A 63169-nucleotide genomic window follows, 5' to 3' on the forward strand; every position below is an offset into this window, starting at 1 on the left:
GTACTGCCAGTAACTGTTTTTCGTATAATTTTGTTTAATTACAAAGAGTAACGATCCGAAAACGTCCAGGTTAAAAAAATCCCATATACAATATGTATACGACATTATGATTACTTTATCGCCTTCTATACCACCTATATCGCCTATCTATTTGTAGTTGTGTTAGATCTTGCACATGGAGAAACGAAACGTAATTTTAAATATATGAAAATTATGAGTAAAATGTTAAATCTGGTTTTGAACTATATGAAAGTCTTAGATGTTGTTATGTTTCAATTTAATTTTCACTTCTCACCAGATAATCATGATTTTATGAAAAGGGTTTATAATAGGTACTCCCCAACATGGGTGTAAGATAGGATAATAGGATAAGAAAACGATTAGTTAGCAATAATTAATTCGATTGTTTTTGTCATCTGAAATCTCTTTTCATATCTATTGTAGGTATATAAAAAACGTTTCTCTTTGATGATATAACATATTTATCATAATTAGTGTACTTTATTTCAATTAAGTAATTTACATTGGATAAAGTGGTATACGTGCCATTTCCATTTATCTTGGTTTTTTTTTTTACTTCAGGTTCTGTTTTGAAATTCAAATACTTTGGAAATCTTCTGTTTTCGTTGGACTCTTAATTTTTTTTTGCGGCCGATTTGATGCATTGCATCACTTCTGTTTAAAAGTCTGTAGTGCCTTCTTTCCTGACAATCTGTGGTGCGCAGGATTGCAGTCAAACGTCACTATTTTACGTGTATTACATGTATGAACTACAATTTCAATTCAAATCAGGTCCGTAGGAAGCAATTTCAGTTTGTTTTTTTTTTTTTTTTTTTTGGGGGGGGGGGGGGGAGCGGCACAGCCATATATTTTTCAGTTGACAGTTGAGGGGGCACTACCAAAAATTTCCTGACAATTAAGCAAACAAAAAACAAAAAACAAAAAAAACAAAAACAAAACAAAACTCATCAACTACCAAAATTCCTTAACAAGCAAAAAAAAAAAATTTATTGAGAGGGCACAAGCACATATTATCTATGTTTACTATAGTAATCTATATATCGGCAAAATTATTGGGGGGGGGGGGCACGGCCCCCCGTGCCCCCTCGGTTCCTACTGCCATGCAAATGTCCGGGAAATGCCATAAATTTCGGAAGTGCAACGAAATTTTCATCAAACGTATTCATTTTTAATGCAACTTTTCATTTTAATTTTATGTTTTCGTTATTAAAGAGTACTTGTGTATTTTCTGGAGAGAAAAAAAAAGAAGTCTATTTTTTGTTTGTACACCGTATGACCATACAACAACACATTTAAGAATGATAAAATCCTTATCCTTGGCTACTATAGTATATATTTTACTACATTAATTCAGTTTTACTCAAACATGATTGATTAACACTTTGTGTTTGTTTTCAGCTTAACGTGTCTCTTATTATCCTTTAAAAGGTGTTACATATATCAACGATTATACCAGACAACCGTTGTATATAACAAATATTTAGCAGTTCTTTAGAGTACAAATAGCTTTAATTAAAAATTAAACGAAAAGTTTCAGAACTTCTTGAAAAATTCATAGTAAAATTTTCCCAAAATTTTAAAGAAGAGCCTATATTGGTTATTTTTATTCCATTAACGTACATATATTACTTTCTTATACAAAATGTCAACGTCACGACGTTAAAGTGTGTAACGTCAACGTAATGACGTGATAGTATTAATAAGGAAAACAATACCAAATTTAAACGAATGTAAAAAGAAAACCAGAAAAGATATTGTTAAAAAATAAATTGGTTTACAACATACAAATCTTAGAGTTTTATATGAGAAAGTTTCATTTATTTTGATGACTGGGCCGATTTAGCCCCTTCGTGGATTTAGCTCTTTTGATAGTTTTAGTCCCACCCCTCAGGTCCAAAAGGGGGGGGGGGGGCAAGGACCATGAATTTCACAGTTTTTTCTCTCCTTCACCCATAGATGCTTTATGCCAGAATTAGCTAAAATTCGATCAGGCGTTCCAGAGAAGAAGCTGAAAATGTTCAAATGTTAACGCATAGCGGACGACTCGCAACGGACGAAAACTGATAGCAAAAGGTCTCCTGAGTGAACTCAGGTGACCTAAAAAGAAATATTTAAAATAAAATGAAATAATTAAACGAAACTATTTTTTTTTAATTTTGAATTTTCATATTCTGCATACCCTATCATTTGTTTTAATATTGCGCCTCTGTGTCTACACTGATATCTTGAAATCCACACAATCTAGATACATCTGGAGACATGCTTAATGATAATCACTTACAATGCACAAGTGTCCTTTGTGAAGGTTGTAGGTATCTTGGTTAATGCTTTATTAGAACAGTATACCAATATCCCGATACATGACCACGGATCCTTTGTACAGCTACACGGTTCAGGACAGACTCCAGTTACAGATTTGTAAAAAAGAGCACAAAGAACTAAAGACAGAATCATCTTCCAAATAAAGTGCGTTTATCAATTATGTATCTTTTAAAGAATCCAAAATCAAAATGAATACATTCTCCTGTTTGTGTTTATATGTACTTTAATGAGGAAGTATTTAAATTACAACACTGAATAAGCTTAAGATTGAACGAAACTCTGATAAGATAGATAACTTCCCAAGAATATTAGCATCTATTTGTGTATGCAAAATAGATACCTTTATTTTACGAGAAAAGTGTATTTGCAGGAACCTATATACTAGAATATAGGTCCCTAATATTTGCTTATTTGTAAGTTGGCTTTAAAAGTCGGGCTTGCATGACACAGCAAGTGTTGTATATATGTATTGGTCGGGTTTGTTCTTCACCTTCCTTTCTGCTGAACCTCTCAAAGGTAAAGATGCATAAAAATGTTTGCAAAAAAGCATGTAATCTTGCCTTGTAATTTTAAAGAAATCTTATGATTTTCCATTTATGTATTGTTTTCAACGATTTTCAAGCTTTTATTACAGTTGATGATTATAAAATGGACGGATGATGTTGGATTCAAAAAAATTTTACGAAGTGGACGACGTGCACGCGGTTATGCCAAAAAAAATATTTACTTTACTTTTGTTTTGTTATAAAATGATCAAATATTGGTTATCAACATTTATTATTGTATATTTGTTTCACAAATCATCGAAGTCGGAAAATGCAAACCTAGAATAGGAGAACAACAATATGGAAACTCATTGGATCTTTTTGTGGACACAATGAGGATAGGCCCAATTTGGCAAATATAAGTTAAAAAAAAAAAGCAAATAATCTGTGAACTGGTTGGAAAACCAGGCATTGACTATATGTATCATCACAGTCCAATATATCAAGTACATCCACCATCTTTGAAATACATAAATTAGTTAAATCTGTATACTTTTTTTTAATCTTTTAGGTTGTAGAATGAGACCAAAATATAAGCAAAATTCTGCTTATACAGTGAATAGATATTGCTTCTAAAAAATCCTTATTAAAAGTGTTACCTTTCAGGCTTAGAGTGGATAATTCATTTCTATTTATTTAAAAGAAACGGGGGGGGGGGGGGCTTTCTATGAAAAATTCAAGTTAAATTTCAAACAAAAGTACAAGAAAGTCAAGCTAAAAACAAAAGAATATTAAATATAACTACGAATTAATCCTATAAAACTTTGTCACAATAAAATTATCTCCCAAACTATATTCAAATCAGTCGCCCGCTTGGCGCAGTGGTTAGAGCGTCTGCTCTAGAGTCGCCGAGTAAGGAGTTGATCCTTACGTCGCGGGTTCGAATCCCACTGTGGGACGTGGAGACCGGTCCTTCGGATGAGACCATATAAACCGAGGTCCCGTGTCGCAGTAGGTGCTGGCACGAAAAAATCCTTCTGCTCAATGGCCGTAAGTGCCGAGTATAGGACAAAATTTGCAGCTCTCCACCGGCAAGTGGTGGCGTCTCCATATGAGTGAAAAATTCTCGAGAGGGACATTAAACAACATACAAACAAACATACATTCAAATCATACAATAATTAACCATAGAATTCTCTCAAAAATAAGGACAACAAACTTGCAGTTGCCTGGAAATTGTTCAAAACAATGGTCAAAATAATTCAATAGATTGTGGATAGATGCTTTTGTTAGGTACACATTGTACATTAGACTTAACTTTGCCATATGTTAGGGTACATTTGTAGAATGTTCGGACCTATTCGTTCACAATAGGTTTCTTTTTGTGAGAGGATTAATGTAGTTTTTGTAGAAAATTTAGCTGATATATAATGCAACAGTTACAAAGTTCTGTGTTATTGTAGAAGTAGAACTTAGTGAATCTTTTAACTTTTAGGCATTACTTACAACATGGCTCAGACTGAACAAACATTGATTAGTTTGGAGAAACAATTTATGAAAGCATGAGAACCAAAGAAAGCCCTTAAATTCTAGTTTCATGTAAGAATTTGTAATTAACGTAAGAGCACTAAATTATTGGGAAAAAATGAACCACAGAAATTAACATTATTAAATATTTGGATCTTCCATTTGTTATCTGTAAGCAAACCTCTATATTATATCTCTAGTCTGTGATGAATTAAAAAAAAAAGAGAGAATAAAACCACCTTTCTTGCACAGAGTAGAATATTGTTATAGTTCTTTTAATGCCCCTGAGCTTTCCTGGAGTTCAGTAATGTGTTTTCATGAAATTATAGACTGATGTTGTGAAAGGAAGACTGTGGTATATTGGTAAAATCAGTTGCATATCATACAAATTATTACAGATTTACACTGGAGTTAAGCTTCCAACTCGATGACTTAAAAACAGGGGGGTCTTAATTTTTGGGGGTTTGGGAACAATGAACCTCTAGAAAGTGCCTTTCTCAAGTCTCGTATCTTTAGGTGCTCTCGTCGAGGATTCTATTTGCTAGCTATTAAATTAGAAATTAAATGATCATTAAAATACACAAAGGCCAAAAGGGGAGGCGGCATTATCATTGTTAAACCACATTTATCAATCTCATATTAGGTTTGAATGCAAAGGAAAATACAAAATGCTTTTATATAAACATCTATTTTCTATTACTTAGTGAATTTAGGATATCTTTGTTACGATCCTGTAAAGTTGACATGAAAGGCTGGAAATTGCAACAGCTTGTACAAGAATGTTTTGTGATCACTTATTAATATGTAATGTACATTTTAATGATTAATAATGATTTAAATTAAAAAGTAAATACAGTCATATCTCATTTTTTAAACTAACAGGACCAGGAAAAACTTCCAATTGAGATCTGGGATATTCGAGATGTCAAGGGTAGGATGGCTTGAGGAGTAGGTGGCTATGGCCTTCCAGTTCAGTTTGACTTATCCATGTTATTTAAGATGGCAGTGTTCGAAATACCAAAGTTAAAATTACAATTACATGTATATCTGTAAAGCAATTAAAACTTATTGGATATTTATCAGATTTTGTGATGCAAAATAAAAAGATGGTCTTATTTTAATTATTTTTGGTTGTCTTTAGACATCAGAAGTGACCCAAAGAAGAAATTTATTAAGTACCTTAAATTCTTAATAATGTAGCAATTATTTCTCAAAAAAGTCCTAGCAGGATGCTTATATTTTGTAATTTTATACAGATAATGCTGATTGTTTGATTTCAGATGTGCATTGGGCTTACATTTTAAGGTGTTTGGTTTCGAAAACTCCTAGCAGGGTGTTTGTATACTATTTTGTGATTTTTTTTACACATAATTCTGATTCGTAGACTTCAGGATGTGCACTGGGCTTACATTTTCAATGAGTTTGGTTTTTGTTTTAATCAAAACCACTAGATAAAATATAATTTCCTTTTTGAATCAAGTCCATATTGATAGCAGTACTAGTAATATTCAGGCTCAGTGCATAAAAAAATATATCTCCAATTGGTGTCGTTAATATTTGACCAACTACACTTAAAAAGAATATATGACTTTGTTATGCATCTTATGCTACACTGGAACAATGTGGTCATGCAGAGCTGTAAAGAGTTCAGACGCACAAACATGTATTACAGGCATTTATAATATTTATTGAAAGACTCTATATCAGAGGAAAAGGAATTAGCATAATAAATACGATTAGTCAAGTATACTAGTATTTATACTAGTATTTCAAGCATTTGTAATAAAATTGCAGCCTAAAAATCACAGTTAATTATGATATGTAAATTTGAATAGACTTGTTACACGTCTCATGTAATTTTTTTTCTAAGAATATCAAGCTTTATGCATTAATCAAGACCAGTATGTTTTCAAAATATCATGATGTTATTAAAATTGACTTGAACAACCATTGGTAAGCATCACTAGGTAATGTGATAAATGTACATTCTTTTAGTTGTCTCATCCACATTTGGGTTGTGAATCTTCCAAGAAACTACATTTTTAGGTATCAATAGTAATATAGTAAGCTTAAACCTTAATTGAAACTGGAATTTTTGAAATGATATTAAGGATGTCAAATAGCTCTGCGTTAATTTGCTAATTAGAAAGCGAATGTGTCACCTTCAGTGATATGAAACTTGGCCAATCAAATATTAGCATATGCATTAGATTTCCTAGCAATTTTCTTGCATTGAGAATTATGCTATATGTAATTATAATGAATGAAACTCCCCCTATTTAGTAATAAATCTTCAGATATTTGATTTGATTAATTACAACCATATATATGCATATTAAACTTGTCTTGGCTAATGGACAATTCAAAACAAGATTGACAAGCAATAGTAAACTTTATGTAAATGCATTGCAAGGTTGCTCATACATTTGTAAAGGAGGTCGATATTAGGGAAGTTTCTTTCTACAAGTCCAAAGCTTTATCAGGCTTTGAGGGATTTGGTGAGATAAATCACATTGGCAAGTTTTGATTACCTTATGCGTGACATGTATAACACCTTTCATAATAGAGGGAAATTCAAAATGTTATTCTAAGTCTGCTGAAGGACTAACACATCCATGCATCAAGATGTGTGTAAGTACCTAGCGGGGAGGGGGGCTTTGGAAGTACATGTATTGGTCGTGGAACAGTTGACTTGTTTAGCTTCTCCCCAATGTGTGGTGTGACTGCAATCTGTGTCAGCTTGCAGCCATGTGGCGTCTGCGCACAGCAAGTTAACTGATAACTGAATTTTTTGTGAAACTTGACAGAACTGTCACCTTGTTGATTTGCTAATGCTAGTGTCAACTAAGCGAATATGCTTACTCTTGGTGACAGTGATACATAATTTAGAGCTGTAATATATAGTACAAGTTTGAAATATGAAAAAAATGAAGTTTGAGATGTTTGATCTATGAGGTTTGAGATATTTGATATATGATGTACAAGATTTGATACAGGACGTTGATATGCTTGATATTTGAAGTTTGAAATATAACTTTGATTTTGAACAGATTGTATGTGTGCTGACCCTCCGCGGTAAACCCGGGACGGTTGGACTTTGAAACAAAGATGAAGTTTGAATTTGGTGGGATTGTCCAGTTGAAGTGGCAACCCACAATGTTTGTATTTTCTTGTGCCACGGCCAATACTCGCCAAAATAAATAAGTATAAGCTCTATTCTGAGTTTTGTGTCATTTTCTCTGTATAAATAAATGTAAATATGTTCGATAATTTGTCTCACCAGAATATAACACTGGAGACAGTTTTATTGCCAATTCATTCAATAATCAATGTAAGACTCGAGAATTGCCGGCGACGCCAAATATAACCAAGCGGAGGAGAAAACACAGGTTTTATTAATTTATTAGGTAACAAAAAAGCAATGGCAGCTCTGAAATGTATACAAATACAAACAAATAGTACAATATCATAATAACATAGACTTTGAAAATAAATACAAGCAAAATACTTTTTCCTAAAGGCAAATAATTTCTTATTCGCTTTAAAAATACGAAAATTAAACTTGACTAAGCCCAAAAGTGGTATTTTCATAGTATAACAACGTTTATTTCAGAAATATGAAAAATACTTTAGCTTATTACTTGGACTTCAAATTAATTACAAAAAATTAATAGTCAAAGAAAGTTTACCTTTCAAGTGGTGACAACGGGCAGTGGTAATTTGTAAGAGTAGAGTTAAATTTCTCGCACTGATAGGAATGAGCCCGTGCCTCAGTATTTATAGAAGGAAAACCGGTTAAACAAGATTTACTGGGGGTACAGACTTACTGGCCAATGAAATTTTATGAGCAGAATTCATAAATGAAATCCCAGACACGAATGAGCTACTAGCAAATATGGCATATGATAAATAATGGCTAAGCTAGTTCTTAAGAAAAAATCGAAAATGTGATTATAAATAAATATCTCTCTGTCACATTTTACCAATATTTTTTATTGTTATTAATAAAATTTGACCTAAAGCATTTGCAAACAGTTTTGTTTAAATGTTACAACTTGAAATATTTTACATCTTTATAAGCAATTTAAAAACTACAGTGATTTATCATGTACTATAAAATGTATATAGAATTTTCAAATAGACAAATCAGTTTAACAATATGCCGTATCAATTTGTATTGAAAACATCAGTCACAGGCCCGTAGGAAGCAATTTCAGTTTGGGGGGCACAGCCATACATTTTTCAATGGACAGTTGAGGGGGCACTCCAAAAATTTCCTGACAAGCAAAAAAAAAAAAAAAAAAAAAAAAAGAAGGTCATCATACGTTTTTATTGAGGGGACACAAGCATATAGTATCAATATTTACCCGTGCCCCCCGGTTCCTACGGCCATGAGTCAACAGTCGAATTTAAAACAGTTACTGTATATATTTGCAAAGAGGGTAACTGTAACGATTACAGAATATGTGAAATACTGATTTTTATTTACATCATTTATACTTATATAACATCAGTAGCTTGCCGATTAGAAGAAGTGATCGTAAGCAGAATATATGTCCTGGTATATCGAAATAAACACCATATGCCGGTGAAAATGGTTTACTGCTTCATACGTTAGGAAATTTAACGATATAAAAATTAAAGTCATAAATTTTGTCATAAGGTTACATGGTAAGTTTGTAATTTGCCCTCTATTTCTTCCAATTTACTGATACATCCGAATGTGTAACATTTGATCATTCAAGCACGACGTTAATTTAATTTATTCAAGCAATTTCCATTTCCATAAAGAAACCGTACTCACTAAATTTTTAACATGAGTGACATTCAACCTCAAATTTACCTTCCTTTTTTAAGCTTGCGTGTAAAGAATAGACTCTATTTTATTAAAGACAGAGAGATAACTTGTTATCCACTAACAGCATCTCTTTCTAACACCTTACCAAGTTTTTCCTACATGTAGATCAGATTTAAGTCTCCGTGTGAGTACAGTATGGCGCTGTCATCTAAGCTAATTGGTATCTGAAATATTGAAATATAGTCATGAAATTCCAAAAGTAGGTCACGGTCACCAAATATGCTCCCTTTAGGTACACCACAAGTAATTTTCTCTGACTTTGAAAGAACACCTCTACCACCTGAGACCATTACTGTCGATATCTATAATATCTAACATATCAGTAAAATTACCACCGTATCAAAGGCTCTTTGTGGGTCTAACATTATCATTCCTGTGAATAATTCCTTAGAGCTGTTGTCCTTATATGATCTCACAAGTGAAATAAGCATGTATCAGTGGAATATTTACTTTAAAACCCTGATTGATTGATTGTATGTTGTTCTACGTCCCGTTCAAAAAAATTTCACTTATATACAGACGTCACCATATACCGGTGAAGGGCTTCAAATTTAGACCTTTACTCTGCACTCAGGACCATTGAGCAGTGAGAGATATTTTTCGTGCCAACGCCTGCCGTGACCCGGGGCCTCGGTTTTTAAGGTCTCATCCGGAAAACCCACAATTTTCATTTCAAAGTGCCGAGCGCTTGGCGAAGGAACAGTTGCTACCTATTTTTATGGACATACGAGGGTTGTCTGTAAAGTTCGTGGACAGGCGCTAATTTTACAAAAAAAAACGTCCTTTTCTAAAAGCTATGTCTGTTACCTTCCTTTTATAGGGTTTTATTCATATTTGCATATTTGAGGAAAAACTTTAATTAAAAGTAAACAAAAGTAATTTTTAAGGTTTTGATAAGGAGGTATCGGGACCAGGAGCAATGAAAAATCGCCCAATATTTGATGTCTATTTTTTATAACTTCCTTTTCTCTGTTTAGCATTGGACATTGCGCTAAAACTCGTAAAAACTGTACTACGAAGTAGAAAAGAGTAGTCTTATGTCAGACTAGCAAGTAATTTTATCGTTTTATCGTTCTTATATGCCTCTGAAGATCATAAAAGAATCCATAATTATGTCGTGTGAATTATCTGAAAATGCATCAAATTTTGACAACGTGGATCAGAGCGCAGTTCTAACGTTTTGCATGAACTCTGGTGGAAAAAGAAACAAGAACAGAGATATAAATTTATAAAGGAATCAAAAACTAATACCATAGTCAGCCACTCAGTAATATTCAAATGGTATAAATAATTATCGGATAGTCGTATGTTTTAGTTTGGAGGATGATAAGCAAAAGGACAGGGAGTTCTTAGGGCGTCCGAGGATGTTTGCATGAGGTGCGCAACGTCATCAATGCTGACAAATGTCTAATGTTGCATGAAGTTTCAGAAAACTGGGTTATTTAAAACTACATCATATATGAAATAGCTTTCAAAATGAAAACTGGTTAATACGACATGATTTATCGAGGGGCGAAACGACACCAAAATGGCATTGCTTGAATTGTGTTGAAAAAATCTGAGGAATTTATACTAACTTGCAAATATATTATGATGTCTTTAGATGCTGTTGCTGTGCTTTAGGTGAATATAACAGAACTTTTCAAAGCTTGATAGTAAATACTTTCCAACTTTTGGATTTTCTTGAAAATTGATAGATAGTACAAGCAAAGTATTAATAAGATATTAAGCCTTATTCCTTTTTTCTAAACAGACGCCAAGGCCATAATATAGAGATTGTCAACGAATTTTACGGACAACCCTTGTAGGAAAGTCGAAACCGGAGCTCGAACCCACGACCTTGGGATCACGGAAAACCCCGATTGAAGCTCATACAGTATGTTCTTATTATGTAGAAATCCTTAAGTTGGCAATAGAAACTCTCCTCTAAGATCTTTGATACCACAATTAAAATACTCATTGGTCTGTAATACCCCACTTGGAGTGGGCTTCCCTTTTTAAAGAAAGGTTTGACCCTTGCCTGGTTCATACTTCTGGTACACTTCCGATACTTATCGATTGATTGATGATTGAAGTTATAGGTGTTATAAGTACACTTGCGCCTATTTTAAAAAATGCTGATATTTCATCAAGACTATTGCTTTTTCCTGTACAAAGACCACAAAGTTCTTCATAAACAAAAGTTTCAGACACAGGATCTAAAATAAGAGTATTATTATAAAAATTTCAGTTTGACTAAAACTTTTTTAACAAAATTTGACATGACATTGTATAATACCCTTTGTAGTGGGTAGTGCTCGAACTAATTTTGATTCTCACATTTAAACATAAAGAGATGAGTCAGCTACAGATGATGGGGGGGGGGGGTGTGTTATTTTTAAAATTTTAAACATATGCAGGTACTTTTCAAAGTCTTTAGCTGGTTCTCATACTTTTGGTTTAAATTATTTAACTTGTAAAGTAGCAACATCGGAGAGATTTCATAAAGGCAATGAACCATGTCACTTTGGAAAGATGAATGATTTTCAGTTATATGTATTTAAGTTGGAAAGCACTATACTTAAACAATACATTCTAAATTGAATTTGATAACACAAAAAAAATATCTCAACTCATTTAGATTTGATAAAAGGAAAGAAAGATTTCCTGATAAACAATACGCTTAAATTCATAATTGATGTAAAACACTGAGTGGTAAAATGGTGAAGTGTTCAAAATGCCGTACAAGATTTAGACTAGTGGATATCTTAAAATGTCAATTAAATATCACTCAAACTTGGTTTTCGTTTGTAATTAATTTACACTCTATTTTGCTAAAAATAATCCTCATTTTAAATCCTCATTTCCGTTTTACAAAACATGGCCTATGCTTATGTCTCCAATTATTCTGATAAATTTTCTTTTCTTTGATAGATATCCGGTACATAATTTGTTTGAAAGACGTTAGAAAAAATACGAGAGCACTCAGACTATATACCTCTTAGGCACGACTTTTCCAGCCGAGGACTTCAAAATACTTCCTGTGTAACATAGGTATAATTGACAGCATTGACATACATGTCTTTATAAATAGATCCTCCATTTTAGGGTTCATTCCACTGTTCACTCATAGAATAGTTTGCTTTCAAGTTGATTATTTTTCAAATAAATCTTATCTTAAATTAAATTGAGAACAAAATTCACATAGCTTTGGGTTTTATGAAGGAAAAAAGATTTCATGTAATTTACCTCAGTGATTGTCATCTCTTGGTAGAAGGGTATATGAAAGTTAATTTAAGTAGAAATAATCATTTATGTTTTCATATAAATTTTTGAATTATTTTCATAAATCTCGAGAAAAACTACTTACTGAAGGCTCATCCTTACCTCGTAAACCATGCATGGTTTTATCAGAATCAAATTTGAATATCATATTAAATTAAAAAAATACATATGAAAATAAAATTGTTTTTCAAACCCAATGTTTTATATCGCTACATTTTTATAATATATCTTAAATATATTTTTCCGACCTACGTGTAAGACACGTCAAATTAAAGAAATAATAAAATGCAAATATAAGACTTTTGGTATCTTTGAGTGAATTTTGATAGTTGAAATATATAAATAATATAATATAATATAAATAATATAAAATATTCGTTTCCAATGGAAAATTATTCTATTTTTTAGTTTTGTTGTACCTGATTTAATTTTATCATTGATACAATTATGTTCATGTTTATCAATAGAAACTTTATCTGAAATGATCTCTGTGTCTTCTTAGATCTTGGTAATGTCAATTGTAACCCATGCAAACTTACACGATGTCAATGTCAATATTTCTAGATATCTACTCAGTAATAATTATTTGAACATTGGTTATAATTTTATTCTGTCTTGTTCATGTATTTAATTTTCTACATTAATTTGTAATTAAAAGAGATAACTTAAAGATAAAAGAGAATATACAGTCAAATTTCAAATTAATACATTTGTAAAATCTCCCAGCTGATAATTTAGTTTTTATCAAGATGTAAATTATATTTTATAATATATGTCACACATCTTAATGGTTATAATCTTAATACCAAGTACATGTATGTTACCAAAAATACAAAAATACCAAGACAATCATATTGAACTGAAATGATGATATTGCAAAATATCGGAAAAATTAACATGTCATGAAGTCACTCATGATGTCATCACTGATGATATAATTTAAGGTGTTCTCAAAAACAAGAGTACAACTTGCAACAGAAACCTAAAGTACTGTTGTAAACATTTAAAATATATATACATATATCAAAAAATTGTACAGTTTGATAAAGAAGAAATACCCAGTCCAGAAAGTGCTGTCTAGGTTTCAGATATTATGTATAATTAAGAAGTTTGAACTAAAAGTTAATGTAAGAGATGTAAGACAGTTAAATCTTGGCCTTCCTAGAAAATGAACAATGTCAGAGTAAAGTACATGTAGGTCAATCAATGAAAAACACCAAAAAGGTCCATACGAGCTGTGTTTAGGGAGATCTATTTTAACAATGTGCAATTTGATTTGTATCTGTCTGTACATTTTGCAAGTTTTTTCAGTAAATGCAGTATCTAGAGCAATCGTAACGAACTGACACTAAGAGTCGATTAGAATTTGCCAAATGGATTTAAATTCAGAGCCAGGAAGAAATCGACAGCTTATGGCTTTTAGATGAGGCGCATTTTTATATAAATGCATCTATTAATAGTGTAAGCTACCCAAGGGGTGACTAGCTAGTATTTCTGAATCCTCAGCATGTATACATTTCATTGCTTCATCATCTAAATAAATCATCTATTTACCAGGTTCCACCAATTTAATTTGCCGTCATGTAAAATAGACCAGGCTCCTCTCTTTATAGATACTTGGTGGAATAATACTAAAGATGAATGATCAGTCACACTTATCATTTATTGTACGTACAACATCTCATTATTCATCACAATATAGGCAATACACAAATAACAACATAAGAAAACATGGCTGATTCTTCAGAAACACAAGTTTAGGTCGTCCAGTGTGGTTTGAGATTTCTAACTAGGCTAATTACGTGTAATTTACATTATAAGTATCTCACCGTCTTTGTTTTCTTCTTTATCTTTAAAAAAAAATTTTTAAATGTTGCCGCCTAACAACTAGCTGAAATCTGTCGTAATGTAGTACGCGCTTGCTTATATAACCTCCTATCCCCTGTCACATGACTCAAATTATCCAATGAAAATACATGTATGCCGTACGAACTATCAACCAATTAACAGCTTGTACAGGAAGCTGAGTTCCCACACAATTTCCCACACAGAACTACTTTTGCCACAAAAGCTGCCGTATATACAAATATAACAATGTAAAATTAACAACTGGAAATAGAATACATAAAATAAACTTGACTAGACGAATAAATTAATACCTTCAATGTTTATAAAGCATCCCTAGGCTGTACAATAGGTACTGAACAATGTAGCGTATGAATATCGTAACTACCAACGATAGCGTAAACAAATGTAGTTCCGATTAAGGTGACTTATAATAAAGTTAATGCTGATAATAAAGAACTACTTATAGCCTCAAAATACACAACAACTCGAATTAAAATGTAGAATCTGATCCAATATTTATAACTAGAATCGGAAGTGACGATCAGAGTAAAGTATGATGGCTACCAAAACATGAAATGTAAAATCCACCCTCTTATCCCTGATAATATAAATCCTACGACTTTACATGAAGCAACAACGTAAAATATGACGATAATAGCTATTACTACAATCGTATCAAGATAAGCTGACATATTTTCAATAAAATCGTAAACGAACAACTTTTCTGGCAGGTACATGATGAACATAAGATTTAACAAGTATGAGAACTGGACAGACCGCACAATATTACGTATAAAATGAAGTGATATATTGCAATACATTACAATAAACTAAACATGAGTTTTCAGGGTTCTGAAAAGGCAGATATAAAACAAGAAATTTGCCAGATACCAAGTCTTGCCAGAAACTTGCAAAGCAGTGGTCAGAATTTTTCTGTACAGAGGGTCGCAAAAGTTATTTGGGAAAAAGGTTAACACCTGGAGCATATCATTTGAGGAAATCGTTGCCATTGAAACTAAAATGAAGAATGCTGGATACTTCTAGCATAAAGTATAAACTTTTTGAATTTCTATTGATTAAAATGATACTAGATATAAATTATATAAGTAGTTCGTGTTGTAATTTTTTCTTTCTGCCTTTAGATGTGTGACATATATTGTGGAACACCCTGTATGTTCCATGGACGCAATTTTAAAGTTTAAAATCTTCAAAATTATTTATGATTTTCATAACTTATATACTGCTAGTCTAAGAGCGTTTCTAAACAATATGTCATTAAAAAACTTTAAACTGAAAACTATAATAATGATATTTTCCCGCGTTTCGATAATATAGCGGGGAAATGTTGGATGAATTAAAAAAAATACCCAACTGAATTTTCTTGGAAAAAGTTCAACTACTTATAACATATTTTTCACTTATATCATCAAATTGCACATGCATTCCAGATTAAAATCTTGAAGTGGAAATAGAATAGATAATTGGATTAAAAATTTCAGAATTTTTATTAGTAAAATTTCTTTTGAAAAAAGAAAATATCATTACACCTTAAAAGACCTTCTAAAATACATAATCACAAGAAATTATAGTTTTTTTATGCTTCAAAATGGTAAAAAGGGTATAAATGATTAAATCTAGACCTTGATTGAGTATCTTCTCGAGGGGTGATCAAAAAGTTCGCGAACTAATTGAATTACTTCCATAAAAGAAATAAAATTAGGTTACAGTGTTCATTATTTTTTAAAGATTTTAATGCACATCTGCCACCGTTCTGTCCATGCGCGAATCACGTGATTCAGTCGTTCACGTGACATGCTCCGTGACGTTCTGTTCACAAAAGCTAAGAGATTTTTCCGAGTCTTATATTTCTTACTATGCAAGTCATTTTTTATAACAAGAACAGTCCATTTGTCAGAAATGACCAAATCTCGGAAATAGGATGGGTGGATAAGGATATCCTTTCAAAGAATGAGCATGGTGACCATCATAACCCGAGTCCTCTGTCTTAGGAACATCGTTTATCCAATATGGATATAGTATGGGTGCCTTCTTTTTTCATATCTGATATGTTTAAAGTCTAAAGTAAACGACATTTTAGGGATTTAATAATTACATTAAGATATTCAACTATTTTTCGAACTGTTACTTGGCCATCTCTCATAACAAATTGCTCTACTAAAGACACATCTCTTCCCCAGCTTGCTTTCACTGTGCAACAGAACAAACATCATTTTTAACCATCTCCTTTCCTACACTAAAACAATCAATTTAATAAATGATTGAAATTCTGCCAAGCCTTTTGTCTTCATAAACCTTGTACAAATTATTATATGCTACTGTAAATGAATTTCCAAGATATACATTAAACTTTACAGTCGTTCCTTGCTGGACTACGACTTAATGTACCATCTTTTGTCACAAAGCACCTTCATATTGACGTCATTTTCACATCGTGACGTCACAGTCAGGGAGCAACTAATAAAATATCATCTGCTATTTATAGAACATGTGTATGACTATATGTGTGCCAAATTTCGTTCTGATCTGAATTGTGGTTTTCTAAATATAGAGATAGTTCGCGAACTTTTTGATCACCCCTCGTATGTGACAAAAAAATTGGCTTTTTGATTGTTATTTTACAGTATTTTTTCAATTCTGGTTTGAAAAGTTTGTATATGAAAAAATATGAAGCAATAAATTTCCCAAAATTCACTTTTTTTGTCCGTTCAAGTCAATTCTTTAAATCTAAGCCAAAAAGAATTTTCATATACGAGTTCTCTTACAAAAAATGCTAGATTTTGAAGTGACCCTATGTTACATTGTTGTGTTGCACTTCTGACATCTTATATGTATTTTATTTAACTTTTTTTTTTTAATTTATAACACACAATAACCCATTCTTACTTAGTAAATCAATTTGTCGTTTTGATATTTTCATCGTTTACGGCAGGTTTTTCATATTTTGAAGACCTTAAACATGATTATTTGCAAAGTGTAATATACCCATGGTATATAAATTGTATTTAAAAATATACGTGAAATGATGAAACTATTCCCTGAATTGACTGTAAAATTTCTATAATTTGTTGATAGACATAGTGTTTTGAACATCAAATAGTATCAAACATTTTTTTCGACTTAGTTTTTAGTAAAGATGGTTAAAAAGCATTGGTAATTATAAAGCAGTATGCTGCACTCCTGACTGCAGTAAAATTTAAAATTAAAACCATACAACACAAAAATCCATAAAGTGTTGGCATCATCAAGTGGTAATGAAATTGTGCAATACTTATAGTCCAATACTTCATAATTAAAACAGATGAAAGTATTTAAAATTCGCATTTTATCTGGAATTATTCCCTATTTATGCCCAAAAAACTAGCTTAAATGTATATTTAGAATATAAAATATATTTTATAGCATATTGTCCTTTAGAGGACAAACACAGTAGCCCTCCAGAAAATTCTACTCATCATTTTTTCTTTATTTTTATTCTTATTGGATAATTTATCATTCTAACATATTTGATGCACTCCTGACCAAAAGCATTGGGGCCTTTAAAGTAGATAGTAGAAATTTACATAAGAACTTGTTCTGTTGTTTCAATGAAGTTGAGGAGGAATTACTTTAATTTTATGACAATTTTTTAGTGTGTTTATTTTTAACATTCATTAAAAAGTCACAAAAAAGATAAAAACTCATCAGAATTGATAAAATTGAAAAAAGAAGGATTTTAAAAATAAAACTGTCAATAATTTAGTATTTGATTATACAAAAAGATCATTATTAATTACTACATACTAGCATGAATAGAAGTGTTTTCGTCACACAACTTGAATCTTTAAAAAAAATGTGTTGCACTCCTGCCCATAGAAATATAGATCTGAAGCACAGACAGATCCTGTAATTGATAAATCTTTTTGGAAAAAATGTTCTTTGTGTCTTTATTTTAAAAAAAAAATCAGAAAATCATATAATGATAATAGTTTTTTCATGCTTGGGAGCAAAACATCAAATGTTGCACTCCTGACATTATTGGGTATGTACATATACTTGACTCTCATTAATGCTGCTTGCGATTTATATAACATTTTTAAGTTTTAAAATGTATATCAGCTATTGTTTTACACTTCGAAAATTCTTTTTTGTCTTCATTTTCTTTTAAAATTTTACAATTGATGTTTTTGGCAACACTACATTTTTTCTGTTGAACTCCTGACATGGTATAATTTTTTAAAACATCAGCCATGACCAAAACTCGATTAAACAAAAGTTACTACAGTCCACATTTAAAGCTCAATACTTTAAATATTATCAGGAATTTTTTTTTCAACATATAGCATTATTATTTATTTCACAGATCTCCAAAAAATATTGAAATTTCAAAATGTCACAAAAAGGTGTTGGTACTCCTGAAAATAGCATCATTTTTGGTCATAACTTTTTTTGTGAATTGAGATATCAACGAGATATTTGGCAGGTATTTAGACACTATCTAAAGACATATGCTGAGACAAAGAAATCTATTTTTATGTGGGTTAATAAGTATGCGTTTTGGTCATTTTTTTAAAATTCACCCTGTTGTTTAATGACAAGATGTCTATATACATGTAGTGTGGATGGGTCAGGGAGTGACCAACAGAAGTTGATTTTGATGTGTAGTAGAGAACTCGTTTTAAAGGTTGGTCACTTCTAGTCGCCGACTTAAACGCGAGCAACATCGAATTATGGACGCCGACTTACGTTCAACAGCAAATAAACATGTCACTTCACAGGCAAACAATGAGATGATTTTGAGCCAGTTTTCCACTTTTTTGCACAGTTAACTGTCGACAGTACAGAGAAGTATTAACGAAAATCAAAAAGTTTCGCCAAGCGGCAAGAAGCTAATTTTGAGCAAGTTTGTGCAGATAATTACAAATTCAAACAGAAGGCCCATGGGCCACATCGCTCACCAGAGCACATTGGCTAGGAAAAAGAACAAATCAGTTCAGTTTTGAAAAGATTACAGGGGGGATTGAATTTTATACTACCTGAGGATGCTTCTATATCAATATAACAAAGGCTTCGCTGTTCTTGAGCAGAAGGTTTTCAAAGATTTTTTTTTCAATATATTCCCTTGTTAAAAAATTTAAAAATTTCGGGTCATCTTTTGAACAAACTTGAATTTACACTACCTAAGGATGTTTCCATATCAATATGACTAAACATGGCTTTTCTGTTCTTGAGAAGAAGATTTTTTCCTATAATTTCCTATGTAAAACTTTGATCCCCCATTGTGGCTCCACCCTATCTCCAGGGGTCATCATTTGAATAGCCATAAATTTACACAATGTAAAGAAGGTTTCCTATAAATTTCATCTTTTTTGGCCCAAATCTTCTTGAGAAGAAGATTTTTAAATCATGCCACCAAATCTTCACTATTTCTGAATTATCTCCACTTGAATGATGGCGTGGCCCTTCATTTGAACAACTTGAATCTTCTTTACCAAAGTATGCTTTTTGGCAAGTTTTGTTGAAATCCCTTCACCCAAGGATGCTTTGTGGCAAGTTTGGTTGAAAATGGCCCAGTGGATCTGGAAAAGAAGTCGAAAATGTGAAAAGTTTACAGACGGATGGACGGACAGACGAATTACAGACAAAATGTGATCAGAAAAGCTCACTTGAGCTTTCTGCTCAGATGAGCTAAAAACGCGGTAATGAAAAACAATACAAACACAACATGAAAGTAAGGGCAAAGTTGAAGGAGGCAAATGAAGAAGTCGGAGAGACCGCATTCAAGGAGTGAGACACAAGATAACAGAAGGTTATGATTTAATTAAGCAGAAATAAAAACTTTATAAGCTGGCAGATTCGTCATCGGCTGGTTAGAGAGCTGTAGGTGAATATGCAAAGAACCCCATAGCTTCAGACTCGGATGATGAAAAAAGAATTTCCAAAGCGCAAACGAGGGCGGAGAGAAAAGTCACGGAAGAACTTATCAAACGTCGATATATACGGGAGAAATGGAGGCCCTACCCTTTTATCAGTGCTGCAGAAGGAAATACTTCATCCTCTACAACGGCCGATGTATGGAGATCGGGTCAGTGCTACAGGTGTCATAAGAAGGGACACTGGAAGAAAGACTGTACTGAGAAAATAGATGAAAAGATAAGTAGTTTTGTATTTGAATATTTTGACACAAAGCAGTCATGTGAGACGAACCCAGGTAAATCGCCGGTAGGTAGACTGAGAAAAAATATGGCGTTCGATTGAAGCGAGCAAATACCATGGGTATCATTCCAATAACAGCGTGTCAGTTTGCTTGATCAAGTGTGCTAAACTTTCACACGTTGATTACCATATTACTCATTGATTGACTGGTTGATTTTAAAAAATGTACACATCTTACATATAAAACACAGGACCTCTAAACACCACCGAGAGTATTGACCAATCGCATCGAACACGTTGAATGATTGTTTACTACGGTAGAAAACAACCAACACGTAGTCAGTCAAAGCCTGTTTTACATGAATTGACTGGATAAAAATATTATAAGAAAATTTACATAAAAACTAGCAAAGCAACACTCCTGAGTACTAGTACATGGGTGCGGTATGCAAGTGATGGCTTAAAAAAAATACATTTTACAATACATTTGATCCACACAACAAAGTGCTAGAGTTTCATTTTAGATGTTCAAGAAAATCTAGTGCTTTATTGTGTTAATCAAACATTGTAATAAATCAAAATCTTTAAAAGAGTCTCTTCCTTGTACTAGGAATATCTAATCACAACCAAATATGACATGTGCAGAGAACGGACTTTGACTGACCTCGTGTTGCTGCTTACTACAAATGCCGTACTCGTAAATAATCATTTAATCACAGTTCGATACAGCGATAAATTTTGACATTTCTTTGAGGTATGAAGAGTCTTTTCTTGTAATTAACGAATATGTTGCTCATTAGCATTCATTTGATAATGCAGAACTTTTACAAATATCAGTTTCGATAAATTTACATATTGATTGTGTTAAAACGGAAGTGCTATTGATAAAGCATATCCGTCGTAGTATCCACTACACGTACGAGATAATAAAATATACACTCACCAACTGTAAGCTTTGTAATGTTCACTCCTTTCGTGGCTCCCGGCCCTTTCATAAAGTATTTGTCCACCCCATGCCTTCTATCGCGTTAAAAATGACAAAAACAGCTACGACCGCGGAAAATTAACTGGCAAGATTAAAATTAGTAGTAGCTTCCGTCATTTCCATTGTATACAGTCAAAAGATTTTATGATAGACAATAACATTTTTTTTGGGGGGGGGGAGGGGGTATAATTCTGCGACACGACCATCTTGAAAAAAAACATTTGACTGGAATTTTAGTTTGAGATCAATTTTAAATCCACCTCAGCTACGCTCAGAAGCACAGTATTACTACTTGATCAAGAAGATTAATAATTTCAATTTAGGAATATATAGTTTGAAATTCATATAAAACAGAATTTTCTGTCAAATGTTTTTAAAAAAAATTAAAACGGGGACCTGTTTGGGGGTTGGGAAGAACTTGGGAGTAAATATAAGCTTTTGAATTTCTTCAAACGCCTCCCCGTATTTATTTATCAATAAAGGATGACTGTTTTTAAGGACATGCGAAATTTGCTACAAAATAAACTTTCAAAACAAACATTTTTCTTTTCATTGCAAGAATGGTCAACATCCGGTCTACAACTTTATGTAATTACGTTTAATAAAAGTGAGTATTTACGAAGTTCGAATCTGTTTTCAAAGGCAGGGGTCATCACAATTTCTTGAATCTCCGTTCGATAATGAGGACGCCCACTTTTTTACTGACTATATACATAGTCAGCGCATGTTTGTCTATTGTTCTACGTTTAACAGTAGTTGTATATTTGCATAAATAATAATGTGTCAAAAGGAGATTAATAGACAAACATGCGCTCATGGTTAAAAAGAGAAAAATCTTCTTCTTCTTACATTCGCTCTCTGTGTTGTAACCAACTGAAGGATTGTGACATGTTGAATATTATAATTCACCACGTGATTTCTTACCTCAGGTAACTTTGTGAATACTAAATTCCGTCACGTGACTTGTAAGGTAGCATGTTTTGTGCTAACTAGGACATTGTGTTCGAACACGTTAAGTCATCTGGCATTGATATAAACCTGCTTTAATTACATTGACGTGCTCATATTATTAATTTCGTTTTGAAACCTTTGTCAGAAGTGTATTTGTGCCATAGAAAATGGAGAGGGAGATTGGAAAGAGAGATCACGTTCTTTTTTCCAAACATGTTATTGTTATTTATCAAGTCTAATTTTAGACCCATTCTTACAATGTTAGCTCCATCTCTCATGCATATCTAATATTCAATAAAGGGCATGTAAGTGTAAATTCACTATTTTTGGAAAGCAGTTAGGACAAAAAACATTGAATCATTTTATTGTATTACAGTCTAAAATCATTTTAAGATATAAATTTGGTTACAAATTGACAGCATTCTTTCATAAACATACAAAAGTGAAGCAAGGTTTAGATATAAAAGCAACAGAAGCAACCGAAAAAGACCCCAAAACAGGCGTTAAGTGCAGTCATCCTTTCGGTGAAAAAATATCTCTTGCCATATTAGAAATAAATATATTCTGACATGTGAAGAAATGAAGATACATGTATATAATCTGACTCGATAAAATTTGCCCCCCCCCCCCCCCCCCGGAATTAAATGACCGTCACTTGAAAGAATATATTTATATCTTATTCTATCGTATCTTTGCACATCTTTAAAAAATATTGGAAAGAAAATTATGATTTACATTAATTTCAACTGCATGTAAATGCATTTGAATTGAACTCATTTGTCTTTCTAGTCATAAGTATACAATTTGCTAATGAAAGTAGCTAAAATGGGTTGAAAATGAAATTCAAACTAGAATTTCAACCTAATGTTTTCTTAGACGTCCGTGTCCTATTGTCTCTTATCAAATGTTTTGACTAGGGACGTCAACGAATATTCGAATATTCATTCGATGAATTGATATTCGAATATGAATTTAAGATTCGAATATTCGGTGTTTTCAGATTTCACAAAAAAGTAATAAATTTTAATTAGAACAGTGCTAGAATTATCCCCGTTTTATTTACTAGCGATCCCTACTTCTTTATCTCATAGATCTTCTAAATTATTTCAATTTGAGTAAGGTATAAAAGAAATAAACAAAAATTATTAATGTTTAATACGATAATATTTTCAATAATTTAATATAATCGGATCTAGAATTGAGGACAATGAAATGAAACCCTTCTTGAATGTCTAAGAGACGTGAAGAGTGTACTTATGAAAATAAATTTTTTTGATCATTGATTTACATCTTTGATAGAATCAGCTTATAATATTGTAAAGGGGTTAATTTCAGAATAATGCATCAATTACTTGATTATCTCGTGTTTAATATGAAAATTGTCTATGGAAGTGTTGTTTTTTTTATATTTTCAAAACATTGTATCAAAGATTATATTATATCTCCTATTTAGCAGATAATTGTAATTCATCATGTCTATTTAAATCTGAGGAGTAAACGACAATCTTGTCCCTGGTTAGACGACTGGTACGTCAATTTGAGCAATTTGATATCTATATCACTTGTTAAAATTATATTTTGGTTGTATACACTTAAATCAATTAATTATTTATTTGAAACATTGATAAATATCAAATGTAGAATTCCTTATAGTATATCTACAGAAGTCTACATCATATTTTACCTCGAAATACCGATGCAATACCTGCCATGAGAGTAGGATGATGTGCAATTAAAAGTAAACCAGATTTTATTCATCTTATCGAATATTCAAATATATTCGAATACTTTCATTGAATATTCGAATATGAATTATTGACAAAATTGACATCCCTAGTTTTGACTGTAACAGATGGAAACGTAAGGCCGTGGTAAAAAAAAAATATCTTTCCTTTACGTCTCTTAATTCTTAAAAAAGATAATTAGCAAAATATTGACTGATAAATGTGAAACAATATGTCCTTGCTTGTATTCTTTAGTTTAAAGTACTTTAAACATGAGGAAAACTGTAATTTGAATATTTCACACAATACCATAAAGCCAACTTGAATTTATTTAAAACTTTGCTTTCTTATGTAGAATTTTTTTATTTGTCTCAAAGATTAAGAATAATGTTGCCTTAAAATTTAATAAATTTGCAATATTTCCAAAAAAAAAAAAAAATACAGAGAGAAATTGTTGAAAACCTGACAATTTTTTTCTTAAATTCGAAACTGGTTTGTCCTTTTCTCTAATTTTCGCGCCCGCTACGCTCCCACATACACCAACGTCTGGCCTACAAGATAGAAAATTTGTAAAAGGTGAAAAAAGATGATTGAAAATGGTTTTTAGTCATATTAGCTTTAGTAACTTACCATGATTGCAATAAATTCATATTGACTGTAAATATGGAAGAAACGATGCATGCGATGTGTATACCTCCAGTGCATCTAGTGGTACTACAAAATGAGTTAACAAACTTGTCATCATCAATATATACGTGTTTTTTTGGCTTTTTCAACTTTTCCTACGTGACGTCATACATTTCACGGTTGAGTAATTTTGAACACCGTAATAAACAGTAGTATACAGTTATCAAGATATACCTCTGACCAGTTTTCATAATTTTCGGACACGCAGTCAAAAATATTGCGCATATTTATGTTACCCTGCGTTTCTTTTTCGGTATACACGTATTTTTCGACTTTAAGGGGACAATCGATTAAAAGTAACAACTTCGACGGAAGTTCAATTGGGTCAGTTGCCTAATTGAAGAAAAGCCCCCCCCCCTTTTTTTTCTGAGTACAGTATTTTGCTACAGTAAATTTTCCTTTAGATGCTGGTTCCCCATCCCCGACTTTTTGATGTTGTACGGTCGAGCACTGGCAAATTCCAGGATTTAGACTGGTTTTTTTTTTTTTTTTTTTTTTTTTTGTTTTTTTTTTTTTGCTTGTCAGATAATTTTGGGAATCCCCCCCCCCCACTTTTGGTCATTCTTTTTTTTTTCCTTGTCACATTTTTATTTTCAAACCGTTGGCCGCTTGGCATTACCACTGAAACCGATATTAATACAGTAGGCAATCATAATCGTTAAATTCACTGAAACTGAAAAAAAAGACTGCTTTATTTTGGTTCGTCAGCTTGTCAATTTTACGTCGGTGTTACTCTCACTCGCGCATGTATACGTGATATGCCTAACTTTTCATCATGTTCACCCCCCCCCCCCCGAGAAAATGTAGCCAGTTTCTAAAGACTTTCTTGCAAACATTCGCATTTACCAAATCAACTGGCTTCCTTATATTCCATCTCTTTCTCCAATCGAAAATCTGTAGACTAACTAAACGGTATAGAGTTTGAAGCTCGGAATGCCCTAGCTTCTCTCGTCTAACTAAGGGACTGTCCTATCGAAAGGGTAAATAAATCATGGCCGTAAGAACCGGGGGGGGGGGGGCGTCCCCCCCCCCATAATTTTGCCGATATATATAGTACTATAGAAAACATAGCAATTAAAACCTCTGATCACCTTTTTTTTGCTTGTCCAGGAATTTTTAGTAGTTGATAGTTCCCCCTCAACTGAAAGTGTATGGCTGTGCCCCCCCCCCCCCATCTGAAATTGCTTCCTACGGGCCTGTTAATATCCCTTTGAGAACGATAAATGCACTTATGAACTCCTTGCAGAGGAGAATATACGCTGTTAGAGATGTGGGAGATATTGAGAATTTTTATTTTCACTTTTGGGGGTACCTTCATATGAATTTCGTTAACTTCATGAATTATCGGTCAAAATCAAATGAGATTTTGGTAACTTTTTGATTAAAGATGAGTTTAAATGTTGGATAACAATACTGGAGAATACCTTCGAAAAAATAGCAGTAATTTACTTCAAACGTTATCTGCGTTTCTTTTTCCTTTTAGTAAATAACCGAGAAAATAAATTGTTTTGATTAAGGGATGATCGTTCTAAAATAATTGATAAAACATCATCTTCATTGATATTAAATTAATTAATTATGATTTTAGCTTTTAATATTCACCATTCAAAACCTACAAGAATTCTGTACAACGGCTGAAGGAGGTGTTCGGAGCGTAGCTGTGGTGTAAGCCGTAGTATTAACCGAAAAGGTTCAAGAAGATTCCTTATCCAGCATTCATAGCGATAGACCTACTCGTGACTTTCCAGGTGGTTCATCTTCGATTGCCATAATCTTTATGTAGTTTCCGAAGCATTCCAAATATCCATACTCAAAGACGAACTACACTGACTTATATGTGAGTTTCATATTAAAATGTAAATAATTTCGGGGGCCTGATTTCCATGTCACTTTCAATTTTTATCAGATTGACCCCCCCCCCCCCTTCTCCCAAAAGAGAGAGAGGGGGGGGGACTGTTTCACGTGATAAAATTATAGGATTTGCAATCCCATAAAAAACGGAATGAATTCACTTGATTCATTTTTCGTTTCATTTTTTTTTTCTCAATTTCAGTAAATTTTGAATACTTTGCCGATAGCTGTTCAAAAGCTTTGTCTTCTCTCGAACGCAGATGTAGATGGGAATTAAACTTTGGAGAAAGAAGATTAAGTTTATTATTTCTAGATATTTATAAAGTAATTGTCGAATTTTTACTACGTGCTTTTATACTTTCTTTTTACATTGTCACTTTTCCGATATCCGCCACTGCTTTCCCGAGAGAAAAAGAATACTGCTTTTCCGCGACTAATCATTCTGCTATTTTACGATTCTATTTTTTTTTTTCTGCGATCCATTTTAACATGTACCTTTTCCGTTAACCAGGTAAAAATCTTACCACAGCAACTCCTTTTGCATCAGTTGAAATTCTGGCTTTGCATACTTCTTATCATTTGCTAAGATAAGGAAAATCGCCATTAGTTACTCGTAAAACATTGACTTTTTCTGTAGATGTATCCATCGTATACTCAGTATTATACCACAGATTCCTTTTTCAGCATTAATAATTATAATTTTCATGACTTCAGAAACCTATCATCGAGCATTACTGACCAAATTCCTTTGAAGAATTACAGGCAAATACATGTTAATTATATATCTGCAATCGTTTGATGCCATTTAGCACTACTCGTGGCCATTTAGAAATCGCGGAAAGGAGGTATCAAATAGAGGAGATATCTCATAACTTTAGTTAAAATCAATCTCGGAAGATCAGCTTGGAGAAGTCGTGGAAACCAGACAGGATCGAGGAAAGCACCTGTTTACTAACTTTTAGAGATCATTTCAGAAAGGAAATTTTATAAAAAGCTTTCAAACTTAATGATAAATTTGGATTCATTAACTTTCATTCCTGTAAAATTTAAGTTTTAAAATGTTGAACATTTTCTCACTGGCAAGAAAATTAATTTTTTGTAATTAAAAATTATAATTAACCATTCTTTTAAGTAACCCTCCTCCACGAATCGATCATTAACTTGGGGGGAAAATGAAGAAAGGGGGCATTGTATGTATGGATTTTAAGAACAGAAAGATATTATCTTTAGAACAGTCATGAATCAGAAAATACATCTTCACTAGTTCTCATGGCCAAGATAATTATTTTTTAATGAAGACGAGGACAATTCGAAAATATAACCTCAATTTTATCAAAACAAGGCAAAATATAATTCAACATTGAAGTGAATAGAAAAGGATTTTTAGTGTTAATTCACTCCTCTTTTTTAATTTTGTATACTCTGAGGTACATGTAAATGTAGGACCAACATTTTCGCATTGGTTAATTGTGACGTTTGAGGGTGCTTATTATCTCTGACGTCACAATTTTATTTACTTCACAACCTAACAAAGGGATCGAAGATAGTGAGTATAATTTTTTTCTCTCTGTATCTTTTAGCTCTTTGTTGTTTTTGTTGTCAAATGTAAGAGTTCCTTGTTTTAAATCGACACCAGTAATTACGTAGATAATTATCCCTCATTCGACACTTTGAAATTTTTTTAAGTCTTGAAGAAACAATTTTAAATCTAAAGTTGTTCTCCTGGGGTATGCATAAGCATCATTTTTATATATAAAAAAAAAAATCTCAGAATTTGCCGCTATCCATTTAGTACGTTATATACGAAATATCAACACACAAAAAGGGGTGCTTTAATAATAAACCTTGTATTTTTCATTATTATATTAGTTGTTACATCAAGGATTTAATTAATATTAATGCAACATTAGAAATATAAAACTTGAATTCATAAAAAATCCAGAAATTTCAGTCTGACAGAAATGCATCTAGGAGACAAATTTCAAATTCTTGAAAAATTTCATCCCCTATCCCAAAAAAAAAGTAACAGTGTCGTGAAAAGGCAAAATAAAAGCAAAAAATGAATATTCCTTGTGAAGTTTTCCTCTAATTCTGACGTCATAATTATATTATCACGAGATCAAACGTCACAAACAGTGTGACGTAACAATCATCACCACAACAAAACAAAACAGTGTTGAGCTTAGAAGGTAATTTTAGCCCAGAGCTTAGCAATAAATCTTCTTGTCACAATTCTTTTAAGATGATATATTTCAATACTATCTATATCATGTATATTTCTGATAAAAATAATTGTTTCTTCTTTGTATAGCAAGCAAACATGGACATCGATATGAATGAGATTTTAGAGTTTGGAGAGGATGCTGTCACAGATGTTGTAAGTTTAGCATTCATACATAAATAGTAACTAAAGTGACTTACTATTCTTTTTGTAAACTTAAGATTTGAAAATGGTATCGTATGCTTATATAATTAACATGAAAAGCTAAAGACATCAACATCTGCCTGTTATGATTTTTCGGATTAAACTAACATTTCTGCAAGCATTTATTTCGCAAAATTGAGGGGGGGGGGGGGGGGGGTTAAGGCATTTTAGAATATGTCATGTTTTTGTACGCATTCAATCACTCCTCCACGTTTTGAAATTATAATTATACGTTTTGCTTATCCACTAAACGATTGTTTTCAGGACTCAAAGCTGAAGATCTTGAAATTTAGTTACAGTTGGGCTGATGCCGTTGAAGAGCATGAGAGACTTATGGAGGTAAATATAGGGAGTAAAATGCATAGACGTTTAGTAACAAAATGTATGCTTATATGAGAAAAAAAACTATCAAATTTTTAATTTGAAATTCAATTGATTTCCATATCGGCATACTTGTAAGATAATTATTAAACAAAGTTTATAATTAGCGTTCTTTAAAAAAATAGGAAATAGTTATATTTGCTGCTAATGTGCACGTAGTCATATTAACTCTGATATTTTAGGCACAAAAGCAGCAAGAAGAAATGGAAAGAGTGCTAAATAAAGAGACAACAGGAGAACAGACAAAAAACAAAAACAATGACAACATCAGGTATGATTGTCACTTACCCAAGGATAAATACAAATCTTATATCAACACATCATATAGTTTTGTCATATTTCAATCTTTCTTTTATGTAACACTGAGATTACCAATAACATTAACATGTCTTTCTCTTCGCAGAGAAGAAACAGTTCTCGATTTTGGAGATGAACCGGTTAGAGATTGGGTAAGTGCTGTTTGAGTTGCATCTTTAAATTAAACTCAATTTTGAAATTAATAACACCCTGAACACAATTATATATCAGTATGTACTGGACATATGTCACACATTTTACTGGCTTATCCGTTTCCCATGTAGATGTATTTATTCTTTACTTTCAGAGAACAAAGCTTCAGATTTTAAAGTTTGATTATTCCTGGGCCGAGAGAGTTGAAGAAGAGGAGAAAAAAACCAAGGTATTTCAATCCATTGAAATTTATTCTGTGGTGACAGGAATTTTAATGTTTGTATATATATATTTCTGATAAAATCATTTATAGATTAAGATAGGTTTTTGTGATCTCTCCATTTATTGTATTGTTAATACTTATTGTCATTTTCAATAAATGACAATTCACAGTTATTGTTTTACGCTATTTTATCCAAGAAAGGGGGCTGTATATTTATATTTGGAATTTAAATCAAATACGTGTATTTCTGATAGTTTGTATTATTATCATCTGGCTAAAATTAAAAATCGTTACATCTGTCTTAACTAAGCAGATCATGAAAATGTGAAAACTTTGTTTAAAAAGTCGGAAATATAGCACTATTCGCCCATAACAATTTTGGCCTTTTCTTATTTCCAGATAGCAAATGCTGTGGGTCAGAGAACTAGCATGAAGAGAAATAGACTTGAGCAGACTCGTAGAAGAGAACAGAAAGACAACTTAAGGTAGTAACTCAATTTTGTGTTACATTATCCAAATTTCAGTTTCCGTTCCTTCAGACTATTCAATTTCTGTGAATTATTTATAATTCCGAGTGATCGAACAATACTTGGATTTAAAAAAAATCTGATTGAAGATAATACTTGTAATGATGTTGATAAAAAATATATTTATAAAACCAAACTTTTTTCCCCTTATAATTTTAATTTTTAATGTTCTTTATGATAGATTGAATTATTATTTATAGATTTGAAAATATAATAAACAAATCACCATTGCAAAATTGTTTTACAACATTGATTTCATGCTGTGCTCCATTAAAGACCCGGATGTAACTTAAGGCAGTACAAAAACCTATTTAATATTTTAGTCAAAAAAAGATATGAAGCAAAGAAGCTGACAAACACTTCAGCAAAAAGAAGAAACTATTCTCGGAAAATAAAACAAGAGGTATTTTAAAGTGTTCATTCTTACATACGGTTATATGCATAAGAGCTATACATGCTTATTTATCAAGAACATTTTCTTTTCCTCTTGAATTTCTTAAGCTTGTATAAATCACATCTGTGACCAAAATTAACTTAATTAAAAGTCTGACATTTTATTGCATTCAGTAAAACAGGAGGATAAAAATACATTTATACACATATTTTCAGGCTGTCAAACCAACATCAACAGAACAAAGAAAGAATGAGAAAAAATATTACAAGAAAGACCTTCCAAAAGAGGGTCAACAAAATATAAAATCCAGGTTAACAGAGAAACAGTCTTCACCAGAAAGGATGAAATTAGAGGATCTGGTAATAGCACATACACAAGTCTCAGAGGAAAATAAGTCAGCAGAGCTTGGATTAGCAGTTACATGTAAACAACATGAACAAGCTCTCAAAAAGAAAAAGAAGTCAGAAAAGCTGGGGATATCAGATACACAAGTTCCTCCTAAGGAAAAGAAGTCAACAGAGCTTGGATTAGCAGATACACAAGTTATTCCACAGGGAAAGAAAGCAACAGAGCTGGGTATAGCAGATACGCAAGTTCTTCCAGAGCAAAATACGTCAACAGAGCTTGGATTAGCAGATACACAAGTTATTCCACAGGGAAAGAAGGCAACAGAGCTGGGGATAGCAGATACGCAAGTTCTTCCAGAGCGAAATACGTCAACAGAGCTTGGATTAGCAGATACACAAGTTATTCCACAGGGAAAGAAAGCAACAGAGCTGGGTATAGCAGATACGCAAGTTCTTCCAGAGCAAAATACGTCAACAGAGCTTAGATTAGCAGATACACAAGTTATTCCACAGGGAAAGAAGGCAACAGAGCTTGGATTAGCAAATACACTAGTTCTCAAAGAGGAAGAGAAGCTAACTGAGCTTGAATTAGCAGATACACAGGTTATCCCAGAGGGAAAGAAGGCAACAGAGCTGGGGATAGCAGATACACAGGTTATCCCAGAGGGAAAGAAGACAACAGAGCTGGGGATAGCAGATACACAAGTTCTCTCAAATCAAAATACGTCAACAGAGCTTGGATTAGCAGTGGCACAAGTCCTGAAAGAGGGAAAGAAGGCAGCAGAGCTTAAATCAGCAGATACACATGTTCTCGCAAAGGAAAATAAGTCAACAGAGCTGGGATTAGCAGATACACAAGTTCTCCAAATGGAAAACATTTCAGCAGAGCTGGAGATAGCACATACATGTACACACGTTTTTGAAGAGAAAAGGAATACAGTAGTGCTGGGGTTAGCACTTAAGCAAAGTTCTTCAAATATAGCAGATCCAGGGATAACACAAACTCCCTCAGAAGAGAAGAGGGAAACATATCCAGAGAGTAATGAATTATTACTAAAACAAGTTCATCCAGAGAATGAGTCAGCATCCACACAGGAAGCAGAAGAGAATAAGGAGGTGGTAGTTAAACAGGAAGTAAACAAAGAAAGGATGGTAACAGATCCAGAAAGTCCAGAGATGTCAAGGAAACAAGAGACTCCAATCAATAGAAAGATAACAATTATACGAAAGGTATTATACAATATTATATAATTAAAAAAATACATGATTATTAATTCAACTTATTAGTTTAAGCTGAAAGCAACTCAAAAAAAAAATCTTGAAAATGTATGTCTAAATTGAATATTTCTTTGCTATCTTTTCCCAGATTTATAAATACAAGTATAATTATTGTATGAAATAGTAGATATGTACACATGTATAAAGTAACATGTGACAACTCTGCATTTTTCCCCCAGCTTCTAAAGGAAGACATTGCTAATGAAGACCATGGCGATGATGATGATGACGATGGCCTGTTTGGCCCTAGAAAACTCTTCTTGTTTGATGTTGATTATTTTAAGGTAAAAGTTACGCTTATTAACTTTAAAACCAACTTTTATTTTGGTTTCCTGTGTGGATAAAAGGATTTAATCTTTATGTATTATTTTCCCCTTAACTTAGTGTTTTTTAATTTGTTTTAGGGTGCTGAAAAATCCCTTTGGTAAAAAGAAACAAAAGCTTGATGTGAGGAAAGAAAAACAGTTTGAAGGAAATTGTGTCTGATAAAATAAAATAAATATCATTTATTTACCGAATCAAGTGTTCATTACTTACACAATCAAATTAAAGTATTTGCTATATAATTCAATAGCAATTATATATCTATCTAAACTCAAAATACATGACAATGTATGAAAATAGGTACAGGAGTTTACCTGATGAATGAAGCAACATACCTTAGGAGCTGGGGGAATGACCATTTTCTTGCTTAATAGTTTAGTGAAATTAAGCTAAATCTAAAGCTGTTCGCATGTAACTTTTCATTCCTATGTTTACTATATTGTGGTTCTCTATTTTTGAGATGATTTATTGATTTTTTTCTATTGGTTGTAAAATTTTAACCCCCTATTATGGCTGAAAACTAGCGCCAACATGAAGAAAGAAACTTTAATTTCTACTACATGGGGATAATTGTATATTAATGCGACCATAGTATGTCATTGTTTTTCTTGAACAGGAAATTTTCGAAGAATTCACCCTTCACCCACAGGTGTTTTGTGCTAAGTTTGTTTGAAATTGGCCGGGCATTCTTGAAGAAAAGTTGAAAATTAATCTGCTCACATGTACATTTATGTACATCAACACATGTATACAAAAAGAAATGCAATAATGAACAAACTTTTATGAGAAAATCTCTCCTTTGGCTTAGATGAGCTATCAAAAAAAGACAACTAATTTCCAATGACAGGCTTACATGTACATGCCTAATGTTTATTACAAACATCACAGCAAAATGCATAGTTAATACAGAATATATATCAATAAATAAAATAAATTAAATTGAAATTGATTTTTATGTAAAATGTGTTTTTAACATTCATACAATGACCAGGCTAAACAAAGCTTTGTGAAAATGCATAATACAGAAAATGGATGTTCTGACTTCTGGACTTATCTAACTGACCACAATAGACTTGTCTATCAAACTGTACTTCAACTGCTACAGGCATCCGATATAATACAAAAAATATAAATAAATAATGAATACTTCAACTACTAGCTTCATAAAATATGTTTGAACACTGACATGAAATACTTCAATAATTAACATCAAATATGAAATAATTTAACACATAATCTCTGATAACGAAATAATTCAACTAAAGCTCAGAGATGAATTACAAGTATTTCAACTATCAACCTCAAATAAAAAATACTTAAATTATTGACCTTGTATATATAATTTTGTAACAATTATACATGGAGATGAAATACTGCATCATATCCAAAAATGTAGTGGATTGTCCATAGTTTATAGTGCATCCGAGACAAATCGAGACATATCACAGGTATTCAGAAAAGGCAACGAAGTCTGCATAATCCATTTAATAGCCCAGATTATCAGTGGAAAAGTCATAAATATCCTCATCCCTGGCACCAGAATCCCCACCCCCCAGGAACTGGGCTGAATTAGTCTGCTGAACTCTCTTCAGTTCTTGGTTAATTAGTTCCTCGTCGTCAGGCTCGAAATCATCTTCATAGTGTCTGGAAATTCAGAATCTCATGTTAATAATATGCCTCACTGGCATATTGTCATCTTTCTTTATACAGAATTTTTTTGTCTTGAAAGCATCTCATGATAAAGATTTGAAATAGAATTTATAAGTTGAATTCATTGAAAATCAAAAATTATGAAAATACTAGTAATACTTAAAGTGATAATGTCGACAGCATGGAAATAAAAATCAAAGATTTTACATCAGGAATGAGCACATTAACTATGTCTGAGATAAATCATAATGAAGGTGATTTAAATATAGAAACTATATGGAAATTACTCAGCATGAAGGATGAGTAAAGCATGGAAATTACACATGCATCACAGATAATTAAACAAGGACACAGGACTCCTTACATCTCCTCCTGGTCATTAGATCCCTCCTCTGCCACCAGTATCTCGTACTCCTCTGCTGCATACTTCTCCCAGTCTGAGGGCTCAGTAGCATCACTGTCAAAGTCCTGTAAAAATATACAGATTCACTGACAAAGTCCTGTAAATATATACAGATTCACTGTCAAAATTCTATAAAAATATACAGATTCACTGACAAAGTCCTGTAAATATAAACAGATTCACTGTCAAAGTCCTGTAAAAATTTATAAATTCACTGACAAAGTCCTGTAAAAATATACAGATCTGATTCACTGACAAAGTCCTCTAAAAATATACAGATTCACTGACAAAGTCCTGTAAAAATATACAGATCTGATTCACTGACAAAGTCCTGTAAAAATATACAGATTCACTGAACAAGTCCTAGAAAAATTCAGAGATTCATTGTCAAAGTCCTGCAAAAATTCAGAGATTCATTGTCAAAGTCTTAAAAAATCTCAGATTTATTGCCAAAGTCCTACAAAATAGACTTGCAAATATACAGTTTAACTGTCAAAGTCTTACAAAAATACAGAGATTCACTATAAATACTACAAAAATATAGAGATTCAATGTCAAAATCCTACAAAAATTACACAGTTTAACTCCAACAAAAATAGAAACTCACTGTCAAAGTCCTTCAAAAATACAAAGATTCGCTGTCGAAGTTCTTCAAAAAGACACAGATTTCTTCATACACATACAGGTGACTCTCGATCTCTCGAAGTTCAAGGAACCGCAAGAAAAGTTTGAGAGATCGAGGGGTTCGAGAGATAGAAAGTGAATAAAATCCGAAATTTTCTGTCCCGATCATCATTGCCCTCCTATTATAAATACCGGAAGTTTATTTTGATAATGTCATTGCACCTTTTCATTCATATTTTACAGGTAATTCACTTGATTTCAACAACAATTATCGTATTTTGAATAAATAAAACGATCTCTTTAAGTTTCAATATTTATATGTTATCATTTCATGATTACATGAAACCTGAATAGCAATCATCGGTGTGGCCACCCCCGGGGCTTGATTGGGTCCTTCACCAGATTTTTTTGTATTAAAGATGTTAAATCGGTATTCAATTCTTGAGATAGGATTTCTCGTGCAATGTTTGTCATACTGGGAATATGTAGACTCTAATAAAACTTCATAATCTATGGAAAATTACTGACACGTCTCTTATATTATTTTCCAAAAATTATCGCCTCGCTGTCTTGAAAGTCAAAATAAGTTATGAAGCAATTCCTTTATAATTTACCAATTATTTATATCAACACTCGGATGCTCACTGATATAGTGTCATCTATGTAAACACACAATTAACACCTCCATGCCAACCCCAGGCGTTCACTGTTATCCAGGTAAGTCCAAGCTGCATTAATTTTACGCTTGATTGGTGTGTACACACGCGCAATCAAAACTTCGAGAGATAGAGAGTAAAAACAATGAAATGTGTGTAACGGGACCCAGGTCTTGGTTCGAGAGATAGAGAACTTCTTGAGATCGGAAGTTCGAGAGATCAAAAGTAAATTTGCTTAGTTATATAGAGGAAAAAAACGGGACCAGGGGTTCACTTCAAGAGATCGAGAACTTCGAGAGATCGGAGTTTGAGCCATCGAGAGTCACCTGTATCTCTTATAGTCTAACAAATTTGTGTCTATTGAACATTTACAAGAAAAGTCCAGTTTACAACAAAATGCTTTTGTCTTGAAGAATTATGCTTACTTTTTGCAGCCAAAGTAAAGATTACTTTCTATCACTTAAAAAACAAAAGAAACCTTACCCTTGCATTGGCAAAAGGATCTCTTTGTTCATGATCCAAAAATTTGTCAAGATTGAAAAATGTATCAAAGAAGATGTTGGCCATTTTGCAGCTTTTGAGGTCTGACAGTGTTATTTTCCCCAAAACTTTAGGTCTCACAAGATCCAGCATCTGTTAACAAGAAAACAATAATGAAAATATATTTTTGCTTGGAAAAGTGTAGACATGTAACTTTATCACAGCAATCAATGAGACCACTCTGTTGTACATGTGCTACTAAATGCATACACTTTAAGGTATTTTTATACACTCTGACACTCACCACTCCCCCTCCCCTCCCCCAATTTTCACATATAAAAGGAAATATGGAAAAAAAAAATACAGTGATTGGGGAAGGTTAAGTCATGCAAGAGTCCATCCCATTCCATGATTGAGGTATGAATTAAAATTTTATTAAAAATTGGCGAAGAGTTTAAATTTCAGAATTAATCAAGATTGAAGTACAAGTATAAAAATTAGCCAAAGGAAATGTTTGTTCACTTTGAACTTTGTATATTAAGGATAAATTACTCATACAGGGAATGTTTTATACAGACATTTAGCAAAGGTCACTTAAGTAAATGTAGGTTTAAAAATCCATTAATTTGATATGTGTTTTTAAGGTTGAAGAAGATATTTCTTGACCTCTTATTACTTCAATGTTAAATGTAAAGTTACCTGGCACAGGCAATCTTCAAATGGAAGTTTTTCTATTCCTAAGGATTCCATCTTCTGCATTTGTTCATCATAAAAATATTCCATTTCATACATAGAAATAACACCATCCCCATCCAAATCCATACAGCGAAACCAGTACTCAATGCTGAAAGTTCAACAAATTATGATACATGTAGCTGCAGACCTCAAAGGGATTTATCATTTACAGTCAAACTCAGTTTTTAAACTTAAACTATTAGAAATTTTTAAGTTGTATGTTACATGTACATGTGTGTAACAGTGACCAATTTAAAATATTTTTTTACAATACATAACAGTTCTCTTATGATGTATATCATACATTGAGATATATAAAATCAAGTAAAACCATCTTTTGTCATCAAAACAAGAAGTCTGTAAGCCAATGCTCACTAGTAATACCCCCGCTCTGACGTGTATTGTGAATATACACTATAAGCATGGATAAACAGGAAGTTGACATCGGATTCATACAAAAATAAATCCCACCATATGGCATGCCTAAACAAAGAGTGTTTTAAAATTTCAAGCATCTGCGATGAATAGTTGCTGAGAAAACTGTGACGAAAATTTGTTATGTATGGTACGGACAGACGCACGGATAAACAGGAAGTTTACATCGGATTCATACAAAAATGAATCCCACCATATGACATGCCTAAACAAAGAGTGTTTTGAAATTTCAAGCATCTGCGATGAGCAGTTGCTGAGAAAACTGTGACAAAAATTTGTTATGTATGGTATGGACAGATGCACGGATAAACAGGAAGTTGACATCGGATTCACACAAAAATGAATCCCACCATATGACATGCCTAAACAAAGAGTGTGTTAAAATTTCAAGCATCTGCGATGAGTAGTAGCTGAGAAAACTGCGACGAAAAATTTGTTACAGACAGACACACAGACAGACACACAAGGGTAAAACAGTATACCCCTCTCTCCTTCGGAGCAGGGGTATAAAAAGTATAAAACCTGTAAATCTTTTATTATCCTTGTTTGAGGGGAACAAATGTTCGTGGCTTTAATGGGTCATCCTTACCCTGAATTAATATCCTCATGAATAATAACTTTCCTTAGTAATTGGTTCATGGTTTCTTCTGTATATACCAGTTGCCCATAATACATGTATAATGTCCCAACGAAAGTGAAAAATTTTGATTGCCCATGAACATTGACCCCCACAAATTAAAATGATTCCACAAAAAAGAAACAGAAATGTTACAGAGAAGCCAGATTCTATCCTGGTTCCAGATGGAGAATTACCTTGTGGGATGTTTTTTATCTTCTTCAGACATCAGGAACCAGACAAACTCTGGGTAGCTCATTCGTCCATCCTTTAAGTTAGTGCCCCTTAAAAAATGTTAACTGGTTACATATTTTATAATTACTGTACATAAAATACAAATGTAAAAAAAAAAGTTGACTTTTGAATTTAACATATGACCTTGCTCTAATACTAAGCCTTGAATTCAAGCATCAGAGAATCTCTGACTCTTTTACATATGTGAACAGTTAACTGTATAGAAACATGAACAACAAACTAAACAAAACATGCCCCCCAACCACTACTGAGCAGAAGTTCTCCATGATAGTCAAGATAATCAGTCCCATCAATAGCAAAGTGTACCTTGTTTGCTACAGTCGGAATTTGCTTATAATAACCTAAAGATATGGACACTCTTGATTGTATTTATTAAATAAAGATTAACATTCTTTCAGATGAAGTAGGTCTTCAAGACATTGCAAAGATTCATTACACTTATTTGTGAAATTCTCAACTCACTTTAACTGACATTATACATACATTGTGATACATGTAACTAAACAAAATATTCAGATAAGAAACATTTTAATGCTACAGTACTAGTGTATGGATTTTATTGTGTTGATGTCATTTTCACTTGGAAGGTTTGTAAGTTATTATCCACTTTAATTAAGTTTTAACTAATATGCCAACTGTATACAAAACAATCACTGATCACTAGACCATTTTTGTTTTGATGAAACTTTTCAAATCCAAATGATACTTGGATAAGTTGGGTAATACAAACTTGTACATAAATGTACAAAATTGATATTTTGCAAACATATTTAAACAAAAATTTGAAAATTGTAATTCAGAATTTTTTTTCTTTTCTAAAAAGTCTGAATATATCAAATGGTGTCAAGTACAGATATTCATATTATATGCAAACACTGAGTAAAATATTACTTACTTGATCACAGACCCAGAAAATATTCTGTCTATAACTTTTAATGATAAAGCTGAAAAAAAGGAAATGATAGAAAATAAATATATATTCTCAAGTGATTATGATTGTTGTGAAATTGAAATATACACATCCACCACACTTAATGAAGGTCACAGTTCACCATTTGAATACCACAAATCAAGTTTATATTTACCAAATACCAAATACTAGTATACAATTTTGAATCATTTCGAACTGATCCATGCAATGCCAAATAGTCAGAAATACTGGAAACCCACAGAACAAAAAAAAAAACATTTACCATGATTGTTACAGGGTGCTAATTCTTAATTATTTTTTTTTGCACTGGTCCATGCCTTGACAAATAAACAGAAATACTAGGAACCCTCAGAAAAAAAACCTCTTACCATGATCATTATGGCGTGCTAAATCTTCCTTGCTGATATAAAGATCATGATCCTTGTCCAGCTCCCAGAATTTACAGTAAATCACATAGAAATGTTCATACGAAAAGAAATCTGTTATCTGATTGATGTCATCTTCTTGTTCTAACAGTGCCAAAGTCTGAAAATACAAGTACCGGTAAATATATCAATACAGGATTCCTTGTTCTTAGTTGCATATTATCCAGTTATATTGGCTTCACTTTATTTGACAATTTGAAGCTCTCAGAATAATATAATCAAACAGGCCTGGGCATGGATCTGCATGAATGTAAGACTACCATGTTTCAAACACATTTATTCTATTCTACATAAAAATTTTGAGCTACTCAAAAGCTTGAATCCTTTCCCAGTCATAAACAAGTTAGACATGTGCCTCTTCAAAGATACTACATGTAACAATGTCAGAGTAACCTATACACACACAGCACAGATAGATTGCCAAGGTAAATAATAAGAATGAGCGACTGAGTTTGAGATAATTTATTTCTGCAGGAAGAAAAAATATTTCTTTTAAGATATGTGGTAGAGTTAATTTGTACATGTAACATTACAGTATTAACAATTTATATCCCAGAGCCAGGTATTGGTAAAACAGATTTATTTAATGTGTAAACTGTGTAGGGTCTTCACAGAATTTTAGAATGAATTAACATTTTACTGTATGCTCAGTTTATAAACTGCATGCTAAAGACATAATCTTAAAAGTTATACTTCTTTTGTAAACCATTTTATCATTGTTTTCAATTCCTGATATATTGTTTCTATGACAATAGTAAGAGTTATTCCCCTTGTTAACACATTCACTTAAGATTATGAATACATATTTACTGTATCTGCTAATGATATATTGTTTTGGATTGCAAAAATTTAATAATTACTTTATATTTTGTAAACTGGTTAAATTATTTATCTATATTATCATATTGTAAAGTAGAATTTTTTGGACACACCAGTATAAACATTTTTAAATCCACCTCTGACATATTTTAAGTTGAATATGTTTGATCTTTCAAGGGGATCCAGACAATCAGAACAATAAAATCCAATAAAACTTATAACTTAAACAGTACTATATTTCCTTTTAATTATTTATCAAGATGATTAAACTGAAGCATTCTGACCAAACAAGTTGAAACAACAATATTGATGCTGGTGCAGTCTGTCAATGTATAAATCATTAAACCAACTCCATTTCAAACATACCGTACCTTTAATTGAAAGAGAAACTCAATGACAAAATACATTTATTTAATACTAGGACAGTAGGTATAGCAAAATTGTATTTATTTTGCCATCCAGTTTCCTCGCCATCATGAATATCTTTCTATTTTCATTAATTAATGCATTTGCAGGCCTCAGACAATTAAATTTAAGACCTTAAAGAATATGACATCCGTTTAATATATTTCCATACAAACCTGTAAGAAATTACTTTTCCTGAGTTCACTTATGGTAATTCTTCCAGACCAAGACCGATTGATGCTGTAGAAGATCCGGGCTATAACCTGTAATTAAACATTGTGATTGGTGAAGATTAGCCAATCTAATAACATACAACAGTAGATACTTAAATAATCAGAACTCTTACTGTATTGATGTATCTGGAGTGGAACTCTGGAGCATCCAGAAGGAAGGTCAGTCCTGGATGTGAATCCACAACATCCTATAAACAGTGGAACAGGCTTAGTACAGAGAAACACTGAATTAGTTAAACACTTATCTTGATACTGTAAACATGGAAATTTACACAAGGAGAAAATTCACAGTCACTTATTATAGGTATACATGGTCACTCCAGTGCAGACAGACAGACAAAGTTTACACACAGAAACACTAGTCCAGTTACTGTAAACATGGAAATTGATGAATAGGTAATTCACACCTTTCCACAGTGCAGTCAGACAGAAATTAATTGAAAGTTAATGATAGCTGGATATCAATGAATACTTTTTCATGATTGAGACATTGTTGATGTTTGTCTCTTTTAGAAAATACACAATCTTTTGTTGCTCGAGTATCACTTTAAAGAATGTATTATCAGTCTTCTCACATAATATGTACATGTATACACTGTATGGCATTGCATGTTTGTCTTTTAATCTCGACTGGAAGATATTCAAAAGCTTGAGAAATTACATAATGAGGAAATTAATGAAAATAGGAAAACCTGAATAAGATTGAAGAAATCATCCTCCTCTAAATAATTACAGTCCTGTTTAGCTGCCAGCTTCACAAACTGGGCGGCCTCATCATGGCATGGGAGAAAAACTCTAAACAAATTGATAGATAACAAATGTTAAAATATATTTTTTAAAGACACTGTTAACATTTCAGCATATTAATAAAGATTTTTATGGTGATTCATTTTATCAATTTATCATGTTGTCATGTTTCGTGACTATTTGCAACACGTACACCCTCACCCCAATGTGGCACAATTTAAATTATTTCAATGACAGTATGTTTTGGGTGTGTTAAAAATGTCCAGGAATCAAATAATTAGTGAATAAAAAGTTATTTTTATATCCTTGGAAAAACAAAAGTTCTACAAAGCTTTTGCTCCTATTCTTCATGCATTGAGTCAATTAAGCTATATCTTTTAGTGTTTTATTTCTTCAGAAATTCTGTATATCTTTCATTTACAGGAAGAGGAAACTGGCAATAAATCCAACATCTTATTTTTACTTCTCCTATTCCCCCAAGTCTTCTTGAAAATATAAAGTCACATGAAATATATGACTTCATTCTTTGACCTCTTAAATCATTCTCTAGTTTCTAACTCTCTGATCTGATACATAACCCTTTACCTCATGAAGTAATGCTTGGATGTACAGTACCTGGCCATAAGTGAGTCATAATTTTATTACTTCAATGAAAAATGCATTTTTCTAAAATATTAGTGCAGTGTTATTTGTTGCCCATTTTTTATGACTAAAACACCATAAAATGTAGAATTCTTTGCAGTTTCTTCATATCATTTCAGAATAATTTTATCTGTAGGGATTGCAGTGATATCACACGTCAAATGTGAATTAAAAATTTTAGGACTCGTATTTGTTAAGAAATCATAGTAATATGAGGTTAGAAATTTTTGTATTGACGATTTAATAAATTATTCTCTATGATTAGTGCATCATTTTGTTTAGCAGTAAAAGACAAGAAAATTTAAACAATTCTGCATGATTCAGTGAAAAAAATTATGGAAATTGGGCAAAAATTGACCTCACAATAAGTTTTTATAAAAATTGGTTTTTCAATGAAATATATAGTGTAAAAATGCAATTATGACTCACTTATGGCCATATACTGTATGCCTTTCATTTGTGTGTTGAGCCATATGCTAATATATTAGAATATACATGTCTGAAACAATGAGCCATAAAATTAAACTATTCTTACTTTTTCCACATGGAAGTAAAGCTCTCTTTGGTGATGTAACCCAATTTGTCCCCTCCACTGGCGTGAAACAGTAACGCCTTCCAGTACAAGGGCAGATTACAGGCCTGAAACAATAAATTGTCATATTTAAGTACATATGTCCTTACAAGGCTGATCAACCCCACAGGGCACCCTCAAAACAAGGCGTATTTAAAACATTCCAATGGATGAAACACCATTTTAAAATACACAAAGTGAGAAGTCTAGGTTGGATTTTGGCTTATTATAAGAGGAAACTTTATATAAATTTTAATGAGGAAGCAGCTGAATCAATTATCATTCTAAGCACAGAATTAATTATAAGTTTGTTTTCTGTATAAAGTGGACTTAAATGCTTTCCTGACCTTGCATTTATTAATAAACAAGCAGTCAGTTATTCTTTTACAGTAAAAAAATTGGTATTGGGGGAGGGGGGTAAGATCGGAGGGGATAGAGTAATTAGACCCTACACAAACACTTAGAAAATATGGACTTCATTTTAGTAATATTAACAGTATTTGAGCAAACTACAAAATAGCTAATAAATTATATCAGTTAGCAGCAAGATCAAAGGTTTTATGTCTTAAAGAGATTCTTCATGTGATTGATATCTATGTAAAATTTCATCCCTTCTGAAATCAAAATTGAAGCAACCCTTATAGCTAATATTAGTTCCATAAGACATCATAACATATATCATTGTGTTCAAACTTACTTTGAATTTTTCTAATACTTAGCAGATTATCAACATTAATAAAGTTCATATCACAACACTACCAAAGTGGCTGGTTTACCTTTGTAATAGTTTTCATATGTTGTTTAAATGCTTTTCCATCCTCCAGTTTGCTGATCTCCTGAACAGCCCTTTGGAGACTGTCATCTTTCCGTTGGTTTGTCACGGGTTTACCGTACGGGTGATAAAACTGTGGAATTTTCACATTATTCAGATTGTTGTACAGCTGGATTTTGTTTTCCCTCCGCTTGCTTTTTTCTGGTTCCTTGGCACCATGTACAGTTTTCACGGTGGGACTAGCGGTGATAAAAGATGATAAGTTTGTGTTTTCCTTGTCCGGTTCATTTGGACTTTCCCTGGGTTGTGATGCTGAATCGTTGTAATCGAGCGGCAAAGCATCTTTTTTGCTTTCCTTGGCTGAATTTGGCAGATTTAACTGTAAGGGAAAAAAAATATTGATAAGATTAACACCCCCCAAAAATACAATGAATAGCACTCTCTGCTAAATTAAGGTCAAGGTCCTTGTACATGTACATAATTATATTCAATGGATTCAATATTCAATTATTCTAATAATCAAATATATTAAATATATCCTTTTTTCATTTTATAGATTCAATTATATCTAAAAGAAGTATTGAAAAATAGTCTGAATCTGAGACAAGTATCATATTTTGGCTTAAATAATGTTTCTCAATGAATAATGCAAAAAAAGCAAATTAATAAAAACTGAATTTCTTCTAGCTTATGAATGAAATTACCTTTGTAATTGTACAATAGTTTATTGAAAAATAAATGCCTTCATTTGAATAGAAGGAAATTAAATTTAAAAAATCATCTAATTACACGTACACGTATACGTTACTGTTAAATACTGGGAAATATTAATATTATACCAAAACGAAGAGAATCTATTCCATAATTACATATGTCTGAAATCTTTAAGTACAGTATATTCATTATCTTAAAGAAAGTCTTTTTATTCGTTTTGATGAAGTACACACAATTGTGAATTGTGAGTAACATCATTATTACAAAACAAGGTAACTTAGCTAGCTCATCCAGGAAGATAATTACCAAATAGACTCTCTATAGACCTATACAACTGAACTACACCAATATATACTGACCCTCATCTTGTTCAATCATGTATACATGCAAATATCAGAATAATTCTAAAAATAACCCGTATTACTAAGACTTAGTACATGTTGTGGAATGTTCTGTTGGGAGAAGTCAGAAGGTCTTGTCGGCGATACTTTGGCCACTGGTATCCAGGCATTCTGTGAGTTTCCTTTCCGTCTATTATAATTCTGAGGAAACGGAAAAGTCACAGGTGTACAACGACCATAGTGAATAGCTCCACACTGCGTCCCCCATCCCTTAAAATCACTTCTTAAATCACATTTTTCACAGTGATGTAAAGATCTTTTCCACTTTAATTCGATTCTACAGTTGTAGTACAGAGTGACACGAGAACAGACATACTGTATCTCCGCAGAGTTCTTAGGCATCATTCTATTACGCAGTGTTACTGAGATGGGAGGTATACACTTGAACACTTCCTGGCTCTTCTGAATCTGTCTGTTCCATCAGCTGTGTATTCATTAACTGCAGGATTTGGCAAGCACCATCGTTAAACTAAGCACTCTCACCTTTGGATGTCCAAAATCAAATCCAGTGGCTTAAATATTTTCAAAGTAAAACTGTTCTCCAGGAGATAGGGGTGTAACCCTTAAGAACATCACTTGCCAGGTGGTAAAGGCACCTCTTCCACACATGTTACACTGATAATGAATTCCTAATCATCATACACCACTGCACAGAAATATTATAATAACAATTCATAATTCACATCTCCCACTGTACTATATGGTCAAGACATTTGAACCTGTTAGTTCATTAGAAGACCCTGTCTGGCAGACATAAATGTGTGTAAATAAAAGCAGAAGATTCTAAACTTAATCAAGGAATGTGGCAGCTCTAACTACTACTGCTGCGTGTGTTTACCAGTGTATGGCTGTACACTGATCTTTTAGCACACAACCAAATACCTGAGCTACATAAACACATCTTGTGTGTATTAACCATGTATTAACCTAATGTTTTCCTCTTGGTCATTTCACGGATCACTAATTGTTCAGTCACACTGGTTTTTGTCTTATTGCATTTTTTTCAGCCTTTAAACAACTGATATAAGAAATCAGATATGGGGTTTCCTTTATTTCAAACCTTCTCAATTACTTATAATTTTCATAATTAAAATTTTTTATCAATCATAGAATTGTTAGAAACATACCGTGTACAGAGAAATGTATGAAATGACTTATTTTAAAAAATAAATCAAAAATACAGCTAACGTACCTGTACATTCTAATGCTATACGTTCTATTGCTGGTAATTTGGTCAAATTCCAATCTTCAACAACATGTTTTGTACTCCCATAAACAATTATCTTTAAAATTTGCCCAATTATTGTGCTCAAGTCTGCAAAATTATTATTCTGAACTTAAATTACATTGTACTTACTATCTTTAAGTCTGCAACCCCCCCCCCCCCCCAACCCCCAACCCCAAAATAAATTCAGAAACTTATTAAGCTAAATGTAAAGCATTTATGAAATTTTACTGTGAAATTAATTATCAAGAGTGTATAATTAGCTGTATTCCCCAATTCTTACTGTCCTATGTTCATTCATTTACTATATGGAATCAAATGCCCCCCCCCCCCCTTCAATAAAATTAAGAAAAACAACATCTTTTCACTGTGTCGGCTAAATTATAAGACCATATAAATTAGTAATATATGATATTGTGATAAGATAAACAAACATTTACAGTTTATTTAAAATTTATGTCTTAATTGATGCTTGAGAATGTCAGGTTAATTTTATACTCTTTCACTCCAGTATGTGAAATATAAACAACTGAAGACATTCAATTTACCAGTCAAATGACAGAAAAATATATAATTAGGGTACCGTAAGATATCTCGCAGGGACTTCGGAATAGTAAAGTCCTTCAACACTGCATTACATTTTACAATGATAAGGAGCTATAGATAAAACTTAAGCCTCCATAACAGCAGGTTTCATTTATCTATTACTGAAAAGCTCTTTTGAACTGAGCTTTATGTAAAAAAAAAAAAAAAGAAAAAAAGAAAAAAAAAAAAGACTAAAACCCACACACTGCAATATACATTTCAAAAAACCATGAAAATCTCAGGCTAACAGAGGACTCTCTCTTACAGACAAAATAAGAAGATTTTATTTGTTATATATCAAGTATATGTAGATCCTATCATGTTCAATTCATTCCAGCAACATCTCCAAGATGTTTATAGCACTATCATTACATTCATCTATAGGTATAAACACACCAAAGGTTTGGGTGCTTCATTACTTGTACTTTTGTCTTTATAATAAATCAGAGCTTTTTATAATAAATCAGAGCTTTGCATTAATTTCCTCCTCTCTCGTGAAAACATTTTTCTAATTTGTTGGTGAAAAATGTTTTGAAATGTCAAAAGAGGAATAATTCAAATTTACATTTTGACATTTAGAGTAGCTTTCACTTTTTTTCACTCCTGAGATATGATTTTTGACTTATTTATGATCATATTGTTTCATAAATTCATATATTGTATATAATTTTTTTTTTTTGTGGGAGGTGGGTGGTTGAGGTTGCAGGGTTGGAGTTGTTGCCATATTTTCCATCCCTCAAATTGCCATCACTTAATTTACCTTTGTTCTGGTCAAAATGTTTATATGGCTCTATTCTTCTTTCAATTTTTTATATAGTATTTATTATTAATTTATCTTTATTACAGAATAAAATATTCAGGGGGAAAAAAAACAGTTAGAACCTTTCAAAAAATGCAGAATATGATAGTTGAAATCAGAGATTTCACCATTACAGGTGTAGTGTAAATATTAGCAATGCATGTTTCAGATTGATCTGCATGTACTTAATATTTAGTATATATATATGTATGTACTGGTGTACTGATATGGACAGGTATTGACTCACCCTAGGTGATCCATTAGAAGACTTGTTCTTGTTTGACAGCGGTCTCCGTGGACTTCTGGGGTTGGGTAACTTTGTGGAATTTGGAGAGTAAGGCGGTGAACTGGGTCGTAACCGTGGCGACTGTTTACTGGATGACCTTGGTGAAGTCAGAAACTGATGGGTGATGCTTTCTCCATGACAGAGTTGCCTTAGGTTTTCTTTTAAGTGTGACTGCGTCTCTGGATCACTCAACCAACGAGCAAACAGCTCATCAACTTTGCTTTTTAAGAGAGGTTTTAATGCCATGGCAAGATTATTCCGAGAGCCTGCAAAAAAAAATTTTAAAAATAAAATATAGAACATATGTAGCCATCTTCACTAAGGTTAGGTGATTTTGGTAATGCAATGTAACAAATACTAATATGTATTGTATACAATCTTAACCACTTTGATGTTCCTGTCTGGAGTCAATTTTTTTTCTTTTTTTTTTTAATACAAACTCTTGCTTAATTTGAACATCCTCTTTTTTCTAAAAAAAAAAAAAGCTTTTAAATTATATCAAAGCAAAGATGAAGTTCAATTAACTTGCAAAAAAAAAAAACCAATCAAACAAAAAAGGAAGGTTAGATTTTATCCAAAGCAAATGCTCACGTTATACAATCACCTGTTATGTTCCATTTACATAATTTACATGTACTAGTAAATAATGGGAAGGCTAAGTTATATTATTTATCTTTTTTCACCTTTATTGCTTGCTTTATTATGGGATATCTGCTGTACCCTGAGTTCAAACCATTATCACAAACAAGTAGAGAAATATTTAGATTTCAAAAAAAAATTAATTTCTAAATCTCTGTCCCCTTTACTAGAGTTGAATATCACCATGAACATCATGCTATAATTGTGATATTCCATTCCTATATTTTAACATTGCATTTTTATTTTACTGGTGTTGTAATGTCATATAACAATTAATACACAGACATACATGCATTTTGATATCATATGAAATTTGATGCTTATTTGCACATATTAATTCAAAACAAATCATTTAAGATCAAGCTATACAAAATACATGTGTATGAACATCGGAAAATGAATTCAATGAGGGAATCAATCTTCAACTTGCCCTCTAGGATGAGGTTTTCAGAGGCCAAGATAGTAAATATGATTTCATATGGCAGTATTCAATTATTCTAACACTAATACATAATGGCTTAAGCTGTGACATCACAGACGAAGGGATATTACTTAGATATAGTTTTACGATATGTCAAATACAGCACGGAAATTCTAAGCAATTGTTCTACATGGAAGTCATCAGTCTTACCATTATATGTGTTTATATAATATGTTTTTTACTAGTATAATTACTGAAGAATTTCCTGTAGAGAGCTGTAGATTGTCTATAATTGGAGCCATTCGAAGGCCCCATTCCCAATTCAAATAAGGTATATCACTTCATCTTGAAACAGTAAGACAAAGGAGAGTTGTCGTTCTTAAGAGACTCTAGTGTAAAGAAAGAAGGGATACTAGTATAAATGAAGAAGTGATGCTGCATTAAAAAGTATTTATCATGTTTATTAGTGTCCATAATTGCAGCATTTAATTGAAAATTTTTACTATGGTTACCACCTCTGTCTAGCTGGGTACAAGTCTAATCACTTTCCTTAACCTTAGTCACTAATTTAAAAGCTTGAAACACTCGGCCTACAATACTCACCTGAGTTCCCCTGACCTCCTGATCTTCAATACAAGATTTTTTTTAAAAAAAATTCCACCTTTATTCATATTAAAATTGTTACCCCATACTGTGGCCGCTGAAGCCACAAAGGGACATGATGTAACCTAAGTTGAATCACATATCCTGGGGATGATTTAGGATCATAATGACAAACATGGCCTTCCTGTTCTGCAGAAGGAGTAAACATGCACTAAGTGAAAACCACTCCCAAAAATTAAAGCCAATTCAGTACATCATATTGGACAGATCTTGAGACAAATAATTTCTGAAGATGAATGTTCTATAAGAGAAACACAGTGATGCATCAATTCAATTATCTTTCCCAATATCTTTATTGCAGGGGTATTTATATATTATTGTCTGCATTAAAATTATTGTGTTCTATTAGCTGACATTTTCCTTACAAAAATTCCCAATCAATATTTTATATTTATTTATCATACTGCTTTGTTTTAAACTGAACATTTCTCACTGTAGCTACTACTGATAAGTGGAACTCTGATAATGACTAGTCTTTTTTATACAGCATAATTGTCACCAGGCTACATTGTAATTTGTCTATGATTTTATTGATACGGTGAGTCTTATTTATTTCAAACACAGATATCTTAAATTAATACCAGGGATAAGTCAAAGTAATTTGACTGTCACAACCACTTTTTCTTAAAGTTTTTACCCCTATTATCTTGAATTCTAGGATATCTTAAAATACTGGTCCTGTCAAGTTTGATGTTTGACTGTAGTTTGTGTTTAGCAATTAAACCAATGTGTCTGATAACTGTTTTCCACAAAACAAATAAAATACAATCACACCTTAGTACATTTTTTTTTCAATTTGGTTGGAAGGAGAAATAAATAACAGAACTCAAAATCCTGCATTAATTCATCATCTCAAGCCATTTTCTGGAGTCAGCTTATAGCTCTCTCTTACCCATGGCTGATCACAAAATAAATTTTATGGTGCTTTTTGGTTTTAAATATGATTTTTCTAAATACTTGCTGTATAAGACAGATGATTTATAAAGTTCTTCGAAACAGAAAGATCATTTCCACTTGGCAATGTCATATATGTGATTTGTTCAATTCCTATTGCATTTTTTTTTATTTTGCTAAATTTATTGTCTTGCAGAGATTATCAAAGCATCATATATTAGCAAACTTGATTCTGATTGAATTAAGCCGAGTCAAACTAAGCCAATAAGCCAGGCAAAAAAATCAAGCGACCCAGCTAATGAACTGTAATGGAAATATTGCATTTCTATCATTTTCTAACATGGAAAAGGACACATTAATACAATCATATTCATTTCACAAGAGTACCTCGGTCATCCCCGGTTTTACCTGGGTATGCTGGATTGTCAAAATCAAGTATTGCTTCTAGATATATTTTAGAATGGCTCCAAAATTTTCCTCTCAGCCTCTTAAATTTCAAAATAGCCCCATCATTACATGAATAATGGGGTCATTGGCCCCACCAGTTGTTTGACTTTCCAAGATACTGTTCAACTACAGCTAGAATAGGTGAGGATCAAACATTTAGGTTGGGTTTGTGATGATGGCTTTAATAATGCTTTGTCCACATCTTTTACATCAAAATTACTTAAATCATAAACCTTTTAAAGGGAATATAACGGTGTTATACATAATTCGCAATAATACATTTTAGATTTCATCAGACTTTAAGGATATTGAATAATTTAAATTCTAATTTCTGAATTTGTTTATAAAATCATTTTTGTGCATCAACAGGATCTGAATTCGGTAAGACAGTTCAACGGTTTCAACTTTAACAAGGCCACCGACTGACCGAAGTTATGTGTTCTTCTTGTGCATTGTCCCAAGAAATTTCTTGTAAATCATGAATTAATTCATACAAAATATCAAAAAGAATCTGTAAAAGAGAGCTAGAGATCTATAAAATGCTACAATAAAGAGGATGAATGAAGCAAAAATAACTTACATGCAAGCAGGGTCTTGCCGTTGTTGAAAAATCTGTAAACCGGATGCAATAATGAGGTAAATTATTTACAAACGGAACCCGCACGACAACGTGTGATAATCCCGGAATCTGCGCGTTGGTATCAATCTTTCACAGGAACTAAGAATTCGTCTTTACAAACGGAGAAAAAACCATATATGAAACTTTATTTCGTGGTTGATGAGGAACACTTTCAACACTCAGGCCCGTATGTAAGAAACAATTTCATTTTTCGGGGGGGGCATATTTTTCGAGTTTTTAAAGGGTCAATATCACAGATGCTTGTGGACAGGACCCCCCCCCCCTTCCCCTGAATACACACCCTGGGTCTAAGGATATTTTTATTCGCATGATTTTTTAATAAAACGTTAATTCTACGTTATTTTTTTGGATTTTTCATATGGAATACATTGTAAATGTGTAGTAGAAGATTAATTTATGGAAAAAGACGAATAAAGATATCTTTGGACCCAGAGTGTATACACCTGTGGTCAATATCAATGAAGCAAAAATTCTTTGACAAGCAAAAAAAAGGTAATCAGACAATATTACTGAGGGGGCACAAGCATAAAAAAAGGTATGTTTTCTATAGTATAAAAATATTGACAAAATTATTGGGGGCACCCCCTCCCCCCGGTTCCTACGATCATGAAACCACGATCATGACATCAGCGCTATGTTCTATACTTAGTTACTGAAGTCCTAGAGGAGAGCGTTTATATGTTTATAAAATTACTGGAGTACATGTGCACGCATTGCAGAAGCTAACCCTCCCTTGATTAAGCTTGCCATAGCTGGAGTACATGAACAATATAGTAGCTATCATGGTACTAATGTTGTTGATATACTTAGCAAATGCTCAGTTACCGTTAAATTGTTACATGTATATTGGTCATTTATATAGTAATCTGACTTTTCCAGAGAGAATTACAATATTGTAGCTATCTCCCCATCCTCACAATGTCATTGGTCCCGAGTCCACTGGACTCAGACCCCCTAATATTGTGAGGATTCTATCTCCCTCCTCAAAGAATAAGCTGGATTTTTTAAAATTATGCCAGCGTCGAATTCGAAAGGATCGGTCGGAGACAATAGATCTTTTTTCCAACCGTATTTGATAAAACTAGCTAGAAATGCGTTTCTTTGAATGTGTATCTGTAGACAGTCTAAATAAAGAGTCAAGGAGACGAATGGTTAAAAATTGCGTTAAAGAGGGAATTAGTACGCAAATACATTGCACCACTATATTATGAAAGAGCCATGTTATTCCCTATCCCCCCCCCCCCCATCCCCGATGAAGAGATACCAGTCTGTACACACATGTAGCTATTTTTCCCGGCATAGGAAGGTGACACAGTCACTAAATATATTAGCCATTTTTTCCGAGGGAGCAATCACATCGACAACTACATGTATAATTCTTTTAGAAAGCCCCCCCCCCCCCCCGTTGTGTAGTTCTGAGAGGGAGGATAACTATTAAATACTTACTTGCAAGCAAAAAAAAAAGGAACTACTGAAATAGTAAACTCTTTCTGCTTCAAAATTTAAGATGGAGTCCAAAAATTGGATAATCCTTTTTTTTCTGATTATTAAGGTAGTCCATCCCACAGGTTCTAAAAACCAGCAGAAACTTACCAAACTGCTTCAAAATTGTATCAACCTATATGTAATAAGTAATTTTCTGCAACAATCAATATAAGAGTTAATCATATTACTAGTATATATAGGGGGAATTATAAAAAATTTCAAATAATTCAAAAATTTCAAATAAACAAAATTTTAATGTGAATAAACCCGCGATGAACTTACCAATTAGTATACAATGTACAGATTTCATACGAGAGTCGGACAGATACATGAATACTTTTTCAAGCAATATGAGCTGCAACCTTGATGTCAGAAATTTTTGTTACAAAACTGTATTTAACTATTTCAATGACAGAAAAAAATAAAGTTTATAAACTTCTGTTGTTTATTTTTGCGGTGGAAGAACTATTCAGAAGCTTTGATGGAAGCAAAATTACTTTATTGTCGTACTGTGCAATATTAGTTTCATAATACTGTATAAAACTATAGATTTGATTGTACAGAATCCTTTATTCTGAAACAATTTGACACTTTATTTCTGTCTAATTGATCAAAAAGGTTTAAATTACATACAAATTTATTATAATAACACATTTTAACAGCAAAATAAAATTCTCAAAAATGCAGCTCATGTTGCTTTCATATAAAGTATTCCAAACTAAGAGAAGTTAGTAAAGTTCTGCGTGTTTGGTTCTCATAGCCTTTGTTAATTGTCATACTCAAAAAAAGAAAGAAAAGATCATCGTTATGTACATGTACGATCATGTAATATATAATTGAGTAGTTTTTTTTCTGCTACGGTATAAAACGCAAAATTCTACTTTCAATGTCAATTTGAAAATAATGTTCCTAATATTATTTTAGACACGTAGGAAACAATTTCAGTTAAAAAGGGAAGGGGGTACAACAGAAGTTCTTAACAAGCAAATAAAAAAAAAATAAATAATAAATAAATAGAAGACCATCAGGCATTATTATTGAAAGAGCATGAACCATAAAGTGTCGGTTTTCTATACTGTATAGTATACAAAGGAAAAATTATTTTGGGGGTTGGGGTGCATGGTGTCCTACCCCCACCCCAGTTCCTATATATATCTGCTTTATCAGTTAATGTTGTCTTAAAAGGGCCTGGACACACTTGCATTTCCCTTTAGGTTTACAATTTTATATTTCTTATTTTATTAAAAAATAACCAGTCCTGAGTTTAATGAAATGAAATTACATGAAAATTCTTAAAATTCAAAGACGAAAACATTATTCAAAAATCACGGGCACGAGCTCTGTTATTGTTAATAGTTTACGTTTTACTGGATGTGTTCAATTTGTTTTTTACTCTGCACACATCAATGCCATTAATTTACTAGTGGGTTGGGTTTGCTTTCTCGCCTTTCTGCTCCGAATTTGCTGGATTATAGTTTTAATATTGTTCCTTAATACACAACACATTTTCCACTTTTCTTAGATATTAAGGATAAAATTTACTTCCTGAAAGTGCAAGGATGTGTGTCAATCAAACGCGTCCCGAAATTCGTAGTTTCAATAATTTCCAAATAAAACAAATTTCTAAGCACGCTTTTATGATATTTTTTGTGTGATATGCTCTAGAAACAAATAAGTCATTATTTAACTTCAAATCTGTGGCCAGACCCCTTTAAATTAAATTATGAACAAACGTGTATTGTCATTTAAAGATAATTGATTTTTCTCATCAGAATTCTGAAAAAGAGGTTAAAATACGTTATTTCAAGAGGTAAAATTACATTAATTGAGTATATTAATGATGCATTCAATATCAGTTATATGTTGGGCACCGACTATGACCTGAAATACAAAATACCTGAAATATCAACGGTCTCGTTTGAAGTCATCATTTCTCAAGTTTTATGGTCGATACAATGACATTGTCAGCAAATACAGTCTAACATTAAGTCAAATGCTGACTGACGTTTTTCATACTAATTGTTAGGCCATTATTTACCCACTAAATTGTCTACGGATTTTTCCGTTTTCCCGATCATGACAAGGAGCAAACGGCGGGTGTGACGGGTTGGCAGGGGATGCTCACTCCTCCGTGGCACCTGATCCCACCTCTGAATTTTTTGGAGGTCCGTATTTGCTCTGCTCCCGATTTGTATTGTCTAAATGGACTTTGAGCTTGAATACTGTTCGTTATCTCCATGTTTCATGCAGTAAAAAGTGCATTATTAATATAATTATTATTATGTTATTGCTGTCATTTATCTATATTTAAAGACCGTCAGGATAGCTCAGTTGGTAGAGCTCTCGCTCCGTGATCGGAAGGTCGCGTGTTCGAATCATGGCCGCGACTGACCTAAGTCGATAAAAAATAGTTAGCAACTGTTTCTTCGCCAAGCGCTCGGCACTTTGAAGTAAAAGTTGCGGGTCCATCGTATGAGACCTTAAAACCGAGGCCCCGTGTCACAGTAGGCGTTTGGCACGATAAAGAACCTTCACTGCTCAATGGCCCTCAGTGTCATGTAAAGGTCTAAATTTGAAACCCTTCACCGGTATATGATGACGTCTCTATATGAGTGAAAAATTCGGGACGTAAAACAACAAACAATCAATCTATTTATCTTTAAAATTGTTTTGAAAATATACTATTTAAAGGAAAATTTTCGATCCGGTTTCGCCCTCGTCGCAAATGGGTGCATGGATTTAAAACGGGTCGAATTCAAATAAAGGCAGTATTAACTCTTTAACATAGCTATGTTTTGGCGAATTTAAAACGGAGCAGAATTGTTTGTAAGCATAAAATTAAAGGACAAAAATGAATTATTAAATATGGGGCAAAAATAACCCTGTACATTTCTTTCCTCAATAAGAACTAATTCAAAGGTCATTACTTCAGACTATATCCAAAGAACACCTACCCATAAACCAAAGTATACACATTAACTATAATGCTAACTGATAGCTTTTTTTTTTTTAAATCATATTGAGTACATACTTTTTGTACACGTTTGGAATTACATTCTGAATTTGGTATCGTGCATCTGACATGTATACCAGGCCAGTAGCAACGGTTTTAAAAGGGGGGCAACCTCCAAAAAATTCTGACAAGCAAATAAGAAAAACCCTAAACTATCCAAAAAGGGGGGGGGGGGGGCGACTTACCAAAATAATCTGACAAGCAAAAAAAAAACCTCTTTATCTGTTCATGTCCTGGATTTGCCAGTGCTCGATCTTACAGCAATAAAAAGTTGGGGGGGGGGGGCACCATCAGATAAATTTATTATAGCAAAATACTATACTCAGAAAAAAGTATTCTACAAGGCCTAGCTGTATAAGAATTAGGCAACATTATTACATGTAGCCATGTACTCATTGACAAAAAATTGCTAACTATTGAAAAATTGAAAATGCTAACTAGTGAAAGACACAAGTTATGCAAGTCAAAGTTTAAAAAAAATGGCGACAGACAGTGCAAAACAATGCACGCCACGCTTAAGGTGTTAGTCTTCACAGAGATAGAAAATCAAGTTATTATACATTTGCGTATCAATAAGGTCAGCTTAGATAAGACAAAATTATTTAGTTCGTGTTCGTGTATATTGAATGAAAAATGACTTCTCTTGTTTACACTGTGATTTTCTTTCTTATTTTTACGTCTTGTTTGCCCTGGACAAAAAGTGAAGCGACGAGGGACGAACTTTCTCTGTTGATCAAAGAGGTTCTAGTGGACTATAACCTTAAAAATGGATGCAGTTCGCTGCGTGAAGATGTCTCTTTCTTGACAAACGAAAACATGGTTCTAAGAGAAGCCCAGTCGAAGCTTGAATCTGAACTAGACGTTCTGAAATCGCAAATCAAAGACATTTTGTCCGAAAACCGAAAATTAAAAGAAAATATGAACCGGTTTGAGAAAGAAATATCCCGAATGAGAAACACGAAGCTCAAGGCTGAAGACAAGGATTTCTTTAAGAATAGCACTGGCAAATACGGTTTTAGTAAGCACCCTCAGCAGCAAAGACGCGGATCACGTAAGTATTGAGCATTATTTCCATGGTTTGTGTCTTTGAGCTGGTTCCACTTTTCATTTATTACTTCTTGGGTTCCATTGTTCCAATCGCTGCAATTGCCATACATTAAATTTGCTTGCAGAAAACAGAGAGCGTTTGCTGGGATCAACCACCGGGATACCAGTTAGTTCGCCAGTAGCATTTACAGCATGGGTATCAGCAAATGTCGTCAATCCCGGGGATGGACACACTTTCGTTTATGATCATACAGTCACCAATATTGGAAACGCTTACAATAACCATAACGGCATGTTCACTGCCACAGTCAAGGGCATTTATGCCTTTTACGCGTCTATTCTCTCAGCGGCTGGCAAGTCCGTGGAGGTAGAAATAGTTCGAAACAGCATCGTTTTCTGTAGTCTATTCAGTGGGGATATGGACTTTTGGGGCCCAGGATTCAATATGGCTATTATTGAATTAAACGTGGGAGATGCTGTTTGGGTAAGAGTCCATGGACAGTGGCACGATTCGGGCGTCGTACTTGATTCCGCCTTCACGTCGTTTTCTGGTTTCCTATTGTACGAAACTGATTAATTATATCATAGCAAGCAAAATACATTTTATTGGATTATTATTTCAGTTATCAGAGTTTGTACAATAACTATGATTTCTTTATCATTGTAACTAACACGGGATCATTTACAATAATCTTTTGCACTGTTGAGGCAAAGTCAATACTGAAAACTTAATTTGTGAATTGTCAACATTAAAAAAATCAAGGCTTTCAATCCATAATAGAAGCGTCTCAGTATTTTCGGGATATGAAAATCCGTAACAGCTCTGTTACTCAAGACGTCAATGTGGCACAGTCTTGTATGGTCTGTGACTATAGAGGTCAATGTAACATAGTTTCGGTGCTCTGTAACTATAGAGGTCAATGTAACACAGTCACGGTGCTCTGTGACTATAGAGGTCAATGTAACATAGTTTCGGTGCTCCTTGACTAAAGAGGTCAATGTAACACAGTCTTCGTGTTCTGTGACTATAGAGGTCATTGTAACATGGTTTCGGTGCTCTGTGACTATAGAGGTCAATGTAACACAGTCACGGTGCTCTGTGACTATAGAGGACAATGTAACATAGTTTCGGTGCTCCGTGACTAAAGAGGTCAATGTAACACAGTCTTTGTGTTCTGTGACTATAGAGGTCATTATAACATAGTTTTGGTGCTCTGTGACTATAGAGGTCAATGTAACACAGTCTCGGTGCTCCGTGACTTAAGAGGTCAATGTAACACAGTAATGGTGCTCTAGGACTTAAGAGGTCAATGTAACACAATTTCGGTGCTCTTTGACTAAAGAGGTCAATTTAATATAGTTTCGGTGCTCTTTGACTTTAGAGGTCAATGTAACACAGTCTCGGTGCTCCGTGACTTAAGAGGTCAATTTAACACAGTCTTGGTGTTCTAGGACTTAAGAAGTCAATGTAACCCAGTCTTGGTGCTCTGTGACTTAACAGGTCAATGTACATGTAACACAGTCTTGGTGCTTTGTGACTATAGAGATCAATGTAACACAGTCTTGGTGCTCTTTGACTTACATGTAAGAGGTCAATGTAACACAGTCTCGGTGCTCTGTGTCTATAGAGGTCAATGTAACACAGTCACGGTGCTCTGTGACCATAGAGGTCAATGTAACACAGTCACGGTGCTCTGTGACCATAGAGGTAAATGTAACACAGTCTCGGTACTCTGTGACCTAAAATTTCAATGTAACACAGTCTTGGTGCTCATACACTTAAGATGTCAATGTAACACAGTCTTGGTGCTCAATATTCCATATTGAGGGACAATGACAAGCGTATACCAGGCTCCAAAATCATAAACTGTGAACAAACTTAAGCCAAAATTTTGATTTTGATTGTCTTAGATTTTATTTAAAATATGTGCATGAAAATTTGCAGGTTTCTGTAGTATTTAAATTCAAGCATAATTATGATGAAAATTTTGCTTCATTATCAAAATTATTTCAAAAGTTATATTGATTTGTAATGTTGATTTAAGTCTGCTCTCAGTTTATGGTCTTGGGGCCTGTAGTGGAGCAACCTACATTTCTGATTTTTGAAGGCTTTGTGACTTGTGTCTATATCTGAAGTATTAATCTTAACATTACAATACTCTGAAACTTAGATACCTATACATGCACCGCTACATCACAAAATTACATAATAATGAAAAATTTAATGCATCGTTTTATTAAAAATCGAGTGCTTTTTTGCAAAGACACCCTGGATAACCCAGACAATCCCAAATAGTTCAAGTCTTCATAGACATATCGTTTTATCTTCTTTTATTTATAAACATTGAATATCAACGAAAACTAAAATATTTCAATAAATAATTCAAAAAGTACGATAAGTTAATATCACAGTTTATCAACAGTGTCTGACTCAAGTATTTGTTGTGCGTTGGAGACCCACTAATTTTTCCGTTTCGCATGCATGCCTTGAATACTGATATTTCGATTGTCGTGATCATCCAGGCTCATTTGGCTTTGGTGCATGAGATTTTGTCCATCTTTCAGAAACAAACAGCTTGCTTTAATCTTCGACTGATTCATTTGATTCGCCTGTCTCCTGCCCGTCAACTTCCACATGATCAGCTTGTTTCGCCGCATGAGCAGTGTGTGTCGCCACATGACCACCATGTGTCGGCTTAGGTGTGGGCCTTGTCGCCTGTGTTACCACTTGTAATTCGGGCGTCTGGACATGCGCTTGCTTTTCGGCGTTCGCGCAGGCGTAAAAGCATGCTCTTCGCTCCAATCCGCAGTCACGTGCGCAGCTAAGGTATCCTGTGCGAGAGGATCGGAACAGCAGACGACATGGAGCAGCACACATAACAGAGTCGTAAATACAGTCCAAACGACAGACCTGAAGTTTAGATCTTCCTTGATTGGCGTAATTTGGACGTTTTGCATAGACCACCGCCATAGAGAGGAAAAGAGCTAGGAATATTAACTTCTGCATCTGAAAAAAATCAATTAAATATTAAAACCATACTTATGAATTTATAAATTAAATATTGCATGTATGGAGAAAATCTTTCTGACGACTTTTTTTTTTTAGTCATTAAAGATCAATGGAACTTTTTATTGCTTGATTTTTTAAAAAGTATCTTTTGCTGTCAATACTGGTGAAATGTATTTGTTTTATAAATTCAATTTTTTAATTTTTATTTTTTATTCATTGTTTTTAATGCCTAATAATTATTCTTTAATGAAAGTAGGAAGCGATCTTTAAAGTCCGCGGCGATGTGTTGCAATTTGCTGCCACGATAAAAAATTGGTCTGCATAAAGAATTTAAAAATATTTCGTGTCAATCTGACAGGGCTTTGCTTGATTTTCATCATGAACCAGTACTATTTATTAAACGTGATCACTCACAGTTTCATTTGCAATATATTTTTATTTTTAGTCTTCTTTGAAAAAAATATATTTATCTCTAATTTATTAGTTTTTTCGTGTTTCGAATTTTCAAATTAATATAAAGTTGCGTGTATATATGTACAATTCCAGTTAACGCCAGTTTTTGCCGCTTCATCAATAAATTTTGCTGTTCAGAATATCCTATATAAAAACATAATTAATATCACTAATTAATACTACCTTTCCAGAAATATATCTTGGTCTCACTTAATCCAATGTGACTACCAAATATTATATTTCCCTTCACATAGGCGCTGATCACAGACTGATGAAATAACGTTAATGATGTCTTTATATACATCGATCAAAATTCTATGATTGAAACTGACTGTAAAAAAAGATTCCTCTAAAATTTGCAATTTAAATGTTGAGCGTCATTTTTAATCTATTCCAAAAACTGACACAAGGATCGATGGGTGAAAAGGAAATCTTTTGACAGACCAGTGATTCATGTGATGTTATACAAAAATAAATTCATTTTAACAGGTATACAATGTACTGGTTCATCATTTTTAAAATTTGAGTTATTAAAGGTGATGAAAAAAACAAAAGAACGTGTTTCACATTCGCTCTATATGCAAACATGAGCACTGAAAATACACTTTTCAAAATCATATCATTGTCGTCATTTTTAAACAGGTTTTTTGAAACAAAAACGTATCGGATTAATTGACAGTTTTTCATAAGATATATAAGAGATTTTGTCGCTTTTCAGACCCTTATTAGCCCCACGGGATGAAATAGACAATTGAGCTTTAGAATTTTCATTATTACCCCAGTGTAAAAATGACTTTTTTCTTCAAAAACATGGTCCCCAAAACTCACCGGTTTTAATCATCAACAGGAAAAAGTGCCAATTAATCTCATGCTATAAAAAAAAGTTTAAACCAAAAAAAAAAACAAAACAAAACAAAACAAAAAAAAGCAACGACAATTCCAAGAAATTTGTTATGCCAGCGCCTGAATCCTTGTCAATTTCGGATTAGTTTGAGTCATCTGATTGAAGATTTAAGGAATCATTATGATAATTCCTGAATTTATTAACTAGATGCAGTTGTCATCAGACAGTGTAATACACCGCACATAAAATACTTTCCTTGTACCTGGCTTAAATATTGAAAAAGTAATAAAATTTAATACTAGTGGTTATTCAATAATTTACGTAAAATGCTCGGCTGAGCATGTGGTCCATGGGACTCCTATGTTAGTATTTTATACAACATACTTATACAGTCTGAAATTAAAGAATTTTAAAGATATATCACTTGTCAGCTTTTGAGAAAATTTTAGTCAGAACTTCTGATTTCAATATTATCAATTACAACTTAGTTTTTATAACATATTTGAATTTTAACAATGCAAAATTGAATAACATTCATTAAAAAATTGCTAACAAAATCGGCTAGAAATAAGATTTTTAAGGGACTATTTTTTGCGGTGTAAGGATATTTAAATATTTTAGAAGAAAATTCTCAAAAGCTACCGATTTGTTCTCTCCAATATGTTGAAACTTTGGTTCCACAGGAAGTTTCACGTTATTATACGCTAGGAATATAAGTTGCAATTGATATGTTTAGAACAAATTTCAAAAAACATTTTTTTCAGCAAACTTTGCCTAAAATTGCAGATACTAGTACATTGAAAAGTTCAAGACAAGAAATACCTTGATTTTAGCCTGAAATTTGCATAATTTGACGCATTTCTCAAAATTTACATCTCAGACCCTAAACTTTTATTTCATATTTTGAAATTACACGATACTTCTAACCGATCTGCACTAAAAATAAAAAGCTTGATATAAGAAAATGTCATATTGAGTTGTTATAAATATCAAAACCATATTCAACATCTACAGGACATATATATACAATGTAAATATATATATATATATATATATATATATATATATATATATATATATATATATATATATATATATATATATATATATATATATATATATATATATATATATATGTATATATAAAGCACTAAAAACCAACAACACTGTATATCCTAA

The 63169-nt window shown here is 32.7% G+C and overlaps 3 protein-coding genes and 1 pseudogene across 4 annotated transcripts; 2 read left to right on the top strand and 2 right to left on the bottom strand.

The window, feature by feature from the left end:
- The first annotated feature begins 19157 nt into the window (after positions 1-19157).
- Positions 19158-20580, top strand: LOC133201033 (uncharacterized; annotated as a pseudogene).
- A 13334-nt stretch (positions 20581-33914) lies between these two features.
- LOC133201171 (serine/threonine-protein phosphatase 2A regulatory subunit B'' subunit beta-like) lies at positions 33915-52107 on the bottom strand. 2 transcript variants are annotated; one of them, XM_061336953.1, is made up of 14 exons: positions 52079-52107; positions 48396-48700; positions 44429-44803; positions 43617-43720; positions 42385-42487; positions 41806-41880; positions 41636-41722; positions 40179-40335; positions 39775-39823; positions 38822-38908; positions 37538-37682; positions 36842-36991; positions 35040-35143; positions 33915-34669 (listed from the first exon to the last, which is right to left on the bottom strand). In XM_061336953.1, the coding sequence occupies exons 2-14, from the start codon at positions 48678-48680 to the stop codon at positions 34510-34512; spliced, it is 1881 nt and encodes a 626-aa protein (XP_061192937.1). In that variant the 5' UTR covers positions 48681-48700; positions 52079-52107; the 3' UTR covers positions 33915-34509. The 2 variants fall into 2 exon arrangements, with proteins under 2 accessions (XP_061192937.1, XP_061192936.1); XM_061336952.1 differs by lacking the exons at positions 48396-48700; positions 52079-52107 and adding an exon at positions 45576-46331.
- A 5345-nt stretch (positions 52108-57452) lies between these two features.
- LOC133201034 (uncharacterized) lies at positions 57453-59427 on the top strand. Its single transcript, XM_061336836.1, has 3 exons — positions 57453-57687; positions 57809-58167; positions 59290-59427. Exons 1-3 carry the CDS (start codon positions 57453-57455, stop codon positions 59425-59427), a joined length of 732 nt encoding a protein of 243 aa, XP_061192820.1.
- An 837-nt stretch (positions 59428-60264) lies between these two features.
- Positions 60265-60654, bottom strand: LOC133201035 (uncharacterized shell protein 1-like). Its single transcript, XM_061336838.1, has one exon. It carries the CDS (start codon positions 60652-60654, stop codon positions 60265-60267), a length of 390 nt encoding a protein of 129 aa, XP_061192822.1.
- Positions 60655-63169: the final 2515 nt, after the last annotated feature.

This window comes from Saccostrea echinata, unplaced genomic scaffold, assembly GCF_033153115.1.
Source record: "Saccostrea echinata isolate AGI-Se365-2 ecotype Australia unplaced genomic scaffold, CSIRO_AGI_Sech_v1 ptg000042l, whole genome shotgun sequence".
Taxonomy (NCBI): Eukaryota; Metazoa; Mollusca; class Bivalvia; order Ostreida; family Ostreidae; genus Saccostrea; species Saccostrea echinata.

What these genes read in the sequence shown, in the direction of transcription:
- LOC133201171 (XM_061336952.1), bottom strand. Translation starts at nt 45,884, where the DNA reads ATGATGCCTAAGAACTCTGCGGAGATACAGTATGTCTGTTCTCGTGTC. An exon ending in TTTACTTCCATGTGGAAAAA is followed by an intron (nt 42,488 to 43,616) that starts GTAAGAATAGTT and finishes CAATTTGTTTAG; the next exon opens with AGTTTTTCTCCCATGCCATG. An exon ending in GGAAAAGTAATTTCTTACAG is followed by an intron (nt 40,336 to 41,635) that starts GTTTGTATGGAA and finishes TTGTATTTTCAG; the next exon opens with ACTTTGGCACTGTTAGAACA.
- LOC133201034 (XM_061336836.1), top strand. Translation starts at nt 57,453, where the DNA reads ATGGTTCTAAGAGAAGCCCAGTCGAAGCTTGAATCTGAACTAGACGTT. An exon ending in GCAGCAAAGACGCGGATCAC is followed by an intron (nt 57,688 to 57,808) that starts GTAAGTATTGAG and finishes ATTTGCTTGCAG; the next exon opens with AAAACAGAGAGCGTTTGCTG. An exon ending in ACGTGGGAGATGCTGTTTGG is followed by an intron (nt 58,168 to 59,289) that starts GTAAGAGTCCAT and finishes AATGTAACACAG; the next exon opens with TCTCGGTGCTCTGTGTCTAT.
- LOC133201035 (XM_061336838.1), bottom strand. Translation starts at nt 60,654, where the DNA reads ATGGCGGTGGTCTATGCAAAACGTCCAAATTACGCCAATCAAGGAAGA.